A 59,122-nucleotide genomic window follows, 5' to 3' on the forward strand; every position below is an offset into this window, starting at 1 on the left:
ACAATTATCTTTATCAAGCTGGATCCAGATACAAATATTTTAATATGTTCCCATTACGGACGATATGGCGAACGAGTCATCATAACTTAAACTGTTATTACTTCCGAGTCTCTAACATTTTTCAAATAAAACTTTAGTCTATGTCTGCAAATTACACTTGAAAGATGTCAGCCGACAGTAAGATAAAGCTAATGGAACAGGTTTTAAACAATATTTCATAGCATGTTGTAAAGTGTGATTTTTCACAGTATTGCAGGCGTCTGAAGTATGTAAAATCCCGTACTTGCAGGCTGTTTAACATAGTCAGGCTAGATTGCTACAAAATTGCCACAGGCATACACATTTTCAACACAGTAGCGCCTTTATGATATAGTTGTTGTTGCTTCTTTGAATAACTGCCCAGCTTGGATGCTGCACTTGGCATATTTCGTTTTAAACATACTCTAGAATCTCTAAACTTTTTGTAATTTTGGTTGAATCATTATATAGAAATAATATTATTGAACTAAGAATTTTGAACATAATTGAAGAAACATGTCAGTTGACAGTAGCATAATTTTAATGCAAAATAAAATTTGTTTTGTAAAGTCTCGGACCTCGTCTCCTTATAGAAGACGCTAATTTCTATCGTTCAATTTCAGAGTTAAGATATGAAAACAAGATAGTTTGAACCTGGCAGACGAGTCATCATAACTCAAACTGTTATTAATTCCAATATCTCTAAAAATTTTATTAACACTGCTTGAGTCTATGTTTGGAAATTACACTTTTGAACCAAGAATCATAAACATAATTGAAAGATGTCGGCTGACAGTAAGAAAACATTTGTGCGACTCGTTTTAAACAATAACTCAAATCAGTTTGTAAAGTGTGAATTTTCACAGTCTTGCAGGCGTCCGAAGTAGGTAAAATCCCGGACTTGCAGGCTGTTTTACTTGTTTAGACCAGATCGCTACAAATTAGCACAGGAAAACAGATTTCCCACACAGTGGCGCCAAAATGATCTGCTGGTAGCTTCTCTGAACAACAACCAAGCATGAATGCTACACCTGGAATTTTTAGTTTAATTTGAAATAAGAATGTACACTCAAACGTAAGCGCTTTTGTAACAATTATCTTTATCAAGCTGGATCCAGATACAAATATTTTAATATGTTCCCATTACGGACGATATGGCGAACGAGTCATCATAACTTAAACTGTTATTACTTCCGAGTCTCTAACATTTTTCAAATAAAACTTTAGTCTATGTCTGCAAATTACACTTGAAAGATGTCAGCCGACAGTAAGATAAGGCTAATGGAACAGGTTTTAAACAATATTTCATAGCATGTTGTAAAGTGTGATTTTTCACAGTATTGCAGGCGTCTGAAGTATGTAAAATCCCGTACTTGCAGGCTGCTTAACATAGTCAGGCTAGATTGCTACAAAATTGCCACAGGCATACACATTTTCAACACAGTAGCGCCTTTATGATATAGTTGTTGTTGCTTCTTTGAATAACTGCCCAGCTTGGATGCTGCACTTGGCATATTTCGTTTTAAACATAATGTAGAATCTCTAAACTTTTTGTAATTTTGGTTGAATCATTATATAGAAATAATATTATTGAACTAAGGATTTTGAACATAATTGAAGAAACATGTCAGTTGACAGTAGCATAATTGTAATGCAAAATAAAATTTGTTTTGTAAAGTCTAGGACCTCGTCTCCTTATAGAGGACGCTAATTTCTATCGTTCAATTTCAGAGTTAAGATATGAAAACAAGATAGTTTGAACCTGGCAGACGAGTCATTATAACTTAAACTGTTATTAAATCCAATATCTCTAAAAAATTTGATAACACTGCTTGAGTCTATGTTTGGAAATTACACTTTTGAACCAAGAATCATAAACATAATTGAAAGATGTCATCTGACGGTAAGATAAAATTTGTGCGACTCGTTTTAATCAATAATTCAAACCATTTTGTAAAGTGTGAATTTTCACAGTCTTGCAGGCGTCTGAAGTAGGTAAAATCCCGGACTTGCAGGCTGTTTTACTTGTTCAGACCAGATCGCTACAAATTAGCACAGGAAAACAGATTTCCCACACAGTGGCGCCAAAATGATAGATCTGCTGGTAGCTTCTCTGAACAACAACCAAGCATGAATGCTACACCTGGAATTTTTAGTTTAATTTGAAATAAGAATGTACACTCAAACGTAAGCGCTTTTGTAACAATTATCTTTATCAAGCTGGATCCAGATACAAATATTTTAATATGTTCCCATTACGGACGATATGGCGAACGAGTCATCATAACTTAAACTGTTATTACTTCCGAGTCTCTAACATTTTTCAAATAAAACTTTAGTCTATGTCTGCAAATTACACTTGAAAGATGTCAGCCGACAGTAAGATAAAGCTAATGGAACAGGTTTTAAACAATATTTCATAGCATGTTGTAAAGTGTGATTTTTCACAGTATTGCAGGCGTCTGAAGTATGTAAAATCCCGTACTTGCAGGCTGCTTAACATAGTCAGGCTAGATTGCTACAAAATTGCCACAGGCATACACATTTTCAACACAGTAGCGCCTTTATGATATAGTTGTTGTTGCTTCTTTGAATAACTGCCCAGCTTGGATGCTGCACTTGGCATATTTCGTTTTAAACATAATGTAGAATCTCTAAACTTTTTGTAATTTTGGTTGAATCATTATATAGAAATAATATTATTGAACTAAGAATTTTGAACATAATTGAAGAAACATGTCAGTTGACAGTAGCATAATTTTAATGCAAAATAAAATTTGTTTTGTAAAGTCTCGGACCTCGTCTCCTTATAGAAGACGCTAATTTCTATCGTTCAATTTCAGAGTTAAGATATGAAAACAAGATAGTTTGAACCTGGCAGACGAGTCATCATAACTCAAACTGTTATTAATTCCAATATCTCTAAAAATTTTATTAACACTGCTTGAGTCTATGTTTGGAAATTACACTTTTGAACCAAGAATCATAAACATAATTGAAAGATGTCGGCTGACAGTAAGAAAACATTTGTGCGACTCGTTTTAAACAATAACTCAAATCAGTTTGTAAAGTGTGAATTTTCACAGTCTTGCAGGCGTCTGAAGTAGGTAAAATCCCGGACTTGCAGGCTGTTTTACTTGTTTAGACCAGATCGCTACAAATTAGCACAGGAAAACAGATTTCCCACACAGTGGCGCCAAAATGATCTGCTGGTAGCTTCTCTGAACAACAACCAAGCATGAATGCTACACCTGGAATTTTTAGTTTAATTTGAAATAAGAATGTACACTCAAACGTAAGCGCTTTTGTAACAATTATCTTTATCAAGCTGGATCCAGATACAAATATTTTAATATGTTCCCATTACGGACGATATGGCGAACGAGTCATCATAACTTAAACTGTTATTACTTCCGAGTCTCTAACATTTTTCAAATAAAACTTTAGTCTATGTCTGCAAATTACACTTGAAAGATGTCAGCCGACAGTAAGATAAGGCTAATGGAACAGGTTTCAAACAATATTTCATAGCATGTTGTAAAGTGTGATTTTTCACAGTATTGCAGGCGTCTGAAGTATGTAAAATCCCGTACTTGCAGGCTGCTTAACATAGTCAGGCTAGATTGCTACAAAATTGCCACAGGCATACACATTTTCAACACAGTAGCGCCTTTATGATATAGTTGTTGTTGCTTCTTTGAATAACTGCCCAGCTTGGATGCTGCACTTGGCATATTTCGTTTTAAACATAATGTAGAATCTCTAAACTTTTTGTAATTTTGGTTGAATCATTATATAGAAATAATATTATTGAACTAAGAATTTTGAACATAATTGAAGAAACATGTCAGTTGACAGTAGCATAATTTTAATGCAAAATAAAATTTGTTTTGTAAAGTCTCGGACCTCGTCTCCTTATAGAAGACGCTAATTTCTATCGTTCAATTTCAGAGTTAAGATATGAAAACAAGATAGTTTGAACCTGGCAGACGAGTCATCATAACTCAAACTGTTATTAATTCCAATATCTCTAAAAATTTTATTAACACTGCTTGAGTCTATGTTTGGAAATTACACTTTTGAACCAAGAATCATAAACATAATTGAAAGATGTCGGCTGACAGTAAGAAAACATTTGTGCGACTCGTTTTAAACAATAACTCAAATCAGTTTGTAAAGTGTGAATTTTCACAGTCTTGCAGGCGTCCGAAGTAGGTAAAATCCCGGACTTGCAGGCTGTTTTACTTGTTTAGACCAGATCGCTACAAATTAGCACAGGAAAACAGATTTCCCACACAGTGGCGCCAAAATGATCTGCTGGTAGCTTCTCTGAACAACAACCAAGCATGAATGCTACACCTGGAATTTTTAGTTTAATTTGAAATAAGAATGTACACTCAAACGTAAGCGCTTTTGTAACAATTATCTTTATCAAGCTGGATCCAGATACAAATATTTTAATATGTTCCCATTACGGACGATATGGCGAACGAGTCATCATAACTTAAACTGTTATTACTTCCGAGTCTCTAACATTTTTCAAATAAAACTTTAGTCTATGTCTGCAAATTACACTTGAAAGATGTCAGCCGACAGTAAGATAAAGCTAATGGAACAGGTTTTAAACAATATTTCATAGCATGTTGTAAAGTGTGATTTTTCACAGTATTGCAGGCGTCTGAAGTATGTAAAATCCCGTACTTGCAGGCTGCTTTACATAGTCAGGCCAGATTGCTACAAAATTGCCACAGTCATACACATTTTCAACACAGTAGCGCCTTTATGATATAGTTGTTGTTGCTTCTTTGAATAACTGCCCAGCTTGGATGCTGCACTTGGCATATTTCGTTTTAAACATAATGTAGAATCTCTAAACTTTTTGTAATTTTGGTTGAATCATTATATAGAAATAATATTATTGAACTAAGGATTTTGAACATAATTGAAGAAACATGTCAGTTGACAGTAGCATAATTGTAATGCAAAATAAAATTTGTTTTGTAAAGTCTCGGACCTCGTCTCCTTATAGAAGACGCTAATTTCTATCGTTCAATTTCAGAGTTAAGATATGAAAACAAGATAGTTTGAACCTGGCAGACGAGTCATTATAACTTAAACTGTTATTAAATCCAATATCTCTAAAAAATTTGTTAACACTGCTTGAGTCTATGTTTGGAAATTACACTTTTGAACCAAGAATCATAAACATAATTGAAAGATGCCATCTGACGGTAAGATAAAATTTGTGCGACTCGTTTTAATCAATAGTTCAAACCATTTTGTAAAGTATGATTTTTCACAGTCTTGCAGGCGTCTGAAGTAGGTAAAATCCCGGACTTGCAGGCTGTTTTACTTGTTCAGACCAGATCGCTACTAATTGCCACAAGCAGACAGATTTCCAACACGGTGGTGCCTAAATGATAGATCTGCTGGTAGACTCTCTGAACAACAACCAAGCATGAATGCTACACCTGGAATTTTTAATTTAATTTGAAATAAGAATGTACACTCAAAGGTAAGCGCTTTTGTAACAATTATCTCTATCAAGCAATACTTTAATACGTTCCCATTACAGACGATATGTCAGACGAGTCATCATAACTTAAACTGTTATAACTTCCGATCGAGTCTCTATCATTTTTCAAATAAAACTTTAGTCTATGTCTGCAAATTACACTTGAAAGATGTCAGCCGACAGTAAGATAAAGCTAATGGAAGAGGTTTTAAACAATTTACATTTCATAGCATGTTGTAAAGTGTGATTTTTCACAGTATTGCAGGCGTCTGAAGTATGTAAAATCCCGTACTTGCAGGCTGCTTTACATAGTCAGGCCAGATTGCTACAAAATTGCCACAGGCATACACATTTTCAACACAGTAGCGCCTTTATGATAAAGTTGTTGTTGCTTCTTTGAATAACTGCCCAACTTGGATGCTGCACTTGGCATATTTCGTTTTAAACATACTCTAGAATCTCTAAACTTTTTTTAATTTTGTTGAATCATTATATAGAAATAATATTATTGAACTGAGGATTTTGAACATAATTGAAGAAACATGTCAGTTGACAGTAGCATAATAGTAATGCAATAAAAAAATTGTTTTGTAAAGTCTCGGACCTCGTCTCCTTATAGAGGACACTAATTTCTATCGTTCAATTTCAGAGCTAAGATATGAAAACAAGATAGTTTGAACCTGGCAGACGAGTCATCATAACTCAAACTGTTATTAAATCCAATATCTCTAAAAATTTGGTTTACGCTGCTTGAGTCTATGTTTGGAAATTACACTTTTGAACCAAGAATCATACACATAATTGAAAGATGTCAGCTGACAGTAAGATAAAATTTGTGCGACTCGTTTTAAACAATAACTCAAATCAGTTTGTAAAGTGTAAATTTTCACAGTCTTGCAGGCGTCTGAAGTAGGTAAAATCCCGGACTTGCAGGCTGTTTTACTTGTTCAGACCAGATCGCTACAAATTAGCACAGGAAAACAGATTTCCCACACAGTGGCGCCAAAATGATAGATCTGCTGGTAGCTTCTCTGAACAACAACCAAGCATGAATGCTACACCTGGAATTTTTAGTTTAATTTGAAATAAGAATGTACACCCAAACGTAAGCACTTTTGTAACAATTATCTTTATCAAGCTGGATCCTGATACAAATATTTTAATATGTTCCCATTACAAACGATATGGCGAACGAGTCATCATAACTTAAACTGTTATTACTTCCGAGTCTTAATCATTTTTCTTATATAACTTTCGTCTATATCTGCAAATTACACTTGAAAGGTATCAGCTGACAGTAAGATGAAATTAATGGAACAGGTTTTAAACAATATTTTATACCTTGTTGTAAAGTGTGATTTTTCACAGTATTGCAGGCGTCTGAAGTATGTAAAATCCCGTACTTACAGGCTGCTTTACATAGTCAGGCCAGATTGCTACGAAACTGCCACAGGCATACACATTTTCAACACAGGTGCGCCTTTATGATAAAGTTCTTGTTGCTTCCTTGAATAACTGCCCAGTTTGGATGCTGCACTTGGCATATTTCATTTTAAACATAATGTAGAATCTCTAAACATTTTGTAATTTTGGTTGAATCATTATATAGAAATAATACTATTGAACTAAGAATTTTGAACATAATTGAAGAAACATGTCAGTTGACAGTAGCATAATAGTAATGCAATATAAAATTGGTTTTGTAAAGTCTTGGACCTCGTCTCCTTATAGAGGACGCTAATCTCAATCGTTCAATTTCAGAGTTAAGATATGAAAACAAGATAGTTTGAACCTGGCAGACGAGTCATCATAACTCAAACTGTAATTAATTCCAATATCTCTAAAAATTTGGTTAACACTGCTTGAGTCTATGTTTGGAAATTACACTTTTGAACCAAGAATCATAAACATAATTGAAAGATGTCGGCTGATAGTAATATAAAATTTGTGCGACTCGTTTTAAACAATAATTCAAATCAGTTTGTAAAGTGTGAATTTTCATAGTCTTGCAGGCGTCTGAAGTAGGTAAAATCCCGAACTTGCAGGCTGTTTTACTTGTTCAGACCAGATCGCTACAAATTAGCACAGGTAAACAGATTTCCAACACAGTGGTGCCAAAATGATAAATCTGCTTGAAGCTTCTCTGAACAACCACCAAGCATGAATGCTACACCTGGAATTGTTAATTTAATTTGAAATAAGAATGTACACTCAAACTTAAGCGCTTTTGTGACAATTATCTTTATCAAGCTGGATCCAGATACAAATATTTTAATGTGTTCCCAGTACAGACGATATAGCAGACAAATCATCATAACTCAAACTGTTATTACTTCCGAGTCTCTAACATTTTTCAAATAAAACTTTAGTCTATATCTGCAAATTACACTTGAAAGATGTCAGCTGACAGTAAGATAAAATTAATGGAACAGGTTTTAAACAATATTTCATAGCATGTTGTAAAGTGTGATTTTTCACAGTCTTGCAGGCGTCTGAAGTATGTAAAATTCCGTACTTGCAGGCTGCTTTACATAGTCAGGCCAGATTGCTACGAAACTGCCACAGGCATACACATTTTCCACACAGTAGCGCTTTTATGATAAAGTTGTTGCTTCTTTGAATAACTGCCCAGCTTGGATGCTGCACTTGGCATATTTCGTATTAAACATACTGTAGAATCTCTAAACTTTTTGTAAATTTGGTTGAATCATTATATAGAAATAATACTATTGAACTAAGGATTTTGAACATTATTGAAAAAACATGTCCGTTGACAGAAGGATAATATTAATGCAATATAAAATTGTTTTGTAAAGTCTCGGACCTCGTCTCCTTATAGAGGACGCTAATTTCTATCTTTCAATTTCAGAGTTAAGATATGAAAGCAAGATAGTTTGTACCGGGCAGACGAATCATCCTAACTCAAACTGTTATTAATTCCGAGTTCCTAAAAATTTTGTTAACACTGCTTGAGTCTATGTTTGGAAATTACACTTTTTAACCAAGAATCATAAACATAATTTAAAAATAACATTTGTGCAAATCGTTTTAAACAATAATTCAAACCATTTTGTAAAGTGTGATTTTTTACAGTCTTGCAGGCGTCTGAAGTAGGTAAATTCCCGGACTTGCAAGCTGTTTTACTTGTTTAGACCAGATCGCTACAAATTGCCACAAGCAAACAGATTTCCAACACAGTACCGCTGAAATGATAGATCTGCTGGTAGCTTCTATGAACAACAACCAAGCATGAATGCTACACCTGGATTATTCAATTTAATTTGAAATAAGAATGTACACTCAAACGTAAGCGCTTTTGTAACAATTATCTTTATCAAGCTGGATCCAGATACAAATATCTTAATGTGTTCCCATTACAGACGATCTGGCAGACGAGTCATCATAACTCAAACTGTTATTACTTCCGAGTCTCTAACATTTTGCAAATAAAACTTTAGTCTATATCTGCAAATTACACTTGAAAGATGTCAGCTGACAGTCAGATAAAATTAATGGAACAGGTTTTAAACAATATTTCATAGCATGTTGTAAAGTGTGATTTTTCACAGTATTGCAGGCGTCTGAAGTAGGTAAAATCCCGTACTTGCAGGCTGCTTTATAGATTCAGGCCAGATTGCTACAAAACCGCCACAGGCATACACATTTTCAACACGGTAGCGCCTTTATGATAAAGTTCTTGTTGCTTCTTTGCATAATTGTCCAGCTTGGATGCTGCACTTGGCATATTTCGTTTTAATAATACTCTGGAATCTCTAAACTTTTTGTAAATCTGGTTGAATCATTATATAGAAATAATACTATTGAACTAAGGATTTTGAACATTATTGAAAAAACATGTCAGTTGACAGAAGGATAATATTAATGCAATATAAAATTGTTTTGTAAAGTCTCAGACCTCGTCTCCTTATAGAGGACGCTAATTTCTATCGTTCAATTTAAGAGTTAAGATATGAAAACAAGATAGTTTGAACCTGGCAGACGAATCATCCTAACTCAAACTGTTATTAATTCCGATATCTCTAAAAATTTTGTTTACACCGCTTGAGTCTATGTTTTGAAATTACACTTTTGAACCAAGAATCATAAACATAATTTAAAAATAAAATTTGTGCGACTCGTTTTAAACAATAATTCAAACCATTTTGTAAAGTGTGATTTTTCACCGTCTTGCAGGCGTCTGAAGTAGGTAAAATCCCGGACTTGCATGCTGTTTTACTTGTTCAGACCAGATCGCTACAAATTAGCACAGGCAAACAGATTTCCCACACAATGGCGCCTCAATGATAGATCTGCTGGTAGCTTCTCTGAACAACAACCAAGCATGAATCCTACATCTGAAAGTTTTAATTTAATATGAAATAAGAATGTACACTCAAACGTAAGCGCTTTTGTAACAATTATCTTTATCAAGCTGGATCCAGATACATGTACAAATATTTTAATGTGTTCCCATTACACACGATATGGCAGACGAGTCATCATAACTCAAATTGTTATTACTTCCGAGTCTCTAACATTTTTCTAATATAACTTAGTCTATATCAATTAGGAACCCCTTTTCTATTTGTGAAAAAACTTACAAGTCAGTTCATCATAAGGAAAGGTGTAACATTCAAACAAAGTATTCTGTATGTTGAAAAAAACCCCTCAAATTTGTAATATTCAAAGATGCGACTGATGTCTTGTTTTTTTTCACTCAATTTTTTCAGGGCAGGCCATTTACAGAGAGGCAAATTTTGCTGATCATTGTGTATCATTACTGGTTTAATAACATACATTGAATGTATCATCCAACAGACGTTACAAGTATCATTTTTCTTCTAGGGGGTGTTGCTAAAATTAAAATAGCAGCAACGAGATGTATTATAGAAACTAATTGAAGCTTATATAATAGACTATTTTTTCTGATATTGTATCACGTAGCTAACACAACCCGTTTTAGTTTGTTAAGCGTCCAAACCTCTCAGTTTGCGTCCCCCCCCAAAAAAATTGCATCAGAAAATGGCTCAATATTCTTTATATTACAATGTTTTTTAAAAACATAAAAGATAAAAGAGCAACTATGTAACTTATTTCGAATGTATCATACGGCACTTAAATGAGTGGTTCAAACTTCAAAGCGGTTGTACGGTGGGAATATTTAACCACAAAATATGTTTTAGAAAATGTTGAAAATGACTTCCGGGTCTGTAGTGAATCCTCTTACTCACTGCGCTACGCTGTGAGATAACAATGAAGGTTAGGACTATTTATAAAATTATACTTTATTTTATTCTTTTTTTTTCGATAAATAATACAACACAACATGAAGGTGTCCCATACCACCTTACATGTAAATAATGAAATTTCCAATTATCTAATTAAATCTATTTATTTCAGGTGGTTCTATACGTCCACAGTTTATTCCAATTTTCAATAGAAGACCACAAAATATATACTTATCAAATATTAAAATGATGATAGTGATACAATAGGTATTTTAAAAGAATTTAAAGGTTGTTTTTTGGGTTTTTTTGGTAAAATATTTTTTAAAAGAGTAACCTGTTAACAAATTGTAATGTTTTTGTCATATGATGGATATTTCCTTCAGACACATAAAATAATTATAACACTTTATTACATTCAAAAAAATTATTATTGCAAAATTCTTAGTATTTCCCTCAAACTTAATTGTTCATATCTTCCAACTCTGTTGACAAGTCATCTGAAAAAGCTGCTTGATGTCATAAGAAAATGTATTTTAATAAATGTGACATCAAGATATTAATGAAAATCATTGCAAATAAACACAAATTATTTTTATTTTATTTTATTTGGTATGAAAGTTCCTTAGGTAAGAGTTTTCGTTCCTAAGTTCCAAGGCCCAAACACCTTTTCAATTTCTGAGTTGAAAATTTCCTAAATATTGTGTTGGAATGATAAATACATACATATTTCATTATAGGTATAAATAAGTAAATACATAGTTTATTTGCTTTTTTGCAAAACTAAGTCCAACAAATAAAGGGGAAAATTAACTAATAGGATTTATGTATCCCAACCCAATAGAAATTCAAAGCCCCCCTTCCATCCCCTTAAGGTGGTAAGAAACATCTGTCAATATCAATGTGGATTAAAGAAAATTATAATTGAAATCCTTTCACCAGTTTAGAATTTTCTTTCATAATTTTTAACCAAAAAATATGTCTTAGAAAATTTTGGAAAGGTAAGAAATTTTAAAATCCCCAGCGGGATTAAGTCTTACAGGTCCGTGGTGAACCCTCCTACCCACTCTGCTGCGCTTTAAGGTGACAATAATAGGAAAAAAAATATTTATAAACGTATACCTGATTTTATTTATTCATTTTAATAAATAATACGACACAACATGAAAGTGTCCCATATCACCTTACATCTAAATAATGAATTTTCCAATGACAAAATCAAATCTATTTTACATTTTTTTTTTTTCAGAAGAGCGGTCCCCACACGAATCAATTTAAATCAGTCAGTACAAGAATGACAGATTTATGTTTTTTTTGCGAACTGCGTCATCAATAACTTGTGTATAGAGCCACCTTAACATTTTTTTTTCAAAAGAGCGGTCCCCATACCTTTCGCCTCAGTTGAAATCAGCCAGTACAAGTGTTATATTAAAAGTTTAAAATCGAAGATTTCTAAACTTATCTATAACAATCTTGTGAATTATCGTAACAGCTATATGTGTGAATGTTTACTTTTCTGGCATGCCATTACTATCCCTTTGTCATAAAAAAGCAATGCCTGTCAAAAAAAAAAATAATAATTGTAAGAGAGAATGGTTTAAGATCTAGAAGAGAACGGTTGGGCTAACTGTGCTGGAACCCCGCACGTTAGTGGAGTGTGTGTGATATCGGGCTAGCTGTGCTGGATTTCCGCACGTTAGTGTCGATTTTGTGCAAAGAATTATATCGGACTGCCCGTGCTGGACTCTCCGCACGTTATTAAGTGGTTCTCTCGGAACTCCGAGAATCGGTTTTCATTGGAATCCCATGTACCGTTTATTTACCAACTTAAATACAACTTGTTGAACTTTTGTTTCGTTTTGGAGGTTTTTTTTTTCAGCGTAAACTTGAGCGAGTGTAACGAATTGAGCTTTCCCCTGAATTCACCATATGGATTTTAAGAACTTTTACATTACAATTTACAGTCTAGAATACAAATCAAATACAAGATACGTTCGTGAAAGTTGGGTAGTATTTTTAGTAGAAAGCCGATTGGCATGCTACCGGGCTAACCGCAACTTCACGGAAAATTTCGCGATAGGAACTTTACATTTAAAATTCATTGGTGAAAATTGGTGTGAGAATCGAATTGTTCCCCGTCCTCTCAACGAAGCGAGTGATAGAAACTCTAACGTCACGATGAACCAACAAGTTCGACCGTCTATCAGCAAGAAGTCCTAAAAAACAAAAATTACGGGACAGGAATCGTATGCAGCAGTTTCTGGAAAAGAAATTTCAAGGATCTCAGAACTCTGTGTCTCCGCCCGGTACCAACGTTACCATCATAACGACGCATTCGGAAGAAAATCCAACGCAGGCTCCCCATGCGGATTCGGAATTGACTACCATCACTCCATGTCCAGGCGATGTAGTGGAAACCCGTGCAAACGCCGTGGATGAAATAATTAAAGAAAATTCCAAACTAAGAGAACTCACAAAAACTTATGAGAGAAATATTAAAGACCTGAATGGACAGTTAATTATATTACAGACCCTGTTACAAAAACAATCGAACTGTACTGCCTTACAGAGCAATTTATTAGACGCTAAATGGTTTTGAATTAACTTATATTGTGAATTTTTGTCTAATATGTATGTTTGCATTGTTTTTAAAGCTTCAATTGTGTTTCAAAGTAGAACTCTGGGACAGAGTTCATTAAGGCTGTGAGAGAGATTGTTATAGATAAGTTTAGAAATCTTCGATTTTAAACTTTTAATATAACAGGTTAACGATTAAAAATTTACAAGCTGCTATGATAACTTAAGGGTTTTTTTTTTCTCTCAGATTAATTACGCAATTGAGTTTGTAACAAAAAAAGAGGAAATAACCAAACAAACGGAGATGCTTTCATTTGACAAAAATGTTAATCCTCTTGACGCTAGTCTTTGATATCTTCTTAAGTTAATCTCCAGGCAAATTAAATAATTGTTGGACAATAGAAGTGTGAAATTATCGTAACAGCTATATGTGTGAATGTTTACTTTTCTGGCATGCCATTACTATCCCTTTGTCATAAAAAAGCAATGCCTGTCAAAAAAAAAATAATTGTAAGAGAGAATGGTTTAAGATCTAGAAGAGAACGGTTGGGCTAACTGTGCTGGAACCCCGCACGTTAGTGGAGTGTGTGTGATATCGGGCTAGCTGTGCTGGATTTCCGCACGTTAGTGTCGATTTTGTGCAAAGAATTATATCGGACTGCCCGTGCTGGACTCTCCGCACGTTATTAAGTGGTTCTCTCGGAACTCCGAGAATCGGATTTCATTGGAATCCCATGTACCGTTTATTTACCAACTTAAATACAACTTGTTGAACTTTTGTTTCGTTTTGGAGTTTTTTTATTCAGCGTAAACTTGAGCGAGTGTAACGAATTGAGCTTTCCCCTGAATTCACCATATGGATTTTAAGAACTTTTACATTACAATTTACAGTCTAGAATACAAATCAAATACAAGATACGTTCGTGAAAGTTGGGTAGTATTTTTAGTAGAAAGCCGATTGGCATGCTACCGGGCTAACCGCAACTTTACAGAACATTCGCAAGAGGAATTTACACTTAAAATTCATTGGTGAAACAAGAAATACATGCTTCCAGATTTACCTTTTTTTCGTACTGCGTCATCAAAAAGTGGTGTATAGAGCCACCTTAAGTGGAAACATGTACTTTTGTGTTTTTATTAATAAACAAAATAGAAAAATCGTATCATTAAATACCGTCATTTCATTTAAAGCTAGATAGGATGTTCTATCAATAAAACAAGAGGCCCATAGGCCACATTGCTCACCTACGGAACAATAGGTATGATAAAATCAGCTTAATGGAGTCATAATACAAACAATCCGGACAATGTACAATAATACATGTAGATCCTGTATAAATAAAATCCATTTTTCCCACTGGATATTCTTATGTTTATAATCATTAGTCCCTTTTCTAACAGGATGGTTATATAGTCATATCACATGATGAGTATTGCAGTTCTCAAAAAGATCCTTAATAATTGTTTATATATGGGATATAAAGCTACATCAAACTCTGAACCCTCTTGTGAGGCTGAAGAATTGTCCTGGAGCCAAAGTATTAACAATTATAAAGAATCATCTGGCTGATTAGTTTCTGAGAAGAAGATTTTTAAAGATTTATTCTATATATTCCCATGTAAAACTTTAACACCCCCCATGTGGCCCCACCCTACCCCTAGGGATCATGATTTTCACAACTTGGAATCTACACTACCTGAGGATACTTCCACACAAGTTTCAGCTTTCCTGGCTGATAAGTTTCTGAGAAGAACATTTTTAAAGATTAACTCTATATATACCTATATAAAACTTCGACCCCCCCCCCCAATTGTGGCCCCACCCTACCCCCAGGGGTCATGATTTTCACAACTTAGAATCTACACTACCTGAGGATGCTTCCACACAGCTTTCCTGGCTGATTAGTTCCTGCGAAGAAGATTTCTAAAGATTTCTCTATAGATATATTCCTATGTAAAACTTCGACCCCCATTGTGGCCCCACCCTACCCACGGGGTAATGATTTTCACAACTTTGAATCTACATTACCTGAGGATGCTTCCACACAAGTGTCAGTTTTCCTGGTTGATTAGTTTTTGAGAAGAAAATTTTAAAAGATTTACTCTATCCATTCCTATGTAAAACTTCAACCCCATATGATGGCCCCACCTTTACCCCGGGGTTCACGATTTTCACAACTTTGAATCTACACTACCTGAGGATGCCTCCACACAAGTATCAGCTTTCCTGGCTGATTAGTTTCTGAGAAGAAGATTTTTAAAGATTTACTCTATATATTCCTATGTAAAACGTCGACCCTCCCCCCCATTGTGGCCCCACCCTACCCCCCAGGTTCATGAATTTCACAACTTTGAATTTACACTACCTGAGGATGCTTCCACACAAGTTTCAGCTTTCCTGGCTTTATGGTTCTTGATAAGAAGATTTTTGAAAATTTCTAATTATCTCCCCTTGAAAACAGGTGTGGCCCTTCATTTTCATAACTTTGAATCCCCTTTGTCTAAGGATGATTTGTGCCAAGTTTGGTTGAAATTGGCCCAGTAGTTCTTGAGAAGATGTTGAAAATGTGAAGTTTACGGACAGACGGACGACAGACAAAATGTGATCAGAATAGCTCACTTGAGCTTTCAGCCCAGGTGAGCTAATGACAGATGTCCTACGGACCCAGTTTAACGATAGAATTCGTCCCAAATACTAGCTTTGTAGCAAATAAAAAAACTAAATCGCGGTGTATCCTGCCTAAATTTTCATATGACTGGTCTCAAATACTTACAATGTTTCTCTTTTATTATCCCATGTTACCACATTAACTGTTTTTGCAACGAAATCTCTGCAACTTTTAAGATCACGTTTGAAAATTCGCTGTTTATGGTCGCCATGTTAACGGTAAAATCCGAGACATTCCAAGTGCGAATTCTCACAAAATGGCAGGGAAATTTAGACGCGTATTTCAACAAAATGCCTTGTTACGACTCTTAAATGGATAATTTGTGTACTAAAAAAAGAATCATACCAAACCCCATAGTTGTGGATAAGGGTGGGGCATCTATATTGTACCAATACATGTTACATGATATGATTTCATTCAAATTTTGATTTTCATTACTTAGAATAGGACAGGTGTGCTGAGGTTACCATATAAAAAATAGTAATATCTCCTTCTAAACATTTTAACAATGACTAATGTTTCAATATCTTAGGTCATTCAAACATAAATATCAGTATTTGTATTTTGTAAATAAGGAACTCCCCTTAAAATGTGGGAAGAAACTGATTTTCTGGCTATAATGCATAAAAACATTTTCTGGTAAACTGAAATTCATCAGTTTTTAAGGATGAAAACCATGAAAAGCTCCTAGATTCAATCATGATGATATTATTTATACTTGACTCATAATGACCTTCTCAACTAAATGCATGAAACCTCTTTTCTACACAAAATATGCATCTGTGTGATCTTGTAAATGGTATTAAAGCATGTTTTTGCCTTAAACTATTACAAATGGGTAATTCAGTGTAAAATAAACTAAAACATAGCACATATTTGCCCAAATCCCTTAATTCCTTGAATCAGGACTATGTAGGAAATGAAATTAAAACTCACATAAGGTGAGCAGAAATCAAAGAAATTAAAGTTTTTGTCAAAATAATCCTTCGATAGACTGTTCATGTTCTTCTTCGCAATGTTTCGCACTTGTCGCTTAATTCTGAGACTTGCACGTAAACTCAAAATTGTTCATTCGATGAAAAACTAGTCGCTGCGTGCTCTTACGACAAAGTCTGAGGGCATCAAATATGACTGCGACAACCGATCTGCACACTTTTACAGCATCTAGAACACAGACACCAATATTCTAAGCTCCAGTGACTTCATATCATCCATTTTTAAAGGTTTTTATTATTATATATTAAAAATTACATGTTTTCCCATCAAAAATCATCATTTTTCATATTTTTTTCATTACAAAATTTTAAAAGCATTTTTCTATCTTCAGACTACAGAAACTAATTTCTGTTAACAAGATTTGACATAAAATACTGAAAACTTGCACCTGCATGCATTTTTTCAATTTGACACAAAGCCCTTCAAGGTATCACACCGGTAATTGTTTTCACTATATAACACTATAGAGGGGAAAAAATTCTTAAAAATCAGTTTGTATTTTTCATGTCAAAATATTCGGAGGAAATGTTATTTGTTACCTATCTCATCAGCTAACACCATAAAAAGGGCAAGCGATACTGCATTTTCTCAAAATATCTAGCTCCAAACAGGTCTACCCTCAAAACCACATGTTTTCCATTTGTATGTAAACAGACTGCACACTCCCCAGGAAGCTGCTGCATTAGCCCTGAAAGAAGTAGTCCCTGTGAAAAAAAATCATCACCTAACAAAATACATGAAATATCCTACTCAGTGGTACATAAAATTTTAAAACTGAGTAAAGGAAAATGTAAAAATGCAGTCAAGGAAAAAAATAATTCTGAAGTATATATGGAACTACAATTGACTAAGTTCATTTTGATTGGCCGATTACCGGTGTGATACCTTGAAAACCCTTCCAAACTCCATTTGCAGGGGGTATAAAAGAAAATTAAAACAGCATGGAAAATGACAATTGTTCAAGGTAGATGTGTTTGCTGCAATTTGACATTTGTATAAAATCCTTCAAGAGTCAAGATTTTTTGCACAAATTAAACAACAAAACACTAGACTCAAAAAGTTACACAATGTCAATTTCTAAAACACAAATCACCCTTTCAAGATTGGAACATGAAAACAATAAGTTCCAATATTTCCTTAGGCTAATTATACACTTTAGTAAAAGGATCACAACAGTTAAAATTTAGTATCATATGCTATTGGTACAATCCACTGAGAAAACCACAACATTTACATCTCTTAATACACTAATCAAATAAGTCCCATGATGAGAGGATCAAAACAGGTAACCATAATGTCATATGCTAATTATACAGTCTACAGAGAAGATCTTAATAGCTACACATAAATACCCTCAGCTATTTGTACACTCTCAGTCTATTAAAAGGATCACAACAGTTACATAGTTTTTGGTACTACATTACACATGTAAAGAGCAAATGGTTTAAGTTCAAAAGTTCACATTCGTACTACACACTACTGATACAGTCCCATGAGAATATCACAACAGTTACAACACATTAATAACCTAGTCAACTGATAGTCCTCTGATGAAAGGATCACAACATTTACAACATATGAGTACCAATAGCTGGGGATACAGTCCCTTGAGATAATCACAACAAGTTTACATTAGTACCATATAAGGCTATTGATACAGTCTACCGAGAGGAACAGAGTTTTCTTTAAATAAAACCCCTGTTTATTTTAAAGATATCTATACTTACCTGCTTGTGTTGGTGGTGATATCACTGGGTAGTGAAAAGTGTCTAATTACATGGATTGACCAATAGACCTACTGCTGCTGCTGGCTAGCCCTACATGTCGGTGAAGGAGAAGTCACTGGGTTTTAGATTGCTGTTGACTATCAGCCAATTGCCTATAAAAATTTAAATTGGCCAAATAAAATATAATAAAGAACCAAAAAAAGCCTATATTTAGGATAAGACATAATAACAAATCAAATTCATTGAGTAATGGCCATTTATGCTATGACTGTTTACATCCAATGCATTATCTTTGTTACCTTCTGCATCTCTAGATTTCGCCAGTCAATGAAATTTCACATTTATTCTTAATCTTCTGAGCGCTTATTTACACAGCATACTAATACTACAAGATATTACGAAGGATAACTTAGAATAATACCAGTAGTGAAGTAATGGATAAAGAGTCCAAGACTGTCACACGTAAGGACATATGAAAATTTCAAAGGGCATGGCTCAGTCTATACCCTTGACTACGCAATAACAGGAACACCAATTCTATGACATGTGATTGATGCCTGCGGTCTAACCAACGCAATACTATTTCATACCATTGGTAACAAAAACTTTAAGACAAGTTCCATAAAAGATCACATCAAATCATTAGACCATTTAAGAAAATATTTTGAAAAATCACAAGACAAACAACAGTTTGTAAAAGACAGTGCAGTTACAATTGCATTAAAGGCAATGTATTGAATGGCTAAAGATGGTATAGCTTTGACAAAATTCAGATCTCTTCTAAACTTTCTGAAAAGTATCAGAGTTAAAGATCTAGAAATGCTGTAAGTTGATTTGGAGAAATCTGCATCTACATTATATGAGGATGTTTCCACACAAGACAAATCACTTTTTAAAAAGATTTTAAAAGATTTCCTATATAATATATTCCCATGTACAACTTGATCCCTCCATTAAGGCCCCACCCTACCCCCGGGGACCAATACTTGAACAAATTTGAATCTACACTACCTGAGAATGCCTCCACACAAGTTTAAGCTTTTCTGGCCAAATAGTTTCTGAGTAGATTTTTTAAAGATTTCCTCTATACATTATATGTGATTATGTGTGGGGACCATGATTTGAAGAAACTTGAATCTACTCTTCCTGAGGATGCTTCAAAACAAGTTACAGCTTTTCTGGCCAAATAGTTTTGGGTAAGATTATTTTTGAAATATACCATAAAATTTTCAATAATTCTTAAATATCTCTCCTTTAAAGAGAGTGTGGCCCTTCATTTGAAGAAACTTGAATCTCCTTCACCCAGTGGTCATGTGTGGCAAATTTGGTTGAAATCTGCCCAGTGATTCTGGAGGAGAAGATGAAAATGTGAAAAGTTTACAATGACAATGCCAACGCCAAATACATCGACAGACAACAGACAAATTTTTATCAGAAACATTCACTTGAGCTTTCAGCTCAGGTGACAATGGAAATTTTTTTATCAGAAAAGCTCATTTGAGCTTTAAACTCAGGTGAGCTAAATACTGCTAAACTATGGAACCATGCATTTAAAGAGCACTCACAGAAATTACCAGAATGTGACGGTTCACTGGACTGGAACCAGCATGAGGAGAAAAAGTGAGGCCTGGCAAGGATCCTTTCCATTCGATGTAAGAAGTGCCACTACACCAGTCACCGTGAAAAACTGTATGAGGAAGTTAACCAGGAAGGGGATGAAGAGCCGAACAGCTTAAAGCTGCTTGGTCCGATTTTTTTGTAATTACAGTATCAAAATGTTTTCCATACAAATCATTTATCTTAGAAAGTTATGGACTTTCTCCTATTTACACCAGCAGAATCGGTCTCCTTTCAAAGTTAAAATATTCAAAGTAAATAAAAATAATTTCTCTTTGGGCAAACGAAAAAAAAACCAAAATGCATCACGGGAATGTTTAGAGTAGGAAACCGCTTGGTTTCGTCCCCCGAATTATTGGGTTATTCAACCCGCATGCTATGCATCAATTGTAAAGAAAGCAGACTTTAGAAATATTAGCGAACAAAACGTACACATGTTTATTTGTAATTTGTCTGATCATTTCGACCTTTATTTAAAGCAAAGTCAAAGTTGTAATACAACCATACCGGTCTCGTCGTCAGGGGTGAAATTTAACATGAGGCGAAATAACGCGGTACCTTTTAAGGTCGTTTGTTTTGTTAGCAAATTTTGTACGTATTTATCTTCATTGAAATTTGGCATAATTGATGGGTAAAACTACTGCAATGTCTATTATTATACATATACTAAGCATAGCCATCGTTTAAAAGCGTGCATAAAATTTGATATAAAATCGGACCAAGCAGCTTTAATGTGGCTATGGCTGTCGGCCACTTGGGTACCAGTACCCATATTTACTAAAGTTCGTAGATGTAGACATAGACGTAAACTTAGATGTAGCGTACGTTTACATCTAAAACCGTATTCACAAAATGACGTTGACGTAAAATTACATCATAATCGGACGTAAATCTACATCTGCTCTATAAGTAAGCGTATTTTAATCAAACATGGCGGCAATTTTGTTTACACTTGCGAGATAGAGGAGTCTAAGACATCAGAGAGTTTTCCGGGACCGGACTAACCCCTTAGATGTCTTCAGTGACAGAGAACTGATTTGCCGTTATCGATTCCTGAGGTGAACTATCATTGATTTCATTCAGCAGGTGGACAGAAGACTTGCATGATCTACTAACAGGTATCATCACCCTCTGCCTGTTTCATCTATGGTAAGTAATTTCGCTGATATTGAACCCGATGTATTTCTTTAAACTAGTTGCAGTATAATTTTCACACAAGCATTTCACTCCCCCCCCCCCATATATATATACCTGTTATATGTAATTACATATCATATAATATGTAATTACATATAACAGGATAACAGTTGAAATTGACACCCCTCAAAAACCATTGTCAACCTCTGCTTCGCGTCGGTTGACAATGGTTTTCTTGGGGTGTCAATTTCAACTGTTACCCTCCCAAACAGGCTCTATTTATATAAATGAATGTATTATTATAGACGACAAGGTTCAGTATAAAGGGGTACACAGTAGTTCCACATACGTGAACTTATTAACAGTTCACAGTTTTACTTCCTAACTTTTAGCGATATGAATACTTCTATCTGGACAATGTTGTGTAATTACATATAACAGGTATATTCAGTCCAACCTGAGCATATGTGACTGCATACAAATGACCATGAAATTCCACCTACACGTATAATTCATTCATTTATAAACACACAGAAAATTAATTTATAATAAGATGTTTGTTATTTGGACAATGCAAAATTCAGGACATTTGATAATTGTTATTCCTTTGTGTCCTCATTAAAATTACAAGGGGTATAGAAATTTACAGTACAAGAGGCCCATGGGCCACATTGCTCACCTGAGCAACACTAGGCAGGATAAAATTGGCTTCGTTGAGTCATAATACAAAATATCTGGACAATGTGGTATAATACATGCAGATTCTATACAAAAAATCTGTTTCCCCCTGGATATTCTTATATTTACCGGCATAATCAAGTCCCTCTTCTAACACGATTTTATAGTCATGTCACATTCAGCATACATGTACATCAAACTCTGAACCTTTGATTTGATTTATTTGAACATATTTTATTGTGTAAATTATATCTGAACCTTTGTGAGGCCCAATAATCATCCAGGGGCCAAAGTTTAAACAATATTAAAGAATCAGCAATATATAAAAATGCTATATAAATAAGTAAAAGCATAAATAACATTTCAGTTTTTGTGAATAATTAAATTGTTTTCCTTTGTACAACTGAATCCCCATTGTGGCCCCACACTACTCCTAGAGATTGTGATTTGAACAAATTTGAATGTACACTATCTGAAATCCCTTTCACAAAAGTTACAGCTTTTCTAGGCAAATGTTTTTTAAAAAAAAGATTTAAAGATATTTTTCTATATATTCCTATGAAAAAATTTGTCTCCCCCCCCCCCCCCCCAAAAACCCCATCTTACCCCATGGTAATCATTAATTGTCCAAACAACTGTTCTATTGCAGACATTCTGCCGCCTCCACAACAGGGCCATCGAAGACCGCATTCCAGCACCAGCAGCAGGACAAGTACCCATCTTCTCTGATAATGACACTTTCAATGCTGAAACTATTGTCAATGCAAACGCAGTTAACGTCAGAAACATCGTTGTTAGAAGGTTTTAATTATTTAGTGGAATTGTCTGTTTATTTGATATATTTGCCTGCCCAATAGTTAGTTATTTTTGATAAGTAATGTGCAACACCCTGTTAAAAGTAGACTGATATTTTAAATATTCAAATAAGTGATAATTTTTTTTCTGCCTACAGGTCATTTATCTTTGAATTGTACAAAAGTTAGTATGTTAAATGTGTTCTAAGATTGATGTTTTCCAATGTTATCTAAAAAATCATGTTCTACATTGTCAACTCAATAATGGTAAACAATTTGGTTATTGTTTTAGATTTGTTTTATTTGATATTTTTAAAGAGATATCATTTAAAGCTGCCATCTTACTTTAGAATTGTAATATTTCATTTTTGAATTCTCCATCTAACTGGAACACATACAAAGAAACATTTTTTGTTAATCCACAGTGTCATTTTCAATTTTTTTTTTTGTACGATAAATCTAAAAATTAATACCGTTCAACACATTAAGATAATGCCAGAGTATGACTTACTGTACTTTTTAATTTACATTTTATATGCATGTATTATTGTTAAGGTTGTCTTCAGATGGTACTCTTAAAATACATTTATGAAATACATTGAGTCCCTTGAAACTTAGCATGTGTTTCTTTGTTATTTGATAAATTTAAAAATAATTAAGGTCTTCCGTTTCCAACGGAAGACCTTGTACTGATTCTGATGGTTCTTCTTCATTATAATTTTTCTTCTTCTAGACGTTTTTAAATCCTCAATAACTTTTTTGTTTGTCATCTGATTTCATTCAAATTTTCACGGTATATTGTAAATTGAATTAGGTTTCTAAAGCACAAAAAAAATTGAAATAGCAACTTCCGGTTTTGAGTTATTCCCCTTTTTCTAAAATTTTAGGGGCGTTAGTTTCCAGACAAAGGCTCCGAAATGGTCCGTTGCAAATAATTTATAGTTAAAAATCTTTATTATTGACACTTTGAATATTGTCCTCTGATTTTTGGATTTTAGTTTCTTCCAATTATTCCACTCGAATTAATCAATCGAAATCTATGTTTTAAAAATAGCGAAATTTTTCACATGTTTTAGCTTTGTAACTTTTTAATTTGAAATATTTCCTAAATACATATAGAACAAAAGTTGTGCATAATGTTAAGGGCTTTCATTTGACACCAATAACAAAGGGCTGGCCCCTTAAATTAAGGGCCAGTAGCCCTCAAAAGATTTTGCTTAATAACACAAAAACGGTTAGGATTTCGATATTGCTGTTGCTGGAAAAGTTGTTTGTTGGGATCTTATAAAGGTCGTTACAATGTTATTTTGTAAGTGATTTGTGTAGTTTGAGTGTAAAAAGCTTTACATGTTAACATGTACCTGCTTTCATTTGGCAAGTTAACGAAAGTCTTTGCGCGTAAAACTGGCAAAAAGTTACCACAGAAAGTATGATGGTTTATACAGGAGGCTTTAATTCATGAGAAAAAAATTAGAACACAAGCTTTTTTTTTTTTAGAAGTTAAAGTCATTGTTGTTTAGTTCTTATAGTGCACAATCCTTAAAGACGAGAATCGAAAAACAAAACATTCTTTTTCTTTTCTAGTAAAACACAAAATACTTATTGAAAAAAAATTCTGTGCATTACATTTTACATGTAGTTATCATACTGCATGCATTTATAATCCACCTTGAATCAGAGATGTGTATTATTACGTAAGCTATCCCTCGCCCACGGCCGAGAAAATTGGTCACCATGGTCGCGGCTGGACTACCTAGCGGTCAGCGGTTATCTAATACACGAGAGTTGCGTCTCTCATATATGAGTTAATCTAGCTGCGAACTGAAGAATTATTTCAGTTTTGATTACACATAAAGGTTTATTCTTCAATTGGATTAAACGATAGGGTGTCAATTAAGAAATCGTTCTGTTAATTAATAAAAGCAATGCCATTCTCAATATAATGCAATATCAGACATACATGTATATATCAATTGTGGGTTTTAAGTAAAAAAAGAATTTCTATTTGATAGAATTTAGTCATTAAATTGCAAACTTTTCAAATCTTCCTAGGTTCTGAGCTGTGCGTGTGTATGCGTTAAACCTTTATGTAATCTATCCTTCGCCCGCGGCCGAGGAAATCATCCACGACTGCACTACCTAGCGGTAAACGGTTATCTAATACACAAGATTCGCACCCGCACACTTACCTGAATATGAACGTGTTTGAGGTTATATAGCCGTTAATACACTGTACAGTACACTGTTTTAATTTTATGTTATAAAAGTTTGTTCATTTTGTATTTAGTTAAATTAAACATTGGAGAGTAAATTAAAAAGTCGTTCTGAAAATTAATAAAAGCGATATTACTCCAAATCGGAAATACTCGTGAGACATATTTGAATGGTTGGTTTGTAAGTCTTAAATGTTTTAAAAACTGTACAACAACACAAATATTAAAACCTTTAAATAATGATCATCCCTCGCACATGGCCGAGGAGATCCCGCGCAAGTGACCTCTACATGTACCTTATCACGCGTGCATGTTTGGTATTTTGTACGAACGCAACTATTTTTATTATGTTTTAAACTATTATATTGGTTTCAGATGAACCGATAAATTTATTTTACTCGTACAGTTGATTTAGCATTGATTTATACGACAGCGTACAAGGTAATTTAAAAAATCAAATCAAATTATGATCAAAGTGCCATGTTTGCGGTAGGTGCTGACACGATAAGAGAATGCCCTGAATTAAGGCATTCGGTGATTATTTTAAAGAATATTCACATGAGTTTTGAAACAAGTTTTGTTTAGATTCTATCGGTCACATATTAATAACTTCTGTAGTGTTTCTACATGGTCGTTAGTTTCATTGTGAAAACGAACTTATTTCTGTGTTGCCCTCCCACCGTCCCGCTGCCAAGTGCTCTCTAGATTTTTTTTTTAAATTCCAGATCTGTCGAAAATCATTTGATATTAGTGACTTCTTATGTGTAACATTTTCTCCTGAGCGTGTTTCTCTTTCCCATCCGTTTTTTTATTCGGTCAGTCTTTGTAAATTTCAACTTTCTTTATTGCGTAAATTCAATCGCCACGTGCTACCGAAAATCTTGTGTCACTTTGAACAGCGCAAACAGCTCAGAACATATATAGCCCCAGCTTATTTATGGCTGCAGATCATCAATTGTTATGTAATTAATCAACAGTTCGAAGGGTGCTTTCTTCAAAGTGGTCAATTTTCAAACAACAAGACTTTCATTTTCACATTAAAGGTGCGGGATCGTAATCTGAGAACGTGGCTATAATAAATTAACATGTCGAACACGCTAAACTTCTATTATATATAGTTATGAACAGAATAATATATATTATAATTAAAAGTTTTAAGTCAAATGTAATGTTTTCTTGGGATAAGATGTTATGAAATACTACTACATTATGCTATGCAGGTGGTCGCCATAGAAATCATCCAAGTATTGCAAGTTAGGACAGATTAGTTTACTTGACTTACAGACTATAATATAGCGACATATCTGCCTCCAAAAAAAATATGCGCTTCTCAAAGTTACACTTCAGTGAGATGGACATGTGTTCTTGTGGATTTTTTTATTACTAATTATATGAAAATTGATTTTAAAAAAAAGTTTTATTGAAGTTGTGTGGTATGAGGATGTCATGCAACTTAATTTACTTTAATACAAGGTTAGCTACAGCCAGTGGAATACTAATTTTAGGTCAACAATCACTGGCGGATTTAAGGGGGGGGGGGGGGGGGCGTGGAGGGCGCACGCCCCCCCCCCCCCCCCCTAAAATTTTCAAAGTATGCATGACTGTAGATGATTTGATAAATAGAAAAGTTAGCATTTTGTGTTTCACTTTATTTATAATTATGCCTGACTCAATATTACACCTCATTGATTCATTAGCTGTGCTATGCTGACTGTAATTCTGCTGCTCTATAAACATCTATAAACATCTAATCCTAATGCATGTTGACAGGTTCTGATAACAAACCAATTAAACTGTGTTTAAAACAAGCAGTGTTGGTCATTTCATTATGGTGGCTGCAACAAATTCCCCAGGGCCCTGAACTTGGGGCTTCGACCAAGAATCGACTGGAAATCCCAGCAGTTTTGTTTCAAGTGTAGACTGCGCTGTCATTTCCATATTGCGATGCAAGCAGAAATTTCTGAATAACTGTATATTTTTTGAATTTTTTTCTAGGTAAATAGACTATTTTAATATAAGAATATTGAAGATTTGATGCATCAGATATTTCTAACAGCTAAAAGGGGGTCGGATACCGTAACGTCATTACAATGTTGTAACTTTGATAACCTAGTTAATTTTGGGAGTTCATAAATGCCCAATTTTTTTTGTTTTTAATCCAATACATGTATTAGATATAAGTAACAATATGTGTCAAATTGTTATATATATATATGTAATAGGCTTTTGTGTAAAGTGTACATAACTGAAAAAATACCACTATTTTGAGCCTGGTTTTACCTTCAAAAACACGAAAACCCAGGAGCTTCCGGGGGCTTCGCCCCCTGGGCCCCCACCAGGGCTTTGCCTGGGACCCACGGGGGGCCTCAAGGCGGGCCCCAGAACCCCTGCCTCAATAATTTTATCAACGCCCCCCCCTAACTACAAATCCTGTATCCGCCCCTGACAATGATTACCCAATCTATTAAAATACAAGATAAATAGAGAAGGCAAATATTGCTTGTGACATGTACGTAGTTTTTTTTTTTATATATCTTTATGATAAAGCAGAGAAAAGCAAAAACAAAAAAATAAAAACAAAAAAAAACCCAAAAAACCAAACATGGAACTTGCATCAAATTTACTTCATGTACATGTTACCAAAAAATCCGACCGAATATGCGCCTTTGTCACATTTAATTAAAATAATGTTATTAAATTTTACGTTACATAGCGGTGTCTGTATATCAGGAGTAAAATTTAGATGCTCACTTATGCATAAATTCTCCCGATGATCTTAGATAGCTGATTATTATTTTAAATGTTCAAGTCTACTCGTATTATCAAATACATGTAATATCAGCCCTGAATAAATTTTCATAGATGCCATCAATTTTGGCTATTTACCAAATTTTGACAGCACGAAACAAATTCAAACTTGCACATAGTCTTCAAAAAATTTGAAAGATTTATTTACAGAAGTTACGTGTTTTTTATGCACGTTTTTACTTACATTTCCTTACATGAATCATAAGTACATGTAATATATAACAATCCATGCTACCCTGAAAAATTTAACTCGCCATTAAACTTCTCATTGTTTAAACCCCTGTCACACTGGAGCTGCGTCCTCACAGCGATCCCGCTGCATAATTGAATAATGTAAAACGCCATGGTAAACGAACTAGAGTCTTCTACAGCGCCGTAACAACTCAACGGCATCTTCGTTCGCCGCGGTGGGATATCCTAGCCTAGAACATTTTAGAACGCCATGCGACGGCGCGTACTTTGAACATGCACAAAGTACGCGCCGTGGCTCTGCGTTCCGATAAACACGCCTTAGAAGTGGAGTAAGGTCGCCATGACAGCGCCGTAAAGTCTCCAACAGTGCATGTGCACGCAGTCAGCGCGCAGAGCACGCTGTGGATGCGCGGTAAAAATTCCTAGCACGTCATGAGCGCTCGGCGGATACCCAGCGAGAGGGCAGTCAATCGCCAAGTAGAAACGTGGAAACGTAGTTGGGAGTACTGAATTTTCCTTGCGATCCTACGGCGATTCCATTAATTTTACAACGCCGTGAACACGCACTGGGAACGCAACTTTGTGTGACAGGGCCTTAAAGAGTTTTCAAAACAATTACACAAACTGTTCGACAAATAGTTTTCCTAAAACATTTTCTTCCTGTCTTTATACAGGCTTTCAATCACAGCACGTTTTTATAACAAAAGCAGAAGTGAAATTTTAGTCATTAGTCATTATAATCGTTTGACACCAAATCACATAAATGTTCATCTCGCAGCAACAACGGAAGACCTACTAGTGGCTTTGCCACGAGCTCTGCTCTAGTTAAGTCTATTTTCCAAGACAATTCATTCATGTACTTAATGTTTTCACATTCTTTAAAACATACACAAAAATATTCTAATCCATATAGTGGATAATTATAAAAAAATTTAAAATAACCAGCAAATTAAAAATGCTGCTTCCATACAAGTAATTGTAATTGTAATAATGGTTAGAACAGGCAGATCAAGATATCTGTGAGCTAATGTTCACTAGTAATACCCAGCTCTGATGTGAATATGCAAAATGAGCAAAGTTGATAGAAAGCTGATTGGTACAAAAATAAATCTTAACTTCTGTCATGCCTAAACAAATAGTGTGTTAAAATTTCAAGCATCTGTAATGAATAGTTGCTGAAAAACTGTGATAGAAATTACCGTTACTGACAGATGAACAAACGGACAGTCATGAGACACACAGACACACAAGGGTAAAACAGTATAACCCCTTCTCCTTTGGAACGGAGGTATAAAAACATTGGTCTCACATAGGGTGGAAGTTTCACGCAATTATAAACGAAATTACTAATTAAACTCAGACAAAAGATTACAAACAGATTGAACATTTGAAGAAGAAAACAAAGCATAAAAGTTCTTCAAAATCTCGAGCCTCTCTTTTTCAATTTCCGGTCTCTGCTTTTTGATTGAAAGCTTCTCCTCCTCAATTTCAATGAGGCGCTGAGATCCGTAGCTGTACTCATTAAATGTTTGAGCTTTCCATTTTTCTTATAAACGGAAAATAAATCTTATCTCGATATAGAGTAATGCCAGAACATTTTGTTTAATCTTTTTAAAATCTTAATATTATAAACGAGAACTTTTTTATTTTTAATTAGGAAAAAGCTTTTTCTTTTCACATATGTAAGGCAAAAAAGAATTGTGTTTCTGTTTTGTGCTTTTCTTGTTTTCATACCTTTAGAAATGAACGGTTCTGACAAAGAAGATTCTTCTGAGAAGTTAAAGGAAATTTTAAAGAAAACTAGCAAGAGGTACCTTGAGCTTGCAAGCTTACAAATGATACACCCCGTTAAGAAAATATCATAATTCAAGTTATCTAAGAAATAAACAGCATTGAGAAAAGTTCATTGATGATTTTTTCACATTGCTGTATATTACTTTTATTAAAGCTGACATGAATTCATAAATACGCATTATTTCCCTTTTATCTCCGACTACTGCCATATTAGTTGTTGATTTCTATTGTTCTGCTCATCGCTAAACACCCCCTATATTTATAGAACCGATGGAAAAGAGTCGCTGTTACGTTGTTACTATCTTGGATTTACTATCATTTATTTGCTGGGTTGGATGTAGTGCCGCCGGGGTTTTCAAAAAGATGCAGATGTTGTGCACTCTGTATCAACGACACACACATGTTCTATGTGCATGTGAAGTAAAGCAGCACTATCTGTGCAAAATAATACAAACACTTTGGAAATTCTTTCAAAGAATAAATAGATTTTGTATTTTATTGATTCTTGTTTCCTTTATTCTTTATTACAAACATTTTAATGCAATGTGTAGTTTATGAATTTAGAAGTCCAGGCAACCTGAATGCCTCAATCAGAAAGCAATCGACCGTAACTTTCTCGACCAGTATATATACCCCAGTGGCAGTAGAGGAGCGATCGAAACTAATATGGCGACCAAATGCTTTTATGAATTCATGTCAGCTTTAACATTTGAGAATGGCAAATCCATCAGAATCATTAACATAATGATGATCTTACAATATCAACATTGCAACCATCATGTGTGTGCAATACATGCAATCATTGACATGACTGCACAGACCGGGAACTCAGGGAAAGACAGACGGACAAGGAGATTCCTATTTATCCCCCCCCCCAATCTTTGTTTACAAGGGGTATAATCATATCTGCAGTGTGTATAATTACCGGTATATCAATCTGATTAAAATCAGATCTGCGATCCTCTCCGACTAATTTGATGTTGCCACACAAGAGATCTTTGTGTAGCGACATTCAATTTGTTGGAGCGGATCACAGATCTGATTTTAATCAGATTGATAATTATATTTGCTTAAACTAACAGTTATAAGCATTTTGATAAATTTTGCACTTTTCTTGGGCAGAATGACCAATTTCAGTTTAATACCAGTAGTCCAAAATGTTGAATTGTTTAAAGTATACTAAACATAGGATATATACTAACCTTCAGATTGAGAGACAACTGGCACATCACTATTAGTGTCTAGATTTTCAAGTTCTTCAGCTGGAACAAAAACAAATGTTGTTCTTTATTTATTTATTTAGTCATACTTTTAACCAGAGGCCTCTGGGTTACATTAATGCTATTTTTTTTTATTTACAATGCAGAAAAAAGACAATAAACCCAACCTTTGCAGTTAATGAAAATAGCCATGCAAAGCTCTTTGATGGATAAAACCTTGAATAATCTAAGTCTTGACAGAAGTAATAAGTTGTTTTTCTCCTTCATTATTAATCACTTACTCCTATGGTATAATAATGCAACTCCATATCTTAGAAGACTGATCATGTAGAACAGACAGACAAAGAGATGGACAGAGTGCTTCCAAAAAGATCCCTCTTCTTATGTGGGGGTAAAACTACTGTAACCATTCATAGTGATAAACCAACATGATCAATGATAGCAAAGTATCATGGCAACTTATAATCTTACCCTCAGTGACAATAAATGGCTGTATCTCAAGGCAACTTGGTTTTTGGGACATCTGAAGGGAAGACCTGACTTCACTGGTGTCCACCCCATCCTCAATTCCAGATATGGCTGACTGAGGAATCAACTGCAATATCTAAAATTTTCATGGAGTTGAAAGTACATATTTCCTTACTATAGTCTGACAATTTACAATTCATTCCATAAAGAAAAAGGAGTTATAAATAAAGCATCCTGTCAGAAGCATTTGAAAAAAAATCATTTTCATTTCATCTTCATTTTTTTGTAAAGCAAATGATTCATAATTAATAACAATTTTATAAACAATATCATTTAGATTTAAATTGGATTGATGTTGGAGACAAAACAAGGGAGAAATAAAACAGCATGCAAACATAACAGTTATATTAGTTGATACTAGAACTTGGAGACCTACCTTAAAACACTACTTGAAAACATGTGCAGTAGTGATGGGATTTGAACCCATTATCTCCTAAGACAGTTATATACATTTAGGGTACATAAAAGGACAGACAAGGACTTACACAGAACAACATATGTTCACGAGAGATTGTCAGTGAAGCATCAATACTGGTTAGTTCATACTTACCCACAATGATCTGTCTTCTCGGACATTTACAAATTTCAAGCATTCATTCACTAAATGACAGAACCTTAGCATGTAGCTAAATATTAATTTTATATCATATTGTCAATTATACCCCCAAAACAATACCATTTGGGCTTTTGTAATTGCTAAATCAATGGACCAGTACACACAAATTGACACAATAACAGCTTGTCTTTGTATGTTACACCATGGATATCTTCAACTTGAAGTTTATCATTTCATTGTTACGGACCTACCTTAATATCCTTGTAAGGATCACTTGTAACAAATTAACATATGAATACAACAGTATGAAATACTTCTTGAAGGTTTGGATTGCCTTTTAACACTGTAAAGATTGAAATAGAATAATGGCATGTTCAACAAACTTTCTCCTCCCAAGGCTTCAACATGGGGAGCTGTGAAGGCCCTCCTCCAGTTTGCGTCAAGTTTTTCCTCCGTTGAGCTTCCTTCTTCTTGACGGCAGACTGCATGTCTTGCCACTTTTTTTTTACTTCCACTACCCCTCTTGTGCACTGCAGACTTACGGCGTTTACTCTACATATGTGCACAATTGCATATGAAAAGAGCACAAACACTCAGTGTACTTGTACAAGTATTTAGATTAGAAGGTGTTAAAGTATCATGGTAATAAGTATCAATTGAAATTTCTAAACTCGAAAAATTAACAATAATCAGAGAGTAATGATAGCCATCAATCTCTACCAGGTCCAGTACAATCTCCAGATTTAGCTATATAGCTTGAATAAGCTAAATAGCTTTATTAAGCTATTCAGAGTAGCTTCATTTAGCTATTTTGTCATATATTTTTCTTAAATGTGTAATTTTTTCAGTATGTATAAAAAATCGCACTTTAGTGCAGTGATAATTTTCAACTTTGAACTGTTCTGTAAACAATGCATGTAAAGATTACTCATAAGTTTGCGTCTCCTTAAGAGACTTTGCACTATAAGTTTTGGGGCAACTGATTCATGACCACACAGTTACTTCTAGAATGAAATATAAAGGAGGTCAGTTATGGTGAACAAGATAATTGATTGGTAATAATTTATCACAATGAGAAGAAATCATACTTATCCACGCTTCATTGCACACAAAGTGGTGAACAGTTACCCAAACAATGGAAATATAGTTTTTGCTTAAAAGTGTTTAAAAGCTGCAGAGTTAAATCTATCTTTAATTTGGGTCAAGTTTATAATGGTCAATGGCACAAATATGAGTAGCAAGTTAATTACGATTTTTCGTCCATTTCTTACAATAAATATTTTCTTTAAAAACTGCATATAAATAGCTTTATTAAGCTATTTTGAATAGCTTTATAAAGCTATATAGCTTTTTCAAGCTATATAGCTAAATCAAGAGATTGTGCTGGACCTGTCTACCTGCTTTTATTCTGACCAATACTTGTGAAGAGAAACATTTCTAACTGAAGACTGAAGAGCTACTTTCCCCAATTCACAACACAAATGCATGTAAATAGTCTACCAATTTTTAGCCACTTACAATAGGCTTGCAAATTATAAATATCTACAGCTGATCTAAACATATGAACTTCATGATTTCATAATTATAATGTAATATGTGTGTGACCACTGTCATTTTCTTTCTATGAAACCTATAATTATTCAGAAATACAATGTGTTCTGTATATGTGTTTATTGTCAGCTGATATTCTGAATTGTGATTACAATAACTGTTAAATTCAAGAATCCGCAATGCACAAATCCATAAAACACTCAATGATAAATAATTATTAATGAAAAATCCATAAATGATGGACTAACACATTACTACATAAACAGTAAAATGGTATTTTTGATCTAGATAGTGATTATCTTCATGATCTCCGATTATAAAATCGAACCTACTTCTCTGTCACCGACTCCCATGCCATTGTCTTCATGTTGTTAGTCAGACACGGTGAGAACTTTCCATACAAAACCTTGTAGCTAGTTCCCACCGCGTCCACTAATACCTCCACCTCCACATCGCTAAAATTTGCCTTTCTCTGCTTCTTCGCGTCCATCTTTCTTTAGTTTTAAACCGGCAGACGATAAACAAAAAAATTCGCGCACTTCTATGAAGTGAAACTAATTATTGCGCATGCGTACGAATAAATCGTACACCTAAGAATTCGTAACCTACGTCTACGTCTAAGAGTAGCTTAGTAAATTCCATTTTACGTATTCGTAACTTCAATCTTACGTCATTCGTAACTTCTACGTCTACGTTTACGTCTACGAACTTTAGTAAATATGGGTACAGCATTTTGACTGGAACTGTCGGATTGGAACTGTTAAAATCGACGTTTAAAAAAGACTGTTGACCGACGACGTCACATTCCGCGAAAACGTGTTATTGATCAGAAGGGATATCATATATTCCCTTTCATCGATTTCAATTGTATTTCTTTCACAGGTATGTGTATTTTTATTAAAAATCATCAAAAATTGATGGAAGCAAAAACTTGGGACAGACCAGGCCTATAACGTTAAATACCGGTTAATATTTTGAAAAAAAAAATACAACTTTATCATCATATCAAATGCAAAAATACATTTTAGAGTCTTTAAATATTAATAAATAAAATCGCTGGATTTCTTTAGAGTTTTCTGGAGTTTTTTGTACCCGCGAAACATTTTCGGGGCGAAACCGAATAGGACCGAACCATATCGGGGCGAAACAGACACCAAACAAACATGGAGGATCGTAAAAGAACGCATTCGGATAGCCGAAGCTCTGGCAGCTCACCACCACGGGATAGTGACACTGAAAAATCGTCGACCACAGTGGAAAGTTCACCACCAACGTCTTCTTCTGATCCTTCTAGTGAAAATGATTCTTTCCCCCAGAGCACTTCAAAATGGAAACGTTGCGATATAGATAAACTTGGGATAAAGATGTCGTATAGAGCAAGTGCGATGGACGTAGTCTACGAATGGGGCTTGTATACAATGTTTAGAAAAGATGTTGTGTCGGAAGAATTGAATACTGTTGAGAAAATTCTGGATATATGTAATTCAATCACTGCTGATTTTCTCTCTTTCGAAGAATTGCAAAGCAAATTTTCTGAAAATCGTGAGGTCTGTGACACATTCCTCCCCACAGAAAAAATGTCCTTTGGAATAGGATTGTAAGTAGCCCATGTTTTTTCTTGAATTTAGTTGGTCTTCTTGTCTTTACAAATGCTATAGAAAAATCTTGAGAAAACGTAACCATGCACTGGTATCTCTGAAGAATGCATAGATCTGTAACAGGCGGTTGCCCAATATTATAGTCGTGAATCAATCACAGGAATTGATTTCAGTTTTAACTGTTTATTATGATATTAACTTATATTGTTATATATAACAATACTTTCATACGAGTACAAATAACAGTGCTTACTGTTCAAACATTTTCCAACAACCTGTTAAAACTCTCTCTTTTATACAATATATAAATAAGGAATAAGAAATCACCCTTTGAGTATTATGTAGAAAGAATGATCTTACCGTGACCAGGCTACGCTCAGGTCACAATAAGAATATTCGTCCCATATACTTGCAATGTAGCAGCTTCGCGTCGATTTTAAGTCTGTTAAAAATAATCAGCAGGGGAAAATCACATTTTTTACATTACAAACCTTTTTGAACATGCATGCATATGTAGTTTATTCCACAAAATATCAATTTAATGAGTCGTACCAAGGCATTTTGTAAAAATACGCGTTTGAATTTGCCTGTCATTTTGTCGGAAATTGCACTCGGAATGTCTCGGATTTTATCATGAACATGGCGACCATAAACAACGAATTTTCAACCATGATTTTAAAAGTGGCAGTGATTTCATTTCAAAAACCGGTGCATCAGGGTATTTATTTTGACGATATTTGAAATCATACATTTACCATTAATACAACGATACCTAGGCGAACTTTTTTTTTTATTTTCCAAAAATATTCGAGCTTTATATATCGGCTATTTTAAGTCTGCGCACCTAATATGAAAGTACAAAGATGGTGGAAAACCTCGTAAAGTTGTCAAAACTGTTAGGAAGCTAAATCTGGAGTGTGGACAACTTTTGGATTACTTGTTTATGAAAAAGTAGTGTATATGAGACTAAAGTAATTTGTAAATTGTGCAACGCTCATTTTAAATATATCAAAATAACTTTTGACATGCGGTAATACATCGACAGATTGAATAAATTTTTAACCCTTATTCATGATTTCATTTAGTTGCAATGTATCGTGATATGTATCGTATCGCATCTTATGTATCATGATATGTACCGAATTGGTTAAGTACAAAATCGTCCCAGTCCTATCAAAAACAGTTAATGTGTGAATATGGGATTATAAAAGAGCAACATTGTTGGTATTAAATTGAGACCAATCATATAAAAATATAGGTAAGATACAGTGCGAAGAGAGTACTGTATTTTTCCGACGATTAGTCAGTATTTTTTTTTTCTGAAGCAGAGCACCCGACTTATCGTCTTGATCGACTTGTCTAAGGCTTGAGGTCAGACAATTGTTAAAAATAGTACATGTATTAAAAATCTTGGTTTTAATCATCTAGAGTTGGCTGTGTGATTGAAAATTATGTTGTTCAATTCATTGTTCATCTTTAATAATTATCATTTTCACTCATCTGTTAACACTAGAATACATAATTATAGTTGATGAAATAATATAACAGTTATTAAAAAATGGAACATTGTCTTTAATCAATTAAAAGTTTTACTCTTCCGTTTTTAGCTCACCTGAGCTGAAAGCTCAAGTGAGCTTTTCTGATCACCTTTTGTCCGTCATCCGTCTGTCCGTCCGTCCGTCTGTCCGTCTGTCTGTAAACTTTTTACATTTTGAACTTCTTCTCTAAAACCGCTTATCCAATTTCAACCAAATTTGGCACAAAGCATCCATATTGGAGGGCGAATATAAATTGCAGAAATAAAAGTCCGATTTGTATTCAAAGCAGAGAAAACCTTGAAACTGTAGAAAAAGGGGGTGCATTTTTAAAAATCTTCTCAAGAACTACTGATTCCAATTCAATGTAGTTTAGCATAAATTATCCTTATGGGAAGGAAAATATAAATTGCAAAAATTAAGGTCTAATTCTGTTTCAAATCTGAGTTATTACGAAAATAATAATAAAAGAAAGGCGTGTTTCAATCAGTTTAATAGCTTCGGGATCGGCATTATTAATCTGCCAATCTTATTAAAATTTCAGGATATTTGATGGACCAGTATATTTATATTTGCTGTAAATATTGCTGCAAAATAATGCGGATTTGGAATTGACGATTGCCGATCTGCCCCGGCTTTTATTTTGCCACGGCCCGGGTTTGCATACCCATTTTACCAAGACTCGTATTCCATACGTCTAAAACGAGGTTCTTTGTTTAAAGCAGCCATGACATTATACGAAAAAGGGTCGATCTGACTATGATGAATTTGCTTGTTGTGCAACAGTTCGCGAATGAAGGGAAATTTTTGAAACATGCAAAATATATTGGTGCCGATTTTGTGAAGTAAATTGAGGCTAAATATTTCAATGCGTTGACAGTTTTCACACATGACGTTTAGGTGTTAGCTTGTTCTGATTTTCGTTTTGTTTTCATTATGTATGCTTTGTAACCTGGGAACTATCGTCTGTATTTCGTGATTTTTAGCTCACCGAGACGAAGTCAGGGGCAGCTTATGCTATACCCTCGGCGTCGGCGTCGGTGTCGGCGTCGGCGTTGGCGTCCGGACCTGGTTAAAGTTGTTGTTGCAGGTCCTGTATCTAAGCTATTACTTGTCCTATTTACACCAAAGTTGCATGGATGATGCATCTGGACATACTTATGGACTTGAAAGACTTGGATGCTGAATCTGAGTCCTAAATTTCAGATGCTGGAGGAGGTTAAGGTTGTTGGAACAGGTTAAAGTTTTTGTTGCAGGTGCTCTTTGATAGCAATATCTAAGTTACTGCAGGTCCGTACTTCACCAAACTTGCATGGATGGTGTGTCTTATGATACTGATGCACCAGACAGGCTTGAGTGCTGAATCTGAGCTAAAGGTTTCAGATGCTGGAGGAGGTTAAGGTTTTTGGAGCAGGTTAAAGTTTTTGTTGCAGGTGCCCTTTAATAGCAATACTATCTAAGTTACTGCTGGTCTGTACTTCACCAAACTTGCATTGATGGTGTGTCTTATGATACTGATGCACCAGGCAGGCTTGAGTGCTGAATCTGAGCTATAGGTTTCAGATGCTGAAGGAGGTTAAGGTTTTTAGAGCTGGTTAAAGTTTTTGTTGCAGGTGCCCTCTGATGATTATATCTTAGTTACTACTTGTCCTAACTTCACCAGACTTCCATGGATGGTGTCTTATGATACTGATGCACCAGACAGGCGTGAATGCTGAATCTGAGCCATAGGTTTCGGATGCTGGAGAAGGTTAAGGTTTTTAGAGCTGGTTAAAGTTTTTGAAACAGGTGCCCTCTGATGATTATATCTTAGTTATTACTTGTCCTAACTTCACCAGACTTCCATGGATGGTGCGTCTTATGATACTGATGCACCTGGCAGGCTTGAATGCTGAATCTGAGCCATAGGTTTCGGATGCTGGAGAAGGTTAAGGTTTTTAGAGCTGGTTAAAGTTTTTGAAACAGGTGCCCTCTGATGATTATATCTTAGTTATTACTTGTCCTAACTTCACCAGACTTCCATGGATGGTGCGTCTTATGATACTGATGCACCTGGCAGGCTTGAATGCTGAGTCTGAGCCATAAGTTTCAGATGCTGGATATGGTTAAGTTTTTTTGAACAGGTCACATGTTTAATAGATAATAGTACTATTTCAAACTTGCATAGTTGATTAAACTGTAATATGAATGAATCACAGAGGAAGCTTCAGATGCAGAGCTTGATCTCCATTATCAAGGATGCTAAAAAATATATCTTAGTTATTACAGGTCCTAACTTCACCAAACTTGAATGGATGGTGTGTCTTATGATACAGGTGCACCCTACAGGCATGGATGTTGAATCTGAGCCATAGGTTGCGGATGCTGGATCAGGTTAAGGTTTTAATTGCTAGTGCCCTCTGATGATGATATCTTAGTTATTACTGGTCTGAACTTCACCAAACTTGCATGGAGATGCGTCTTATGTATACTGATGCACCTGACAGGCTTGAATGCTGAATCTGAGCCATAGGTTTCGGATGCTGGATGAGGTTTAGTTTTTTTGGAACAGGTCACATGTTTTATAGATGATAGCTTGCATAGTTGATTTAACTATATTATAAATGAAACGCAGAGGTTGCTTCAGATGCAGAGCCGGATCTCCATTATCAAAGATGCTAAAGAAATCTCCTACCTCACTCAAACCTGCTCGATAGATAGATGTGTATGTTGATAAATGATATAACATGATTCCTATGATATAGAATTGTGTGGTATGAAACAATATTGTTTAATATGATACAATATAATATCATATGTAATATTTAAAAAAGTTATATGATACGATATGATATTTTATCAATTTTTTTTTATATTTTATGTTATGATATTGTATCATGATATCGTTATGAATAGTATTGTATATTATGATACAATATTGTATAATATTATATTGTATTATTCATTTATTATTTTATCACATGATACTATTACATAAGATATTACAAAATATAATATTGTATCCTATGATACAATATTGTATATTCTATAATATTGTATCATATGATATTGTATAATATGATATAAGTTTCTGTAGTATAGAATTAATTTCATGAAATTCTATAATATGATACTGTAATATTATATAATATCGTATCATACGATATTGTATAATATGATATTGGCTAATAATATGATATATTATCACAGCACATGAAATTGTTTTGTATGATATTGTAAAATATATTATTGTATCATATGATACAATATGTATAATATAATATTGTATTATATAATATTTTACTTTATCACATAATATTATATCATTTGATAGGATACAATGTTGTACATATCAAATTATATTGTATCATTTGATACAACATCATATTATGTATAAAAAATGATACAGTATCATACAATATCATACTATTTTATACAATATAAAATCATATGTTTCAATGTTATGATGTATTGTGTAATATCATATTGTAATATAATACTATATTGTTTTATATATTATGATATTGTATTATGTGATCAAATACAATAACGTACATAACACAATACATATCATACGTTACAATATCATATCTCATCATTGTTTATAATGGTATTTTATTGTTTTTCTGGTCTTTTTACGAATGGGAAATATAGAGCGCATGCTTGAACAAGGAAAAAATTTTTTTCACTTATTAGTCTTGGCTGATACATCTCTGATAAAAATATTTTGTTTGTCAAGCATGCGCTCTATGTTTTTTGAAAGAAAAACTGCTTGAAAATAAGCTGTTTTATGCTAAAAATGCAAAATATGGCAGGAAAAGGTTGTCTTTATGATGTCATTAACATGATTAATACATTCATTCATTGGAGTTCTTACATTTAATGCTTCTATCATGTCAATTCAAATTTTGTCTTACCTGAGGCCTAAAAAAAAAAGATGTGTGTTTATGGTAACCCGATCTAACCTACAAAGATGCCCCGGTCCTACCATTTTTAGATGTCTGATTTTATTCGATTGTGAAATTTATATTATTTGTATTAAAAAATCCGTTTTTAAATATGGCACAAACAAACATTCTTAGGATTCATGCAGAAAAAAATATGATAAAATAAAAAAAAATCCCTACCTACCTAACCTAATTTTTTCATCAGTGTTACCCTAAACACACAATTTTTTTTATAGGCCTGATCAGACAAGTAAGTTTTACTCCCCTGAAATAATATTTTACTTGCCCCTGGCCATTGCAACTGTTAATGTGGATCCCTGATATTAATTTTTTGGAATGAAATATCTTGTACAGATCCTGTAAGATAATTCTAATATATCATTTATATGTATTAATGGTTGAATATTTAAAGTGGTTTACTACAACATGAAATAGTTCCTCAGATCAGCAGAATAGTACTTGATTATGATAGGCAGCATAATGGATAAGAAGTACCGTTATACAAGTCAAATAGGCAAAAAATGTGCAATTTTTGGATGAAAAATTATATTTTCAAATATTAAATTCAGGAAATAAGAACGAAAGCTCCAGGTGGATTCATGATCTGCACTAGCCCACAACTTTAATCATTGAGCTTAATGGCGAAATACAGCCAAATGGATTGATACAAACAGAATAACAGTTAAACAAAAATATGATGAATTTCAGTCTCATCCTTGACAGATTATGATGAAACATTTGGTACATTTTACCATAACAGTTTTTAAGGTGTTATGGGATACGTATCAATTTTAATTTGGATAAAAGATTATTTTAATCAGAAAACTTTAACTCAGGTTTAAAATTTTTATGATTTTGAATATTTTAGAAAGTATTGAGCACTTCAATCTAGTTCTATATATATCTGCTTACATGTATGTTGAAATTTTAATTTCACAGATGTTCGTGCCGCTTTGATGAATTTCAACAAAAGTTAGAACTTGTTCTTGGAGAAGGAGCAGAAGTCTCTGAATCAAATTTTCAGACCTTGTTTGAGGACTTTCTTAAAATCTGTGGCATAATGACCAGGTAAACAAATCATTTTATGACATGATATATATACTCTTTAAAAATTAATTAGGGTCCTACTCTGAAGGCACTCTATAGTGGTCAGTCTATCAGTTCATCTGTCTGTTCAAGATATCTTTTTTGGAGTATATATTCTCTCCCCTTGGCCCAATTTGGCTCATACTTCAACCACAGAGTGCCTTTAGATAAAGGTTTTGCAATGCTACTGAACAGGTTTCTAGGTCTAATGTAAAGGTCATTGCAGAATCAGGAAAAATCCTTGTCTGAAGCAGCACACCTCTCCCCTTGGTCCAATCTGGTCCATACTTCAATCATAGTATACCTATGGTCAAAGGGTTTGCAGTGACTTTGAATTAATGAAGTTTGTTGTTGAAGGGTCAAGGTCATAAAAGATAAATTTTTAAAGCAGAGAAATAAATTCATAAACAAATAAAGATCCCCAGTATTTTTTCAGCATTGAGAATTTTGTGGTTAACCTACATAGAATAGAACATGTTTGCAAGGTTTTTAGCTCACCTGAGCTGAAAGCTCAAGTGAGCTATTCTGATCACATTTTGTATGTTGTCCGTCTGTCCGACTGTTTGTCTGTCTTCAAACTTTTTACATTTTGAACATCTTCTCTAAAACCGCTTGGCCAATTTCTTTAAAAATAATTTTTCTGAATTTTTTCCTGCCTGTATTTTTTTCAAACTTTTTTTCCCCCATCCATGCTCTTAAAGAAATCAAATTTCCCCATTTAGCCTTTTAACGACTTGATAATGACAATGTACAACATACATGTATATATTTCTTCACAATCTTTATTTAACAACATTGAAAGAGTTTGACTATGATTAATTAATCATTTCTCTTGATGTTGTTTTGGTTTATATCTGCAACCATTATTACTTTTATGCACTAAGCTTGGTTGCAGTTCTTCTCTACATACTCTATGATCTGTCTTAATTGTAAGAAACTCTTTCTTTACAAAGTGTTAAATGATATCTGATACCGCCCATGAGAATCTTACCGTCATTTTTAAGTAAAATTGTAAGTCTAGAACTTTGACTCTAACATCGCTCAGACCAAGTCCTGATCAAGAAATTACAGAAATTGTGCTTGAATTATAAAATTATCATTAAACATTGATAGTTTTGGGGGAAATGGCAGCTGTTGATTTCGCCATTTAGGTGTGTAATATACATATGACCTGCTGTTTTTTTGCCATTTTTATACCCCCACTCCGAAGGAGAGGGGGTATACTGTTTTACCCTTGTCTGTCTGTCTGTCTGTCTGTCTGTCTGTCCGTCCGTCCGTCCGTCCGTCTGTCTGTCCGTCTGTCTGTCTGTCAATCCATAACAAAATATTTTGTAGCATTTATCTCGGCAGCTATTTATCGCAGATGCTTGAAATTTTTACACAATATTTGTATAAGCATGCCATATCGTGGGATATATTTTGGACCAATCAGACGTCAACTTCCTGTTAAATGACGACTTTGTTTATTTTTAGCAAAAATTTTCAAACAAATTTTTGTCAAATAATTCTCAGCAACTGTTTATCACAGATGCTTGAAATTTTTACACAGAATTTGTATAGGCATGCCATATCGTGGGATGTATTTTTGCACCAATCAGATGTCAACTTTGTAAGACTTGTGATCCAAAAATAACTCCAGATATATATTAAAATATGTATTAAATGAAAAGAATGATGAAAACACAGAGTATGACAAAGATGATATATCCGACAGACGGACACACTTGGCTCCAACGACTAACGTTTATCACACGCGGACTCACACACGGCTTTTCTCAGCAGTTTCAAGAACCAGTCAAAAACTCACACGTGACCTCTGGTCAAACTAAATACCTGATAACACAAAATACACACTTACAACTTCCTGTTAAATGACGACTTTGTTTATTTTTAGCAAAATTTTTTCAAACAAATTTTCGTCAAAGATTTCTCAGCAGCTATTTATTGCAGATGCTTGAAATTTTTACACAGTGTTTGTTAAGGCATGCCGTATTGTGGGATATATTTTTGTACCAATCGGGCGTCAACTTCCTGTTAAATGACGATTTTGTTTATTTTAGCCAAAATTTTCAAACAAATTTTCCTCAAAGATTTCTCGGCAGCTATTTATCGCAGATGCTTGAAATTTTAACACACTATTTGTATAGGCATGCCATATCGTGGGATATATTTTTGTACCAATCGGATGCCAGCTTTCTGTTAAAAGTCGACTTTGCTTATTTTGCATATTCACATCAGAGCGGGGGTATCACTAGTGAGCATTGGCTCACAGATATCTTGTTTTGCCAACTTGAGGGTGTGTATTATACATGATGTGTGACTATAGAACTTTGCACTAGCTATGAAATCAACAAACACATTGAGCAAATATTTACCTCTTCATTTCAGACATCAACCAGATGTTTCAGTGAAGAAAATGAAGATAAAGGGAGAGATTGTTTCATCAGCACCAGACATTATATGCTATGGATTTGAGGGAAAAGTTTTGTGTGTTGTTGAGGTACTACAATTCTTAAAAGAAATTGGTTTTTAGCTCACCTGAACCAAATATTCAGGTGAGCTTTTCTGATCACCAGTTGTCCATCCATCTATACGTCTGTCTGAAAACTTTTAACATTTTCAACTGGGTTTTCACCTGACCTGAAAGCTTTTCTGATCACATTTTGTCTGTCTGTATGTCCGTCCGTCCGCCTGTAAACTTTCACATTTTGAACATCCTCCAATCGTGTATATTACATATAAAGAGAATAATACACATTTAATATTTTCATATTAAAGAAAAATAGTGAAAAATAAGGAGAAAAAAGAACATATTAAATACAAAAGAACTTTCACCTATAAGCTGGAAATACCTTATGAAAAAACATTAAGAAATTTATGTCTTTTACCAGAGGTGGAAAATAGTGGCAGACCTAGATATAAATATAATGTACCGGAAACTATGTATTAACTTTTTTTATGTCATGAATAATTATCAGGTTAAGAAGAAGATAAAGGGTGATGATGTGTTTGGCCTTCCTGTCATCAAGAAAACACGTCATGCATTATCAGAAGTAGATCCTTGTCTTCCCGACAGTCTTCTTGCTCAACATATTGGAGAACTCCTGGCGTATGTTGACAGTTCAGTGACACATATGGACCTCTGTGGAAGTGTTGGCAGAGATATTCTAGGATTTACAGTAGAAAAAACACTTGTAAGAGACATTTTTTAGTTCTTGAAATTAATTTTTCAAGTTCTCAACTGGTTTTACCAGGAGTGATTTTTACCTCACCAGGTGACCTATTGCTGTAGGTCTTCATCATCTGTTGTGCATAATACATTAACAATTTTACACTTTTAAATTAGAACCACTGAGCTGATTTTAACCAAACTTAGCACAAAGTCCTTCAGAAAAGAGCGTTGAAGTGTGTTCCAATAAATGGCATTAGCCCTTCAAAGGGCTGGTTTCTGCTTTCCTGACCAACCCTAGCTTAAACCGCAGACCACTGGACCAATACTGGGGCCTCAAGAGGGGTTCAAAGTTCAACATTCATAAATATATTTATGGGATGGATATTGTTTTAAAATCAATGCTGCAGTTTGTTTTTGTTTGACACTCAGATGACCTATTGCATTTGATCTTTGTCAGTTGTCGCGCATCAGTTCGACTTGTGTTGTCCTTCATCAATTTTACATTTTAACTTCTTCTCGAAAATCACAGGACCATGTGTTACCATTTTTGGCATGAAGCATCCTACGGATAAAGGTAATCTAAATGCGAAATTTATTATCTTATCAACCCTGGGCCTAATGGGCAGAGCCAAATATGCAAAAAAGACCAAATTTTAGGTTGAAATATTTTACCTACAAATAGTTAACTTTTTACAAATTCGACTTCTTCTACAGAATTGCTGGGCCAATTTCAACCAAACTTGTCACAAAGCATCATTGGGTGAAGGGGATTCAAGTTTAGTAAAATGAAGGGCCACTTCTACTTTCAAGGCCAGATGATTAAAAATTATTAAGTCTATCAAACGAAGTTTGGAGACTAATTGTTTTTGTACAGTTATTATTATTATTATTAAAGGGCATATGAAACGATTTTTAACACTATGATTTTCTTTCATCATCATAAAGCTTGGTATAAATGAATGATGAAATATGTGTAGTAAGATTGTTCTGCCTTTGCATTACTGAAAAATTTGTGTGAAAACTCAACACCCGTTAAAAAATTTTCCCCTCTTATCGTTCTTGATTTTTTGGATTTAAGATGTCACACAGACCCACCGATGTAAAAAAATGCATTAAAACTAGTGTGATTTTACAGTAGTTTAGTGATTTTATTTTGGCTATGTTTGCGTATCTATATGAACATGCCTTTCTTTTCAGATGAGGTAATCTGATTACGTAGTACAGATGACTTACTTTAAATTGGTCTTTAATGTCAATTCCGACTCCCAAAATCATAAAGTTATCTTACCTTATTTGATCTCTGATCTTGGATCTTGAATTACAACCTAGTACCTTTTTTTAAACACTGTACAAACACCAGACCAATTTGTTCATTTTAATAGAGTTATAATTTTTTTGAAATTTAAGTATCGATTGGCAGCTTGACTTGTAAAAAAAGTTTTCTAACTCCCAAGCCTTTCACTCAATCCAAATGAAATTTTGTGTAAATGTACCTTGGACACCATTCCCATTATTTGCTAAATAGGAAGTGATTCAAACATTTTGAATAAAGTCGTGAGATTACACGGCACATATCACATACCAGGGATTAAAATTTACATAGGACATGGGATGTAAACAGCAGTGTAATATTTCTGATGCATGTATATTTCTTGTTTTCCATTTAGTGTGTATCGCCTATAGCATCTGAATTACTTCTGAATGTTAGAACTGTGAAAATTTCTGTCATCAATTTTTTTACTGACTTAATTTACATATTACTGATTTCGTCATTTCTACATTTATTAAGAATTTATCAATCGTGTTGAAATAAATTGGTGAAACAAAACAATAACAAACAGGGCAAACAATTTTCAACGATGAATTACATGTGTTAAATGCATCACATTGTTTTAGGAGTTAAATTCCCATAATTGTCGTTAACCGAACCCACACCTCAGAATTCTACAATTGATTTGATATAAATAATGGCATCTTCAAACTGACATTCTTCCATGCTTTAAGTGCTTATCCACCTTATTTTGACTTGGCCATTCGATCTATGTTCTTAACTCTACACATGACACATGCACACCCACACACCCATTAATTGTTTTATATGGCACTCTCTGCGTCAATGAACTCATACACACTGAGCGAGCCAAAAAGTTAAGTGTTCTAATTCCAACAGAACCAAGATTTGTTCTTTCTCTGTTTATCTCTCAGTCTCTATTTTTTTTTTTTAAATTTGCTAACAAAACTTTTCTTCACTAAGGGGTTGTTGGATTGAAATACAAGTTGGAAATAACTTTTCCTTTTAGTTAAAGACAAAAACAGTCCTTCATTTTTAGGATCTCTGTCTTTTTTTTCAAATTAGCTTGTTTAACTAAAGTTTTCTCAAAGAGCTTGTGTGTGTTATAATCAGTATTAGTTTTATTTCTTTTAGGTGACTGTAACACATCTTCAATTAACAGAGCTCAGTTGGGAGAAAATTCAGAATTCCACCAAAAAAGGATCAATAAAGCATTCAGAAAAGCCAGTACTGCATTACAGTCGACGGTATGATTACCTGAAAAAAGCAGACAGACAAGAATTGTTTAAGGTCATTCTTCACTTAAAATTGATGCTTTCTGTACATGAAAAGATATCCTTACAAAGAAAAAGTAAGGGGACAATCGACATTTTGTCCAAAAAAAAAATATGACAAAATTTATTACAGATAATCTGTCTCTGTTGTAATGGTTTTTTAAAATTCTTTGAAAACAATGCAACATATATAGTTGTATTTCATACTGTGCTGATAAGTACATGTTAGACGATGCACATTATGTATGTGGTTTTTATAGGTAGTAACATTGATGAAACAAATATTTTTGTTTTTAGGTCACCTGAGTCACTCAGGTGACCTATTGCTATCTGTTTTTGTTCATAGTCATACATCTTTTGAACATTTTTAGCTTCTTCTCTGGAACCACTGAACCAATTTCAACCAAATTTGGCATTTAATCCTGGATATAAAGCAGTCAAACTGCTGGCATGATTGTAATAAGAATTTAGCTTTCTACCAAAATTGTGTTATTCATTAACCACAAGGTCAGGGGTTCTGGGGTTCTAATGATTATATATAGTTTAAATCTATTGATTTTTTAAAAATCTTCTTCTTGGTTCCTTGGTACTAATCAGATGAATTAAGTCTAAAATTAATTCCAAAATTATGAATTTCATACCTCTGGGTCAGGGGTTCTGGTGGTGTAAATTTAGACCAATTATTTTTGGGGGTATTTAAGATTTGTTCAATTATGTCACTTTATGTTAAACTACAGTTTTTAAAATAATTTTTTAAGAATTTAGAAAGTTTATTGGATTAAACAATCCCGAAATGTTAAAAAAAATATTTTTAGCCTTGTAATTGTAATGCACATGAATATACATTGAAAAAGCCACAATGCAGTTACTAAGGTGAAATTTGTCCATTGTCTATTGCCATTGCTATTGTAAAATTTTCACATTCTTAAACCACTGGACTAATTTCAGCCAAACTTTGCAGGAAGCATGACTGGTTTAAAGGCATTCAAGTTTGTTTAAGTGAATGACCACACCCTGTTTAAAGGGAATATTATTTTGAATCATTGAAAATTTGTTGATGTGTTTTGAAAATCTCCAGAGAAGCTGTAACTTATTTGAATTACAGTCAACTCGTAACCAAACTGAACAGTTCCCAAACAGACTTGCAATCAAGTAGTCTGAGTGAAAAATTGCTTTTATTATATTATTATGCCTGCCGTCAAAGAGTGAGAAGAATTTAAAAATTCATCTATATTATTACACGGTTTTTAGCTCACCTGAGCTAAAAGCTCAAGTGAGCTTTCCTGATCACTATTTGTCTGGCGTCTGTCTGTCCATCGGTCTATAAATTTTTTACATATTGGAGTACTTCTCCAGAAGCTCTGGGCCAATTTTAACCAAACTTGGCACAAAGCATCCAAGTGTAGGGGATTCAAGTTTGTTAAAATGAAATGCCACGCCCTCTTTCAAATGGAGATAATTAAGAATTATTAAAAATGTGTTGGTATCTTTTAAAAAATCTTCTTCTCAAAAACCAAGCAATCAGAAAAGCTGAAACTCAGGTATTATAGATTTAAGTTTCTTCAAATCATGGTCCCTGGGGGAAGGGTGGGGTCACAATGGGGGATGGATTTTTACACATAAATATATAGAGAAAAATCTATAAAATTAACTTCTCAAAAATCAGTTAGCCTGAAAAGCTGTAACTTGTGTAGAAGCATGCTTAGGTAGTGTAAAATTAAGTTTGTTCAAACCATGATCCCCAGGGGTATGGGGGGGGGCACAAAGGGGGTCGAATTTATGCATAGAAATATACAGAGAAAAATCATTAGAAATCTTCTCAAAAACCAATTGGCCAGAAAAGCTGTACGTTGTGTTGAAGCATCCTCAGGTAGTGTAGATTCAAGTTTGTTTAAACAATGATCCCCAGGGGGACTGTGGAGCCACAATGGGGGGATGACATTTTACATAGGAACTAGACTTGACCCGTGCATGCACGGTTTGACATTGCATATCAGACATTTACGAAATAGATACATCGACACACCGTATTATTGATATTTACATAACAAAGCTATAAGCCTACAATAATGTTATTAATTTCACCACTTTCCATAGTTTGAATAATCTAACCGTGTCTCGGGAAAGGCCCTCACCGCAGTTAGAATGCCTTCCATATACCCGTAATGTAGCAGAAAATTGCAGAATCGCTCCGGAACAATTTTGGAGAAAATTAATGAAGCTGCCTTAAAAATAACAGTCAAATTCATCATAATAAACCTTTTTGAGACTGTAAATACCTTTCATCTAAAAAAATTAATGCATATAATGGTAGAAATCAAAACTTTTTCACCAACATACACATATTTTCTTTGCTACAGAGACAATAGACGGAACGCATTCTATCGTAAAACTGGGTCTGGAGGACATTATTCATTTTTACGATAAAACATATTCTATCTTTACTCTCCTAAGAAATATAATGTGAATTTTTTTAAATGTAATCAAATATTTTTGTCATCAGGAAGACAAAAGTAAGTACTTAACATCCACACCTTTACAATGGTGTAATTTTATCTAAGTTTTTGCATAAAAATTTGACCAATTAATATGACATTGCATTTGTTTTAATCTTTTACAATGAGGCATATTTGTGCAAAGGTTGAGGAAATTCTGTTGGAGGGTTTTTTATTAATTTACTTGAAAATTGAAATGGAGTGCACACACACACATACATACATACATACACACATACATACACACATACATACAAACATACGAACACACACACGCACGGTAGCAATGCTATATCCCCTTCGCAACAAGTTGTGCGAGGGGATAATTAAGCAGAAAACTGTTACTTGAGTGGAAGCATCCTCAGGTTGTGTAATATACAGTGGAGCCTCAGTTATCCGCACGCTTTCGTTCTTAAGTCCAAATGTCGGCTTAGGTGAAGCGTTCCAATATCTGAAATGTGTCTCTTGTTATTAATGATAATGTATTTGTATACAATGGCTTCCAATCTTGATACTGGATTTGGGGAGGGGTTTGCCATTCATACTTAGTGAAAACACAATATAGAGTTTTCCGTTGAAATGAACATTTTTTATAAATATAAAGAACCCTGTTTTTTATTAATATTTTGTCAGGAAATATTAACCGATCTATAATGATTCCCAAATCTAGCTAAATTCTTTGTGTCAAAGTTTGATATATGCCCATTTACATGTACGTAATGTTTTCAACTATTTATTTCCAGACATACCAATTTCCACAATAATTGATTTATTTTTGGGAGTTGATTTTAATCAACTCTCCTATACAGTTACTCTGGCAAACCAAAAGTGAAACAGTGCTAGGACCTAAGCACAAATCATTACCGCTAACAAGACTTAGTTCTTGAAAATAATAGAAAAATTCAAAGTAATGTATGCTGAAGCATTGTTTTTCAAGGAAACTTGTCAATAAACACTTTGAAAATAATCAGATTTTATATAATACGAACAACTTAGATATTTTTATAGTCTAGTGTATTCCTACGCCAGAGCTTAATATAGCCTCGTTCAATCAAACGCTCGGCTGTCTCCGTAAATCTAGTTGAACGAGACTAGAGTTCGATATCAATAGTGCTTGGATCCATAAATTTTTTAGAATTGCTTCGATTACTTATACATAGTTTGAAATCTATCTTTAAGTATTACACAACATGATTTATATGGGGTTTCTCGAAATTCTTGTCGGAAAAGTCTAAAAAAGTGTGTAATCCAAATACAGACTAGCAATAAATTGGCATGCAAGATAAGTTGATTTTAAAATAAATGAAAATTGATCAAATCAAATCCCATCAGTACTTCAGGACTTTGATTAAATTTATTTTCTATTCTGAAAAGAAAGTCAATTTTATTGTTAAAATTAATGTTTAATAGTTGGAAAATTGCATGATCCACCAATGCACTTCTGATGAGTTTATATGCTTTTATTTTATTTTCTACCTGTACTTCCAGTTTTGACTTTGTCTAACAAGGCATTCATTAGACAATTTGTTTTAAAATAACATTTGAATAGGTTAGATAAAACACAAAGTTAAGTAAAACTTTCTAGTTTTCTTGATTAAGTAAGTACATTTTTTTTTTTTGAAATAGAGGGATGTTAAAAAAAGTGATGGCACTTGACAGGTGCACAGGTTAAGATATCCAATCCATGTGTGTGAGGCGTGACTAATCCTGTCAGTAATTCTGAAATTGATTTGGGAAGTCAGTGTTTATACATGTACAAGCTACTCATGAGGGTCTAGCACGTAAAAAAAGTGTGAAACTCGATTGACAGGCGTAATCTTTCTATTGTATTGAGTGGGGTATCATCAAATTTTACCGTCTGCTTAAATAAAGCAAGATTGGTAGTAAAACAGAGTTTTGTGGTAAAAACAGACCGTCGGAATCTGGAACGTGGAATTCCGGATAAATGAGATAAAATAACATATAAAAATTCTTCTCACAAATAAAATCATCTGTAAACTGAAGCATCCAGTTATTTGGCGTCCAGATATCTGAGGCCCCACTGTATATAGAATAAAATCCTTAAAAAACAAAAAAAGGATGAGACTGTAAATGGGGGGGGGGGGGACAAATTTTTACATTTAATTAAATTTGAACATTCTCAAAAATACATAGTATTACTAATATACACGCATATTAATATTTGTGGCCCTTAATAATTCTTGGACCACACAAGGGGTTCATAGTTTGATGTAGGTTTGTATTGTTTAAGCTCTTCTTGAGAATGGCAGTACTCAATATGTGATATTACTATGAAATCATCTAGTGATAAAAGGGACTCAACATAAGAACATCTGTAGAAAATTTTTTAAATCTTTTAATGCAGGATCTGTTTTACTCATTCATTGTCCCAATTTTTTGGATATGACTTCATGTAGCTGAACTAATTATGTCTTATGTTGCTCAGGTGAGCGATGTGGCCCATGGGCCTCTTTTTTAAGATAAGATTGCCCATAAAAAGAAATTTTCTATCAAATATTGATATAGGAAACTCTTTGGCAAACTTAAAGGAGATGACATCAAACTTTGTTTAAAGATATACAAAATGATACATTCAATTATCTCGTAATTATTTGTAATTACATGTATATGATATCAAAACCTATCCTTAACAGCTTATATATATTTATTTACAATCACAATATCATTGTTTATTACCCGACCAATGGATTAGGAGTCTGTTTGGGTACAACTTCACTTATTCCACTTATGTGAAAGCAAACTCAGGTAGTGTAGATACAAGTTTGTTCAAATCATGGTAGAGTGGGGGCAAAATGTGGGGAGACGAGTTTTTGCATAGGAATATATAGAGCGATATAAAGGAAATTCTTTTTAAATCTTCTTTTAAAAAATTATTTGGCCAAAAAAAGGCACTGAAAATTGTGCGGAAGCATACTCAGGTAGACTATAGTGTAGAATAAAGGTTTTACAAATCTTGATCATTGTAGGTAAAACTCAACTTATTTGTTTAGATTTTTCATATTCAAGTAAGTGGTTTTATTGAGCTTTGACCTTTTGATGATATAGTGAAATTGCTGGTTAATACATAAAAGATAACTGAATTATGTGCTTGAACAGGCTTGTAGTTACTGGGATAATTTTCACCATGACTGTAGATATGCATCTATTATGATAAAGAAGAAATGACAGAGTGAAAGGTTATAAGTGATTGTGTGTCAAGAATTGTCAAATTGCAAATATGTTGTGTTTCAACAATGTGTAGGAAAATGTGAAATTTTTAAACAATCTGCAGTCATATTTTTATTTATGTATATTTTTATATTGTTTTTAATGATGTAAATTTTTAATTTATATTTTTTTAAATTATATTATATGTATGTCAATGAATTGTAATAATTTTACCTCACCTGAACAAAAGATTCAGGTGAGCTTTTCTGATCACCTTATGTCTATCATCTGTCCATCCATCCTTATAAGCTCTTTACATTTTCTACTTCTTCTCTTAAATCGCTGAGCCAAATTTTAACAAAACTTGGTACAGAGCATCCTTAAGGGAAAGAAATTCTTAATTGTTAAAATAATTATAAGGGCAGAAACCTTTTTTGAAAGGAGATAATTGCTAACAGTGAAAACAGGGTATGTGCCTTAAAAAATCTTTTTCTCCAGAAACACTGCACTATACTACCAAAATTGACACCAAAGCATGTGTATATATAATAAAGATTCTATATTCTTAAAATCATGACTCTTGACCAATACTGTGTCCCAAGAAGGGGTTCAAAACAACAAAAATACAAATTGTTAATACTTTGTAAGCATCCTAAGATAGTATAGATTCTAAATTGTTAAAATTGTGACCCCCAAACCAAAACTGGGACCCCTAAGAACGGTTCAAAATTTAACAAAGATTGAAATATAAAGGGAAAATGTTTAAAATTCTTCTCCTCAAGTACTTCAATGCTACATATTGTACAATAACTATGCAATCGCCCAAAGATAGAATAGATTCAAAATTGTTAAAATCGTGACCCTGTGACCATTCCTGGGTCTCCTGGAGGGATGCCAAGTTTAACATAGAAATTTCCTTACCATAAACTACAATGCTACAAATTGTGAGATTACTTTGCAAGCATTCTAAGATAGTGCATATTCGAAATTGTTTATAAAACCTGTTCAGATGGGTTCAAAAATTCAAATTCAAATGTACATATGTAGGAAAATGTTTTGAAAATCTCTACATAAAAATTACAATGCTACAATGTGGGAGATTACTATGCATGAATCATGAGATAGTGAATATTTAAAAAAAATATTAAAAAAAATACTGGGGCCCTTTGTTTAGTCTAAAGATCAACCAAAAAAAAAAATAAAGGAAAGGGGGAAAATGACCAAAGTTGTGACCATGTCCTTTTAATTTAGTGTCAGATCTTGGAATATAATTGAATACATGTATATAACAATATTTAAAAGATTTTCATGTCTTAAAAATTCCAAAATAGAATATAATAAGGAACTGTTCAGGTGAGCATCTTAACATTTTAATTTAAGTAAAGCAATGAGGCTATGGGTCTCTAATTTTTATTTGACCTAATCAATATTATCTTTGTTTAATAAAATTTATGAATTAACAATCATATGAATATGTCATAAGGATTTAGTATTCTTCATCTGGAAATGGCAAAGATTGTTTTGCAAATAGTAAAAATATTAAGATATCAATAAATGTTAATCTTTTGTATTGAAAGTCTTTTTTAGTGGTTCTTGTATAAATGACATGATTAAGCCAATCAAAACATGAACTGTTTTCATTTTCCAGGCAGTTCTTTTATTCTTTTACACATTTTCCCTCTGATATATATAAAAAAAAATATATTAAATTTTGGAAAGCCTCTGTGATAACAATAAATTTCATAGCATATATAATATTATAATACTTATATATTGTTACATAAAAAGTACCAATAAGATTACTAGAAACAATTTTATTTAGGCTGAACTCATGACTATTTGGTCTAATGAGTTTGAGGATGAAGGAAGAAGGTGTTAACATTACAAAACAATTTTCTGTTTACTTTGGTTCTGATGATCTTTTGTTGATGAGTGGTGTGATAATTGGCTGAAAGATCATGTAATATATATTTTATTTTAAGAATTATGCAATGGAAAAGTTAAGTGACATGTTGATTTTGGTTATTAAATATGTAAATAGAACATATAATAATTGTGTGTCAAGAGACAATTTCATTTTTAATCAATCAGTGATGTGATAGCTTTGTCATTAATACTGCATTTTTGCTGTAAAAGATCATCTTAAAATGATTATAGTACACCTGTGATATCCTTGCTCCATAATTTTGCTTATCTAATGAACCACGATAGATTTAATGTTATTGAATTTTCCATCATATACGATTATGTATGTGTAGACTTAAAATGGCCAGAATAATTTATTGATGGTTATTTTTAACATCAATGCATTAAAACATGTTTGACAATGTTTAACAATAAATTATTGAATTTTTCATTTGGCTCTCATGCATCTATCTGTATATATTTATAATATATGTCATTAGGATTCAGTATCCTTCACCTAGAAATGGCAAAGAGTAAAAATGGGATATCAATAAATGTTTATATTTTGGCTCTCATGCATCTATCTGTATATATTTCAGATGAAATCATTTATTTATGACAATATGTACAGTGTGACATTAAAATTTAAAAAAAATATTTTAAGGTTATATAAAACAAAGTGTATGAGTTATTAAAAGAGCAAAGCTGCAGGTTTATTGCATTTTCACCCTAATTTCCTGTAAAGCTACAAAGCTGTGTTTTGATTTGCATTTTTCCTGTTTAACTAATACATGTAGATGATCAGTGGGTCAGTTCAAATCATGCACAAGGGAAAAAATATAAATAATCTATATGAATTTGTGCAAGAATTCTATTGTCTCAGTTAAAATGTATAAGTATGAGCAAAGTGAAATGTACCAATTCAAAGAACTATGTGCTTATATTCCTCGCGACTAGAATTTAAAGTTTTTCAAAGAGCATTAGAAAATAAGGTTGAAGGAGTAAATGTGTAAACGGTTACCACACACTGACATTTCTGTCTAACATCATGAGGTTTGGAGTCTGATTAATGCTGGAATGTATGAAACTTGGTATGCCATCATGACTTGAAGGAGGTATTTATCCCATGTTCTCTTGTTGTGCTCACAGTATATTATCAACATAGTAGCTAAGGGTGCGATTGAAGCGCTTGACACCTCCATTTCCTTAAGGCCTCATTCTGCTGCTTCTAGTTTTATCAATTCGAAGGAATTCACAAAATTATTTGAAAAGATTTTAGTCGAAATTCCGTCTTTGGTCTAAATGGACTCGTAAAGCTGTTCTAAATCTACAGACTATTTCATTTACAAAGGTAATTGCAGTGATTTCAGTTTCTTGATCTGGAATAGCTATGGCTTTGATTCATTTCGTAAAACAGTCAATCATAACTAAGATGTATTTATTTCATCTTGTAAACTCTGGCAGAGGTCCTAAAATATCCAGTTATCCTTTCCATGGATTCTCCAACACAAATTATGTCTTAGGGATGCTCTGATTTGTTTTTACAAGATTTACGTGCAGCACAAAAACTGCATCCTTTACAGTATTTTGCAATTTTTTTGTCATGGATGGCCAGTAAAATGAATTCCTTATGCATGATATGGTCTTTTCAGCTCCAAGATGGACTCTGGTAGGAACATCATGAAAGTAAAGAATGACATCTGATTTATTTTGTTTTGGTATAACCAATAGTAGTACATGAGTAATCTTCTTTGTCTCTGTATTTTGGAACTCTGTACAACAGGCTGACCTGTGGAGTTTTTAAGCTTCGAACCCAACTAACAGCTGCGTTTTCTAGGAGATAATAAAGTGAAGATATGGTGAGGTTTAAAATACCAAATTCAATCTTGCTTCTTAGACTGGATAGTATGTCTTTGATTCCTGTTGCTGCTGGCAGATCAGAGTTACAGCTAATGTTACCAAAGTGAGCGATGTGGCCCGTTTGCCCTTGGAAGGATTATCAGTTTTATTGAGGAAAAAAGCCAGTATCTAATCCATGAAAATAAAGGCATTTTACACACCTAATATTTCCCCATCTATGATTTGAATTTTTTGGGATTAAATTGTTTTCTTATTATTTAAAAGAAATTATCAAAAAAAACATATCGTAATCCATGACATTAATTATTATGACATTTTAAATAAATTTAATTCATTTTTTAGTCATGAATGTAGAATGATCTATTCACTATTAAAATGTATTGAATTAATTTAAGATAATTATTCTGTAAATAATTAGATGTTGACTTTTTCTTGTGTTCTTAATATTCATTAAGTTGTCCTTGTTGATTGTACTTTATGAATTGTAGATATTCTTATTAACAAACTACATGTAATATTTTTTTTGAAATCAATTTAATTTTTACATATATTATTCTTATGTAAATTGTTTAATAAATGGATATTATTAATAAAGAATTCTTATATCATGCACTTGGTGAAGAGTTCCCTTATTCATAAAATACTGTTAACCAACTTTTATTCGCATGCGCGAAATTTTCGCTAGGTTGTGAAAGCCCATAATGTTGCAAATATTTCTCACAGTGGACCAGCATTTGCCATAAAATTGTAATAAAAAACGGGTGTGGATAAGGCTTGGTTGCAAAAATAAGTCGCCGTTAACGAGTTCATCTCGAGTAATTCATGAAATAAAGTAGTTGGCTTACAGTATATACATGTATTTTTTACCTCCTGCTAGATTGTAAGGAAATCATTGGTTAACAGCAGTCACGTGGAGACCATGTGTATCCCATACATAGTCAGTATGAAATATATCTCCCTTTGAGCTTTATGAGGTTATTCTAAGAGTATTATGACGTCAGGTTTCATACTTCATACTCAAATTGAAACTTGTAATATTGTTATAAAAGCTTGATTTTAATTGTTTTATATTTTTTTTCATCATGAAAGTAAAGGCATTTGGTAAGACATAATTGTTACATAGTTTGTAGTTGATACATAGTCAGGAAATTCCATATGGGGACTCAAGCTCCACTCTCGCCCCATATGAGCTGAGCTCGAGCCCCCATATGGAATTTACTGACCATGTATAAACCATATTAGATCAACTAAAAAACCATGTAACTAATATTGTTTTCCTGTGGACTGAAATGTCACTCTCTCATTGGTTTGAACAGAGCTCGTGATTGCCTCGTATATCTGTATATTTGTTCGGTGAGAAATAATATAAGGCAATATTGCGTTAATGGCTGATGCTTCGCCTACTCATTTCAACATTTCATATTATTTGATACAGAAACCGCATGCCGTAAGTTCTTAACAATCAATTCAATGTAAAAATCAAAGTTCCAGCACGCTTAATCAAAAATTTTCTTAATACTGCATACATATTGATGTAATAATAGCGAGACATGCCATAAATTTGTTGCAAGGGACTACCGTGGCCATGGTAACGGAGACCAAATATAAAAAAATGGCAAATCTTAGCAACTTGAAAGCAATAGAGAAAAATATTGCAGATTCTCTAAGTTATGAAATATAAAATATTGAATTGACTATAAGGCTAATTAGGAACCTTTTGTTTTTAAAATTTGACCCTTGACCCCGGGCATGCGCAATGCATAGGGCAGACCAACAGCAATTATCACAAAAAGTCATGTAAATCACAGCGTGAAATTAATCGGATTAAGCCGTTACAATGAGTAAAGTGATCAGAAAAGCTCACTTGAGCTTCCAGCTCAGGTGAGCTAAAAACACCAATACTTGACCTCTGACCTCAAAAAAACTGAGAAGGAAACATGTTTGCTTCCCTTCAAACTTCTTGATATTGCAGTATTTACCTTCCAGCTAAACAATTT

General features: G+C 33.7%; 2 protein-coding genes across 2 annotated transcripts; one reads left to right on the top strand and one right to left on the bottom strand.

The window, feature by feature from the left end:
* Window positions 1-22,586: 22,586 nt before the first annotated feature.
* LOC136275642 (nuclear apoptosis-inducing factor 1-like) lies at window positions 22,587-34,542 on the bottom strand. The gene is made up of 6 exons (XM_066085271.1): window positions 34,148-34,542; window positions 32,648-32,816; window positions 31,652-31,784; window positions 31,163-31,222; window positions 22,766-22,911; window positions 22,587-22,592 (listed from the first exon to the last, which is right to left on the bottom strand). The coding sequence occupies exons 1-6, from the start codon at window positions 34,303-34,305 to the stop codon at window positions 22,587-22,589; spliced, it is 672 nt and encodes a 223-aa protein (XP_065941343.1). The 5' UTR covers window positions 34,306-34,542.
* A 417-nt stretch (window positions 34,543-34,959) lies between these two features.
* On the top strand, window positions 34,960-57,530 carry LOC136275917 (uncharacterized). Its single transcript, XM_066086332.1, has 5 exons — window positions 34,960-35,412; window positions 41,814-41,942; window positions 44,349-44,460; window positions 44,939-45,154; window positions 47,558-57,530. The coding sequence occupies exons 1-5, from the start codon at window positions 34,979-34,981 to the stop codon at window positions 47,813-47,815; spliced, it is 1,149 nt and encodes a 382-aa protein (XP_065942404.1). The 5' UTR covers window positions 34,960-34,978; the 3' UTR covers window positions 47,816-57,530.
* The last annotated feature ends 1,592 nt before the right edge of the window (window positions 57,531-59,122 follow it).

This window comes from Magallana gigas, chromosome 5 (assembly GCF_963853765.1).
Source record: "Magallana gigas chromosome 5, xbMagGiga1.1, whole genome shotgun sequence".
NCBI lineage: Eukaryota > Metazoa > Mollusca > Bivalvia > Ostreida > Ostreidae > Magallana > Magallana gigas.

Bases quoted from the DNA above. Each gene is read 5' to 3' on its own strand.
- LOC136275642 (XM_066085271.1), bottom strand. From the start codon at position 34,305: ATGGACGCGAAGAAGCAGAGAAAGGCAAATTTTAGCGATGTGGAGGTG. The intron at 32,817-34,147 runs GTAGGTTCGATT...GCACATATGTAG, and splicing joins TGGGAGTCGGTGACAGAGAA to AGTAAACGCCGTAAGTCTGC. The intron at 31,223-31,651 runs GTAAGATTATAA...TTTTTGTTCCAG, and splicing joins GCCATTTATTGTCACTGAGG to CTGAAGAACTTGAAAATCTA.
- LOC136275917 (XM_066086332.1), top strand. From the start codon at position 34,979: ATGGAGGATCGTAAAAGAACGCATTCGGATAGCCGAAGCTCTGGCAGC. The intron at 41,943-44,348 runs GTAAACAAATCA...TCTTCATTTCAG, and splicing joins ATCTGTGGCATAATGACCAG to ACATCAACCAGATGTTTCAG. The intron at 45,155-47,557 runs GTAAGAGACATT...TATTTCTTTTAG, and splicing joins TTACAGTAGAAAAAACACTT to GTGACTGTAACACATCTTCA.